At 39.6% G+C, this 72,089-nt stretch overlaps 1 protein-coding gene across 1 annotated transcript; it reads left to right on the forward strand.

Annotated features, from left to right (window-relative positions):
• The first annotated feature begins 14,766 nt into the window (after nucleotides 1-14,766).
• LOC126077535 (splicing factor U2AF 65 kDa subunit-like) lies at nucleotides 14,767-16,247 on the forward strand. The gene has a single exon (XM_049887062.1). The coding sequence runs from the start codon at nucleotides 14,817-14,819 to the stop codon at nucleotides 16,230-16,232; it is 1,416 nt and encodes a 471-aa protein (XP_049743019.1). The 5' UTR covers nucleotides 14,767-14,816; the 3' UTR covers nucleotides 16,233-16,247.
• The last annotated feature ends 55,842 nt before the right edge of the window (nucleotides 16,248-72,089 follow it).

A 72,089-nucleotide genomic window follows, 5' to 3' on the forward strand; every position in this document is an offset into this window, starting at 1 on the left:
ATAAGTACTTACGCTCATCAAAAGACTTTACCAAGACAGGAAAAAGAAAATCTACAGACCGGTAAAAAAGAAATCATGGGCAACAACATATCCAATAAGCAGTGAATCTCTGAAATATAAAGAAAACTTGGACAACGCAACAACAAAGACACAAACGATCCAGTCAAAAAGTGGGCAAAGGACAAGGAGACTTAACCAAAGAGAATATTCAGGTGGCCAACAAATACATGAAAAGATGCTCATGATCATGAGCCATTAGAGAGATGCAAATCAAAAACTACAGTGAGATACCATCTTACCCCTGTAAAAATGGCAAGGATTTAAAAAAACAAACGCAAACAGAAAATAACAAAAGTTGGTATGGTTGTAGGGAATTGGAACCCTTATACATTGCTGGCAGGATTGGAAAATGGTACAACCACTATGGAAAACAGTATGGCACTTCCTCAAAAAGCTAGAAATAGAAATACGTTATGATCCAGCAATCCTGCTCCTAGGTATATACCCTAGAGATATACGAGCAGTGACACAAATAGACATATGCACACCTATGTTAATTACAGCATTATTCACAATAGTAAAAGATGAAAAAACCTAAGCGCCCATCAATGGATGATTGGATAAACAAATCATAGTACATACACACAATGGAATACTATACAACTATAAAGAATAATGAGAAGTCCACGAAACATCTCTGAACATGAATGAATCTGGAGGATACTATGCTGAGTCAGATAACTCAATAATAAGAGACAAATATTGTATGGTCTTACTATTAAAAAAAATCAACAACAGATAGATGTACACACAGAAAGCAAAGTTCTTTGATGGTTATCAGGGATGGGAAAGGGAGAGGGAATCACTTTCTAGACAGTAGACAGTTGTTAGTTTTGGTGGTAGGAAAGACAAGACCAAATATGGGTGAAGTCAGCACAACTCGACCCAGGCAAATAAAGACATTAAAAAGTACACTAGCTGCTAACCAAAAGGTCAGCTGTACAAATTCACTAGCCACTGCTTGGAAACCCTAGAACGCCCCATAGGGTTTACAAGGAGCAGCTGGTGAATTTGAGCTGCTGATGTTTTGGTTAGCAGCTGAATGCTTACCCATTGTGCACCAGGGCTCCACAAACATTGACATACCTCCTCCACCCCCTCCAAGGAAAAAAAAAAAAATTGCCATAGAAAACCAAAAAAATCAAACCTGTTGCCCTCGAGTCGATTCCAACTCATAGCAACCCTATAGGACAGAGTAGAACTTCCCCATAGAGTTTCCAAGGAGCACCTGGTAGATTTGTACTGCTGACCTTTAGGTTAGCAGCCGTAGCATTTAACCACTATGCCACCAGGTTTTCCCCATGTACCTTAAAAATCATAAAGGTGCTTGGTCAGAAGTAGTGAGGCTGAAGCAGAGTCCAGGGGCTAGAATCCATTTTTATATAAAACTTTGTTAAAGGGTTATAGTTAATGCTGGAATCCACTGTATGTGAGTGTTTGCTAAAAGTTATGCTGTTGTTGTTAGGTGCCATTGAGTTGGCTCCAACTCATAGCAACCCTATGTATAACAGAACAAAACACTCCTCACAATCGTTGCTATGCTTAAGCCCACTGCTGCAGCTACCATGTCAATTCATCTTGCTGAGGGTCTTCCTCTTTTTTGCTGACTCTCTACTTTACCAAGCATGGTGTCCTTCTCCAAGGACTGATTCCTCTTGATAACATGTCTGTCTTGGTCATCTAGTGCTGCTATAACAGAAATACTACAAGTGGATGGCTTTAGCAAAGAGAAATTTATTTCCTCACAGTAACATAGGCCAAAAGTTCAAATTTAGGGTGTAGGCTCTGGAGAAAGGCTTTCTTTCTCTGTTGGCTCTGAAGGAAGGTCTTTGTCCTCAATCTTCCCCCAGTCGAGGAGTTTCTCAGGTGCAGGGGCCTCAGGTCCAAAGGACACGCTCTTCTCCCAGTGCTGCTTTCTTGGTGGTTTGAGGTCCCCCCATCTCTCCATTTCCTTCTTTCTTTTGTATCTCAAGAGATTGCCTCAAGACACAATCCAATCTTGTAGACTGAGTCCTGTCTCACTAACACAACTGCAGACCATCCTCCCTCATTAACATCATAAGGGCAGGATTTACAACATATAGGAAAATCACACAATACTGGGAATCAGGGCGCAGCCAAACTGATACACACATTTTGGCTGGGGGGGGGGGTGGGGCATAATTCAATCCATGACTATATCCAAAGTATGTGAGACATAGTCTTGCTGTTCTTGCTTCTAGGACATTCTGGTCATATTTCTCCCAGGGCAGATTTGTTTGTTCTTTTGCAGTTCATGGTATATTCAATATTCTCCAACAACACAATTCAAAGGGATCAGTTCTTCTTCAATCTTCCTTATTCATCACCCAGCTCTCACATACATATGAGGCAATTGAAAACACTATGGCTTGGGTCAGGCACACCTTAGTCTTCAAGGTGACATCTTTACTTTTTAACACTGTATAGAGGTCTTCTGCAGCAGATTTGCCCAGCGCAATGTGTCTTTTGATTTCTTGACTGTTGCTTCCATGGGTGTTGATTGTGGATCCAAGTAAAACTAAATCCTTGACAATTTTAATCTTTTCTCCATTTATCATGATGTTGCTTATTGGCCCAGTGGTGAGGATTTTTGTTTTCTTTATGTTGAGGTGTAATCCATACTGAAGGCTGTGGTCTTTGGTCTTCATCAGTTAGTGCTTCAGGTCCTCTTCACCTTGAGCCAGCAAGGTTGTGTCATCTGCATACCGCAGGTTGTTAATGAGCCCTCCTCCAGTCCTGATGCCCCATTCTTCTTCATACAGTCCAGCTTCTCAGATTATTTTCTCAGGATACAGATTGAATAGGTGTGGTGAAAGGATACAACTGTTATACACACCTTTCTTGATTTTAAACCATGCGGTATCCTCTTGTTCTGTTCAGACAACTGCCTCTTGATCTATGTACAGGTTTCCCATGAGCACAACTAAGTGTTCTGGAATTCTCATTCCTCTCAATGTTATACATAAAAGTTAAAGTTAATCATTATGAAAAGTTCCAGAAAAAAAATGAGAGTACAAGCTGAAACTCATTGTTTCCCCTACCCAAGGGAGAAATGTTCCATGAAGGGTACTTTATCTTAACCAATAAAGAGGCCAGGCTACAGGGAAGTTATGCTTTCAGAAAGGAGTGTATTACAATTTCGTCGTGACTGAACTGGAAATCCACTGCAAGTTACTAAACCAAGAACATAGGTTGCCAGGTCATTTCTAAGGAAACCTCCCCATAGTAACTAAGTGTTATCTAGACTCTTTAAACCAATCATGTATTCCTATATGTTATGTTTCCCACCTTTCACAATGATGTAATTTTTCTTAATTTACTTCCTTTTTTTTTATAATAGTATATTAGAGGCTCCCTGATTGTGGCTCAGTGGATTCTGTTAGTCTCCATGCTAACATATGCATGCTGACATATCCCTCATTGCAATGATTGTCTTTGTCTTAGCTTAATAAAAAATCTCTTTTGATTAAATTTGAGTCTGGGGTCTCTACCCCTTACAACAACACATTTGTGTGTGCTGCATATATACCCACATAAATAACAAACCACATAGGGTGAACAGTTATGGAGGCTTTCTAGACATATCCAAACAGCTAGCAGGATTGGTTTACTGGGTTAGAAGGCTTCGGACTATAGTCTCAGGGGACCACTTAGTCAACTATCATAACATAGTTCACAAAGATAATGTTCTACATCCTAGATTGGTGAGTAACATCTGGGGTCTTAAAAGTTTTCAAGTGGCCATCTAAGTTGTTATTGATCTCTACTTATATGCAGCAAAAGAGAATGAAGGAAATCAAAGGCTCAAAGAGAAAACTAGTCCACAGGACTAACAGCCCACATGAACAACAGCCTCCTCTAACCTGGGACCAGGAGAACTAGATGGTGCCCAGCTACCAACACTGACCATTCTGACCAGGGACACAATAGAAGATCCCAGATAGAGTGGGAGAAAAATGTAGAACAAAACTAAAATTCCTAAAAGAAAAAAGCCAGACCAACTGGACCAATAGAGACTAGTGGAACTCCTGAGACAATTGCTTTAAGATAACTTTTGAATTTGGATTTGAAACTATTTTTGCAGGTCACCTTTCAGCTGAATAATACATTGGCTTATAAAATAAACAATATCTACGTCAAAGACACAAGGAAAATATTAGCCCAAGAGACAAAAGGGCTATATAAACCAGAGATTCCATCAGCCTGAGACCAGAAAAACTAGATGCTGCCTGGCTACCACCAATAACTGCTTTGACAGAGAACACAATAGAGAGTCTCTGACAGAGCAGGAGAAAAGCATGGCACGGAACTCAAATTTGTGTAAAAAGACCAGACTTAACGGTCTGACTGAGATCGGAGGACCCTCAGAGACATGGCCCCCAGACTCTCTGTTAACCTAGAACTAAAACCATTCCTGAAGCCAACTCTTCAAACAAAGATTAGACTGGACTATAAAACATAAAATAATACTCATGAAGAGTGTGCAACTTAGTTCAAGTAGACACATGAGACTAAATGGGTAGCTCCTGTCTGAAGGCAGGATGAGAAGGCATAAAGGGATAGAAGCTGGTTGAATGGACATGGGAAACCCAGGGTGGAAAGGGGGAGTGTGCTGTCACATTATGAGGATAACAGCTAGGGTCACCTAACAATATGTGTATACATTTTTGAATGAGAAATTAACTTGAGCTGTAAGCTTTCACCTAAAACACAATTAAAAAAAAATAAATAAATAAAAATAAACAATATCATCCATGAGTAATGTGCTCCCTTAAAATATTAACTACATGAGACCAAATGGTCAATATTTACCCAAAAGCAAAGATGAGAAAGCAAGGAGGGGTAGGGAAGCTTGAAGAATGCAAATAGGACAAACAGAATGGAAATAATGGGAATGCTGGCATATTGTAAAAAGAGTAACCAATGGCATGAAACAATTTGTATAAAAATTGTTAAATGGAAACCTAATTTGCTGTGTAAACTTTCACCTAAAACACAATAAAATCTTTAAAAAAAATACATTCTTTCCCATGTATTTTTTTTAGGTGAAAGAATTAACAGCAGATTAGAACTGGCAGGAGAAAGAATCAGTGAACTAGAGAGTAAAGTAATAGAAATTATGGACTCTTTGTATTGTGGAAAAGGACTGAATGGAATGATAATCTATTAGACTCTCCTCTTGTATCATTTAACAATGTATCAGTAGATGATTTATGGGAGCTCACAAGCATTTGTTTAGGGCTGGCTTGAATCTCTTTAGGTGATTTTTAATTATTTTAAAATATATCAAACATACAAAAATATATAAAGTGTATTTCAAACACCATATGTCCACCATGGATTAAGAAATAAAACATCTTCAAATATTTGAGAACTTATTTGTACCCTTCCCCAGTTGTTCCCCAGCAGTTAAAGGTAATCCTAAAATTTGGTGGTTTTTATCCTTAGAAACAGAATACATGAGAAAACCTTACTTATTAAATTTATATATACTGCAACTGATGAAAAATTTGATTCAACATAATGACCAGAAATTCATCAGCACAAAGTGTTCATCACAGCATATTCACAATAACAAAAATTGTAAATAATCTAAAAGGGCACCTAGGGAGTGATTAAATCATAATAAATTCATATGATAGACTATAATAGGGCCTAAAAAACCTTACTTATATAAAACTTTTTAAACGATAAAAAGGCAGGGGTAAAAAGAAATACAAACTTGTACTTACAATATTCTTAGCTAATTTTAAAAGGAGAATAAAAAAAATAAAATTAGGGCTGAGCCAAGATGGCGGAATAGACAGATGCTTCCGGCGAGCCCTCTTTAGAAAAAAGACCCCCCCCAAAAAAGTGAAACAAGTATATTTATGACAAGCTAGGAGCCCTGAGCATCAAAAGCAAGCTTAGAAAACGAACAGGAGGGGCAGGAGGAGGAATAGACGGTTCAGAAGTGGAGACAAGTTACCGGACGTGAATCGCGGGGAGCCCTCAGTCACCATTCCCGGAGCAGCGGTGGTGGGCTGGTACGAGCATTGGGCACAGTTTCCTCAGGGAGAAGCAGCCAGCCACACAGCCTACTCACACTCTGGAACCAGAGAAGAACAGCGCTCTCGGCAAAAGCTAAGTACTTGTGTATATTTTAGCGAGCACCTCCCCCACCCCCAAGCTGGCTTCAGCAGCTGAATTCCCTGGGCCTGAGATAGGCACTATTGAGCTCCTAGAGCCATCCTCCCCGCCTTGGAGAAGGAAAATATTTGCATTTGGGGAAAAGATAATTTGCCAGCTCCACTAAACGGGGGAGCTCAGGACAAAAGGCATAAACGGTCCGTGGACTTTGAGTACCTTTTCCCTCTGCATGGACCTGTTTGGGCCTATTTCAGGAGAATAGGCCCCTGTTGGCAGGCTCCAACTGTTTCAGCTGTGCGGTGGAGGGGTGGGTGTTTGATGTTTGACATTGCTTTGCCTATTAAACAAGGTCCTCACCTACCCACATCAGGGGCCTAAGGACTAGTAGCTCCACTCAGGTCATCCAGCCACCTGCAACAGGGGTCCAAAGATAACTGGTACCTCCCAGTCCTTACAACCAAAAACATTGGGCGCCCATGGTCCGTCTGCACAACCCACCCACCTACACGCTCTAGGGAACAGGGACGCGCTTTCCTCAGAGACACTTGGGGGTCGGTTCTCAGCCCCCTGCCTTGTTCAGAGCGTGACCTGCTACAATCAGATACTGGCACATACACCAATCACCCCCGCCCCTCTAAGACTGTAGGACAGAGCCTATACCACACACTTGATGATCAACTACCTGGACACCTGAGCTGAATTCATGCAAGAAAAGTGAATGGACTCCTAGACTAATATACCTGATAATAGCTCTAGCCATCTGGGGACAGGATGTCAGAGCTCCAAAGGCAAAAATAATCAAGCTAGCTCACTCAAGCAACCCACTTGGGCATATCAAAACAAAACAAAGCAAGAAGCTATGACATAGTAAGCAAGCACAAACTAAAACAATAACTTATAGATGGCTCGGAGATAACAGTCAATATAAAGAAACAGACCATGATCACCTCAACAAGCTCTTAAAACAAAGAATCCAGGGATCTTCTAGATGAAAGTGCATTCCTGGAATTATCAGAGGCAGAATACAAAAGACTAATATACAGAGCCCTTCAAGACATCAGGAAGGGAATGAAGCAACACGAAGAACAACCCAAGGAACACACAGATAAAGCAATCAAAGAAATTAGAAAGATTATTCAGGAACATAATGAAAAATTTAATAAGCTGGAAAAATCCATAGACAGACAACAATAAGAAATTCAGAAGATTAACAATAAAATTACAGAAGTAGGCAACTCAATACAAAGTCAGAGGAGCAGAACTGACCAAGTAGAAGCCATAATTTCTGAACTTGAAGATAAATCACTTGGCACTAGTATATTTGAAGAAAAATCAGATAAAAGAAACCTTAAGAATCATGTGGGACTCTATCAAGAGAAATAACCTACAAGTGATTGGAGTACCAGAATAGGGAGGGATAACAGAAAATACAGAGAGAATTGTTGAAGATTTGTTGGCAGAAAACTTCCGTGATATCATGAAAGATAAGAAATCTATCCAAGATGCTCATCGAACTCCACATAAGGGAGATGTTAAAAGAAAGTCACCAAGACATATTATAATCGAACTTGCCAAAAACCAAAGATAAAGAGAGAATTTTAAGGGCAGCTAGGGATAAACGAAAAGTCACCTGCAAAGGAGAGCCAATAAGAATAAGCTTGGACTACTCCACAAAAATCATGCAGGCAAGAAGGTAATGGGATGACATATTTAAAAAATTGAAGGAAAAAAATTGCCTGCCAAGAATCATATATCCGTCAAAATTGTCTCTTAAATATAAAGGTGAAATTAGGACATTTCCAGATAAACAGAAGTTTAGGGACTTCGTAAAAACCAAACCAAAACTACAAGAAATACTAAAGGGAGTTCTTTGGTTAGAAAATCACTAATATCAAGTATCAACCCAAGACTAGAACACTGGACAGAGCAATCAGAAGTCAACCCAGACAGGGAAATCAAACAGCAAAGCAAGAATAAAAAAAAAAAAAAGAAAGCTCAAAACAGGGTAATAGTGATGTTATTATATAAAAGAAGACAACATTAAAACAATAAAAAAGGGACTAAGAAATGTAATCAGAGATCTTCCATATGGAGAGGAAGATACAGTGATACAAAGAAATAAAATTTAGGTTTAAATTTAGAAAAACAGGTGTAAATAAGGTAAACACAAAGGAGACAAACTATCCTACTCATCAAAATAAAATACAAGGAAAAAACAGGGACTCAGCAGACACAAAATCAATATGAGGAAAGGACAATATATAAAGATAACCTACTCGGCAAATAAAATTAAGTGAGAAAAAGAAACTGTCAACAACACAAAAAAAAGGTATCAAAATGCTAGCACCAAATTTATACCTATCCATAATTACGCTGAATGTAAATGGACTAAATGCACCAATAAAGAGACAGAGAGTGGCAGAATGGATTAAAAAACACCATCCGTCTATATGCTGCCTACAAGAGACACGCTTTAGACTTAGAGACACAAACAAACTAAAACTCAAAGGATGGAAAAAAAATATGTCAAGCAAACAACCATCAAAAAAGAGCAGGAGTAGCAATATTAATTTCTGAAAAAATAGACTTTAAAGTTAAACTCACAACAAAGGATAAGGGGGACACTATATACTGATTAAAGGGACAATATACCAAAAAGATTTAACCATATTAAATATTTATGCATCCAATGACAGGGCTGCAAGATACATAAAACAAACTCTATCAGCATTGAAAAGTGAGATAGCTCCACAATAATAGTAGGAGACTTCAACACACCACTTTCGGTGAAGGACAGGACATCCAGAAAGAAGCTCAATAAAGACACGGAAGATCTAAATGTCACAATCAACCAACTTGAACCCATAAACATATACAGAACACTCCACCCAACAGCAGCCAAGTATATTTTCTTTTCTACTACAGATGGAACATTCTCTAGAATAGACCATATATTAGGTCATAAAGCAAGCCTTAGCAGATTCCAAAACCTTAAAATATTACAAAGCATCTTCTCTGACCATAAGACCAAAAAAGTGGAAATCAGTAACAGAAAAAGCAGGAAAAAGAAATCAAACACTTGGAAACTGAACAATACCCTGCTCAAAAAAGACTGGATTATAGAAGACATTAAGGATGGAATAAAGAAATTCAGAGAATCCAGTGAGAATGAAAACACTTCCTATCAGAACCTTTGGGACACAGCGATAGCTGTGCTCAGAGGTCAATGTATATCAATAAATACAAACATACAAAAAGAAGAAAGGGCCAAAATTAAAGAACTACCCCTACAACTTGAACAAATAGAAAGAGAGCAACAAAAGAATGCCTCAGGCACCAGGAGAAAACAAATAATAAAAATTAGAGTAGAACTAATGAAACAGAAAACAGAAAAACTATTGAACAATTTAACAAGACCAAAAGCTGGTTCTTCGAAAAAAATCAACAAAATTGATAAACCATTGGCCAAACTGACAAAAGAAAAACAGGAGAGGAAGCAAATAACTCGAATAAGAAATGAAATGGGCGATATTACGACAGACCCAAGTGAAATTAAAAGAATCATATCAGATTGTTATGAAAAATTGTACTCTAACAAATTTGAAAACCTAGAAGAAATGGATGAATTCCTAGAAACACACTACCTACCTAAACTAACATAAACAGAGGTAGAACAACTTAAGAGACCCACAACAAAAGAAGAGATTGAGAAGGTAATCAAAAAACTCCCAACAAAAACAGCCCTGGCCTCTCCTTCACTGGAGAGTTCTACCAAACTTTCAGAGAAGAGTTAACACCACTACTAATAAAGGTATTTCAGAGCATAGAAAAGGACGGAATACTACCTAACTCATTCTATGAAGCCACCATATCCCTGATATTAAAACAAGGTAAAGACACCACAAAAAATGGAAAATTACAGACCTATATCCCTCATGAACTTAGATGCAAAAATCCTCAACAAATCTAGCCAATAGAATTCAACAACATATCAAAAAATAATTCACCATGACCAAGTCGGATTCATACCAGGTATGCAGGGATGGTTCAACATTAGAAAAACAATTAATGTAATCCATCACATAAATAAAACAAAAGACAAAAATCACATGATTTTATCAATTGAGGTAGAAAAGGCATTTGACAAAGTTCAACACCCATTCATGCTAAAAACTCTCAGCAAAATAAAAAAGGGTATTTATACAAAGCCAACAGCCAACATCGTCCTAAATGGAGAGAGCGTGAAAGCATTCCCCTTGAGACTGGGAACCAGACAAGGATGCCTTTTATCACCGCTCTTATTCAACATTGTGCTGGAGGTCCTGGCCAGAGCAATTAGGCTAGATAAAGAAATAAAGGGCATCCAGATTGGCAAGAAAGAAGTAAAATTATCTCTATTTGCAGATGACATGATCTTATACACAGAAAACCCTAAGGAATCCTCCAGAAAACTACTGAAACTAATAGAACAGTTCAGCAGAGTATCGGGATACAAGATAAACATACAAAAATCAGTGGGATTCCTCTACACCAACAAAAAGAACATCAAAGAGGAAATCGCCAAATCAATGCCATTTACAGTAGCCCCCAAGAAGATAAAATACTTAGGAATAAATCTTACCAGAGATGTAAAAGGCTTATACAAAGAAAACTACAATACACTTCTACAAGAAACCAAAAGAGACCTACGTAGGTGGAAAAACATATCTTGCTCGTGGATAGGAAGACTTTACATTATAAAAATGTCTATTCTACCAAAAGCGAGCTATACATTTAATGCAATCCCGATCCAAATCCCAACATTTTTTAATGAGATGGAGAAACAAATAACCAACTTCAAATGGAAGGGAAAGAGGCCCTGGATAAGTAAAGCACTACTGAAAAAGAAGAACAAAGTGGGAGGCCTCACTCTACCTGAATTTAGAACCTATTATACTGCCACAGTAGTCAAAACAGCCTGGTACTGGTACAACAACAGATACATAGACCAATGGAACAGAATTAAGAATCCGGACATAAATCCATCCACATATGAGCAGCTGATATTTGACAAAGGCCCCAAAACAGTTAAATGGGGAAAAGACAGTCTTTTTAACAAATGGTGCTGGCATAACTGGATAGCCATCTGCAAAAAAATGAAAGAAGAGCCATACCTCACTCCATGCACAAAAATGAGCTCAAAACGGATCAAAGACCTAAATATAAAATCTAAAATGATAAAGATCATGAAGAAAAAATAGCGGCAAAGGTAGGAGCCCTAATACATGGCATAAACAGTATACAAAACATTTCTAACAACGTAAAGAAAAACTAGATAACGGGGATCTCCTAAATATCAAACACGTATGTGCATCCAAAGACTTTACCAAAAGAGTAAAAAGATTACCTACAGATTGGGAAAAAGTTTTTAGCTATGATATTTCTGATCAGCGCCTGATCTGAAAAATCTACGTGATATTGCAAATACTCACCTGCAAAAAGACAAATAACCAAATTTAAAAACGGGCAAAAAGATAAGAACAGATACTTCACTAAAGAAGGCATTCAGGTATCTACTTTAGGTGAAGGGAAAGAACACACAATACAGGCAAGGTCAGCACAACCAGACTAAACCAAAAGCAAAGAAGTTTCCGGAACAAATTGAATGCTTCGAAGGCCAGCGTAGCAGGGGTGGGGGTTTGGGAACCGTGGTTTCAGGGGACACCTAAGTCAACTGGCATAATAAAATCTATTAAGAAAACATTCTGCATCCCACCTTGGAGAGGCGTCTGGGGTCTTAAATGCTAGCAAGTGGCCATCTAAGATGCATCAATTGGTCTCAACCAACCCACCTGGATCAAAAGAGAATGAAGAACACCAAGGACATAAGGTAATTATGAGTCCTAGAGATAGAAAGAGCCACATAAACCAGAGACTACATTGGCCTGAGACCACAAGTACTAGACGGTGCCCGGCTACAACCAATAACTGCCCTGACAGGGAATACAACAGAGAAACCCTGAGGGAGCAGCAGAGCAGTGGGATGCAGACCCCAAATTCTCATAAGACCAGACTTAATGGCCTGACTGAGACTAGAAGGACCCCGGTGGTCATGGCCCTCACACCTTCTGTTGGCCCAGGACAGGAACCATTCCCCAAGCCAGCTCTTCAGACGTGGATTGGACTGGACAACGCATTGGAGAGGGATGCTAATGAGGAGTGAGCTTCTTGGATCAGGTGGACACTTGAGACTATGTTGGCATCTCCTGCCTGGAGGGGAGATGAGAGGGTGGAGGGGGTTAGAAGCTGGCGAAATGGACACGAAAAGAGAGAGCGGAGGGAGGGAGCGGGCTGTCTTATTAGGGGGAGAGCAATTGGGAGTATGTAGCAAAGTGTATATACGTTTTTGTGTGAGAGACTTGATTTGTAAACTTTCACTTAAACCACAATAAAAATTGAAATTATCTTTCCTGTCCTATGTATATGTGCATGTGTGCTGTATAAGTGTATGTATACACACAAAATTGGGTTTTTTTGGATTTGTATAGAAATTGTATTACACTGCATACTTTCTTTGGTACTTACATTTTTCACTTAACTGTGTGTTTGCAAGATTGATCCACGTTGCAAATTGTAGCTCTAAGTTATGTAGGAAACCCCTGAGTGGTGCAAATGGTTAATACCTGTTAATAGAAAGGTTGGAGGTTCAGAGTCTATCCAGAGGCTCATCAGAATAAAGGTTTGGTGATTGTTATGGATTGAATTGTGTCCCCCAAAATATGTACTTCCTAACCTATGCCTGGAATTATAATCTCATTTCAGAATGGCTTGTCTTTGTTATGTTAATGTGGCAGTATTTGTGTAGGGTATGTCTTGAGTCAATTTCTTTGGAGATATAAAAGAGAATGAACAAGGAAGCTAGCTGACACAGATGGGGGAAGAGAGATGCCAAACCACATGAAGACCACCCAGGAGTAGAAGCTCAAAAAGACAAGAACCTTCCATCAGAGCCCACAGAGAGAAAAAAAACCTCCCCTAGACCTAGAGCTCTAAACTCAGACTTCTAGCCTCCTAAACTGTGAGAAAATAAATTTCTGTTTGTTAAAGCCACCCATTTATGGTACTTCTGTTATACCAGCACTACATGACTAAGACAGTGATCTACTCCTGGGAAAATCAGCCATGCCATGAACCAGAGTTGTTTGTTGTAAGTTATTTAAAATATTCCAGTATAAGAATTTACCACATAAAGAACACACCCAGGAAGTCCAAGATCTAAATTATAAGTGTGTCAAAAAGAAGAAATAGAAATAAACAGATGTAAGAAAATAAACAGTTAAATAATTTGAGAAAATCCCCAAGATTAGAAGAATATGAATCTCTACATTGAAGGTAACCTAGCACCCAGTATAATGAATGAAAATAAAACACACCTGGGTACATCATTGTGAAACTTTAGAACACTGTAGTCCAAAAGAATCTAAACTTCCAGAAAGCAGACAGCACATGCAGTCAGATCAGTAGTTAAAACAGATTGACAATTCTCAAGATCAACACTAGAATCTAGGAAGTAATGACACAATGTTTTCAAAATTTAAAGTAAATTACTTCCAAACTTGTATTCCCTTACAATTTTGAAATCTCTTCTGAATTTCTAGTTATATCCCATCTTTAACTTCCAAATACTGTTTATTTTCTTTAAGTTATGACTGTTGTGCTTGGATTTATTTCTAGTATTTTATTGTGTGCTTTCTTTTTCATGCCTTTTTTTTTTTCCTACTACAATATCTTCTGGATGGATTCTTATATATTTTATTTCTACTCTCCATTCTATTTTTCTGTTTCTCTTGTTTTAGAAATTGTCCTAAAATTCTTACTTAAAGTCTGAAGTTAATCAACCTCTCAACCCTATTCTTGAACATTGAAAGTGTCTTGGAGTGCTTTAACTTGTATTGATTCAATTCCATGCTATGTGATTTATTGTCCTTTATTTTAGTTGTTTTATTTCCTATTCCCAAGACTGGGATATTATTATTGTTTTATGTATTCAATGTTTCTTTATATTTGCCATGTGTTTTCTAATTTCTTTGCACCATTCCTTTTAGAAAATCAGACCTTCACTCTAGAATCATTTTTTTTCATTATGTTATACGATCTCTAAGTTTCTTATTGAGAATCTGTTTGTAGTAAGCCTTTTTTTTTGCCTGAAAAAAATATTTTGCCCTCAAATGGTCGTTTAGCAGGATATAAAATTCCAGGCTGACAGGAATTTTTTCTCCGCAATTGAAAATATCATTTCATTGCTTTCTGACTGGTTATTATTGCTGTCGAAAGTGGAGGTAAGGTAGAATTCTAAGATGGCTTTCAAGATTCTCGACCCCATGCACAGGCTAAATGATCCGTAGGCTCTCCAGAACTGAATTTGATAAATTTAACTGCTGTGATTCGGTTACACTGTATGAAACAGTGGATTTTAAGAACAGATTATCTGGTGGTCCTGACCTAATCACATGAGACTTTTTATAGCACAGCGTGGAAGCGAGAGGCGGAAGTAGCCGAAGCCGACAGAGACCGGCGGCGGCTAAGCGAGCGGAGAGCTGCACGGGGCCCTGCGCAGCCGCCTCAGCATGTCGGCCTTCGACGACTTTCAGCGGCAGCTCAAGGAGAGTAAACACGGGCGGGAAGAGGAGAACCGGCACCGGAAGCGCAGCCATAGCCACTCGCGAAACCGGGACCGTAAGCGCCGGAGCCAGAGCCGTGACAGGCGGAACCGCGACCAGAGGAACGACCCGCGGGACCAGCGGCGGCGAAGCAAACCTTGGAGCAGAGACGCTGAGGAGGAGCGCGGTGGATTGATCCCTCCCGCCCGCCATGACAGGAAGAGGAAGGTCCACAAGTACTGGGATGTGCCACCCCCGGGCTTTGAGCATATCACCCCCATGCAGTACAAGGCCATGCAAGCTACAGGTCAGATTCCTGCCACTGCCTTTCTCCCCACCATGACCCCTGACGGCCTGGCCATGATCCCAACACCAGTGCCCATGGGCGGCAGCCAGATGACCCGAAAGGCTCGGCGCCTCTACGTGGGCAACATCCCCTTCGGCATCACTGAGGAGGCCATGATGGACTTCTTCAATATCCAGATGCGCCTGGGGGTGCTGACGCAGGCCCCTGGCAACCCAATCTTGGCCGTGCAGATCAACCAGGACAAGAATTTTGCCTTTTTGGAGTTCCGCTCAGTGGACGAGACTACCCAGGCCATGGCCTTGGACGGCATCATCTTCCAGGGCCAGTCCCTGAAGATCCGCAGGCCTCACGACTACCAGCCGCTGCCCAGCATGTCGGAGAACCTGTCTGCCTACATGGCTGGAGTTGCGTCCACTGTGGTCCCCGACTCTGACCACAAGCTCTTCATCGAAGGTTTACCCACCTACCTGAATGACGACCAGGTAAAGGAGCTGCTGACCTCATTCGGGCCTCTCAAGGCCTTCAGCCTGGTCAAGGACAGCGCCACGGGGCTCTCTAAGGGCTACGCCGTCTGTGAATACGTGGATATCAACAACACGGACCAGGCCACTGCGGGGCTGAACGGCATGCAGCTGGGGGACAAGAAACTGCTTGTCCAGCGGGGCAGTGTCGGTGCCAAGAACGGCACACTGAGCACGATCAACCAGGTGCCGGTGACCCCGCAAGTGCCAGGGCTTAGGAGTTCCCAGGTGCAGATGGGCGGCCACCCGACCGAGGTGCTGTGCCTAATGAACATGGTGCTGCCTGAGGAGCTGCTGGATGACGAGGAGTACGAGGAGATCATGGAGGACGTGCGCGAGGAGTGCAGCAAGTACGGGCTCGTCAAGTCCATGGAGATCCCCCGGCCCGTGGATGGCGTGGAGGTGCCCGGCTGCGGAAAGATCTTTGTGGAGTTCACCACGGTGTTTGACTGCCAGAAAGCCATGCAGGGCCTGACTGGCCGGAAGTTCGCCAGCAGAGTGGTTGTCACAAAATACTGTGACCTTGACTCTTACCACCACCGGGACTTCTGGTAGAGGCAGCCGGGGAAGGTAGGGACAGGGCTGCCGGGGGCTTCCTCCCCACCAGCCCCCCTTCTTTTCCGCCTCTAAAGACAATGGGCAAAGAGTGACAGCCAGGAGCAACTGGAATGGCAGCAGTTGGGGTGGGAGGACGGAGAAGGGTACACGTTCCAGCAGACACTCGCCCACAGACAGAGGGCAGGGTCAGGGTGGGGTCTGGCGTACACGGGGTGGGTTAGGACCCCCACGCCCCTCCCCAAACAGCATTTCCCCCTCCGGTGTACCTTCCCCTCTTCTCCCCCTTGGTAGGAACATAGCATGTTTATATTTTATGGCCAAACTGTTGCTAACTTTGTTGTCTGGCCCCCAGTGCCCAGCCCTCTCCCTTTCCAGGACCACAGCTCCTGCCCTCTGGGCCTCTGGCCCTCTCTAGTCCCTCCTTGGTTTCTTATGTAGTTGATTTTCGCCTCTTTTAATCTCCCTCGAACTTACTTCCAACCCATGGCCCCTGTCCCCCCCTACTCTGTGGCAGTTTCATATTTGCTAAGATGCATTTGCTTGTTAAACGTTTTGTTGTATTTTACTTAAAAAAAAAAAAAAGAAAGCATAGAGTGTAGCATGATGCCTAAGAGTATATAGTATCTTGACCCAGACTGCTGGAATTTTAATCCTTTTCTCGTCATCAACAAACTGTAAAGTTGAGCATTTTTCTTATCCTCAGTTTTGACATCTAAAAAATAAAATAATCATATCTCATTGTGTTGTTTAAAGGATTAAATACGTACACCTATTCCTTGCTTATGAAGTATCTCATCTGATGTTTCACGTTTACAACAATAGTAAAAAATCTACTATTCCCACTATTTTGTGTGATAACGACGACTGTCTGACAGTAACTAATGCCAAGGTGCAAGGTGAGAGTAACGCTGGCTGTGATGGTTAAGGTTATGTGTCAGCTTGGCTGGGCCATGATTCTCAGTAGTTTAGCAGTTACAGAATGATGCAATTTGGCAGTTATGTAATTATGTCATCCTTCATTTTGTGATCTGATGTGGTCATCCTTCCTTCATTTTTGCATAACACCCTGGTCTTTGGAACCTAACCATGTTGATAAGTGAGAAGTGGGTATAATACTTGTAAATCAGTTAGAACTATGCGTAATACAGCAAGCAATCAATAAAAGTTAGATATTATTTAAAATACTTCTTTGCAGAAAATTCTGTGACTACCTTTTGATCTCTTTGTCTTAGTGTTCAACAATTTTACTGATTTGTCTAGGTGAGGACTTATTTTTATTTATTTTGTTTGAGCATTGTTCTTCCAATCTGATGGATTCATATCTTTACATCTTTTTTCTGGGAGGGGGATATTTCTCAGTTCTCTCTTTTAATATTGTCTCTTTCTCATTCTCTATTCTGTCCTATTGATACTACAATTAAATGACACTCCAAAATTATATGAAATTCCAATTATAAATATGTTAAAACTTCTCATTATAATTTAAATGCCTCGGACTTTAATATTTTTGAATCCATTTCTTGAGTGGCCTAAGAATTTTTCCTGGTTTCTTATTTGTTCAGGTATGCCTAATCTAGTTCAGTCAGCTACTGAGGTTATAATTTCAATTTTCTTTTTTTTTTACCTCTAACAGTTTTCACTCCTAAGCAAAGGTATCACTTCAACGACTAAAGTGAGCCTGATCCAAGCCATAGTGTTTTCAGTCACCTCATATGCATACGAAAGCTGGATAATGAATAAGGAAGACTGAAGAAGGATTGATGCCTTTGAGTTATGGTGTGTTGGCGAAGAATGTTGTATATACTATGGACTGCTAAAAGAATGAACAAATCTGTATTGGGAAGAAGTACAGCTAGAATGCTCCTTAGAAGTGAGGATGGCGAAACTTCATCTCACATACTTTGGACATGTTAACAGGCAGAACCAGTCCCTGAAGAAGGACGTCATGCTTGGTAGAGGTTCAGTGAAAAAAAAGGCGGCCCTCAATGAGATGGATTGACACAGTGGCTGTAACAATGGGCTCAAGCACAACAAGGAGTGTGAGGATGGCGCAGGACCGATCAGTGTTTCTTTTGTACAAAGGGTCGCTATGAGTCGGAACCGACTTGATGGCACCTAACAACAACAAGGGTTCTACTGGGATCGTTTTCAAAGCTCTCTGGCATTTTTTGTACTGATGTATTCCTTGACCATCTTTTTCAGTTTCTCTTTTACTTCTTTAAACACTTAAACATAATTTTTAGTCTGTGGTTGATAATTCCGATATCTATAGTCCTGGGAGTGGAGCAGGAATCTAATTCTGTTGGTTGTTGTTTCTACCATTTTTTGATCATGGTTCTTGTTCCTGTGTTTTTGCAACTTCAGGCTACGAAATCATATTTTGCTGATCCTTATTTGTTTGAGAATCCTGCAGGGTGTTATTGTCTTAGTCATCTAGTTCTGCTATAACAAATATACCACAAGTGAATGGCTTTAACAAAGAGAAGTTTATTTCCTTACAATAAAATAGGCTAAAAGTCCAAAGTCAGGGCGTCAGTTCCAGAGGAAGGCTTTTTTTCTCTGTCAGGTTTCTCATCAGTCTTCCCCCAGACTGGGAGCTTATCTGTATAGGGACCCCAGGTACAAAGGACATGCTCTGCTCCCGGCACTGCTTTCTTGGTGGTATGAGGTCCACCTGTCTCTCTGCTCGCTTCTCTCTTTTGTATCTCAGGAGATTGCCTCAACACCCAATCCAACCTTGTAGACTGAGTTCTGCCTCACTAACACAACTGCTGCCCATCCTCCCTCATTAACATCATAAAACCCATTGCCAAGTGGATTCTGACTTATAGGACCCTATAAGAGAGAGTAGAACTGCCCCATAGAGTTTCCAAGGAGCGCCTGGTGTATTCAAACTGCCCACCTTTTGGTTAGCACCATAGCTGTTAATCGTTAGGGCACCATCATAAATGCAGGATTTACAACATATAGGAAAATGACACAATACTGGGAATCGTGTCCCAGCAAAATGGATAGACACATTTTTAGGGGAACATAATTCAATCCATGACAGTTATGTATGCTTTTTATAATGTTTTCAAATCACATATGATTTTGTAATACTCTTAAATCATATGTGACATTGTTATCTTCTGTAATGATTTTAAGCCACAGATGCATAACTTATGTGCCTTAGAAGTAGAAAATTTCTAAACTTAGAGATAGAAGCATGTGAAATATGTGAAGAATGTAAACAACCTTTGAGTTGACTGACTCAGCATGTTGTGACAGAGTTAATCTTTGTAAACTATCCTTGAGACATAAGTCTAAATAACCTCCGTTAATTTCTAACCTTGAAGAGAAGATGTGACATTTAGCTAAACTGTAATCCTGGAGAGAAGACATAACATACTAGTCTTTGACATCACCCTGGCCCTTATCGTGTGAAGCCAAGATGAGAGTTTCATATACAAACTGTTGTTTTTCTGCTCACTCAGTGAGAGAAGGCAGAGATAGAACCTCCCTCTAGAATCAGGTCTTTCCAAAGACTGAGACTCTGGACTGAGCTTCTGTCTGCTAATGCTGACATCAGACCCTAACTACGAGAGTCCTCCCCATAGTTCAATGCATGGTCAAACCTTCCTCCCAAGACTACTTGTTAAAGCCTGAAGTCTAAAGATTTGGACTCTAACCATTGAACTAACTTTGTGATTGTAATTGTTAATTCTGATTCTCCATATTCTAAATGACTAATGTGAGGTCATACTTATGTGCCTTGCCATGACTACCTTGTAATTAACTAAATGAGTTTATGCATGTCAGACCTGAGTATTTCTCAACTTATGCTTAAGATAAAATCCTACGTGGTACAAGGGTTGGAGTATGTCCCTTCAAAATGAGTGTCCTTTTGCATCTGGCAGGCACCAGCAGGCACCACCAAACCAGATTCACTTAAAAGTAATTTCTCATGTTGAGAGTTTTTGAACCATGAATCAGAAATTTAAAACCCAATGTTACGTGAGTCAGAGCTCTGCATATGATTTGTCAGGGGAGATTGTATTTTTATTTTTCACCCTAATTTTAGGCCAAAACACAGTTTTCCTGAAAAATTTCCCTTTGCCACAAGAGCCAGCTTGAAGTGACCCCCACTAACCAAATCTAGGATGATTTGGATATCAAAATATGCAATGATAATAAAGTATTACAGCCCATTGAATATAAGAATTCATGAATTCATACAGATATTGATTAATAAATATATGGGGGAAGTGAGAAGTCCTTCCTTGTAGTAGACACCCAGCTTATAAATGTAGAAAGAATGGTAAAATTAGAAAAATTACCTTTTGGCAACTATAATAACAATTCAAACAGTTAATTATTGTTGTGTGCAGTTAAGTCAGTTCCGACTCATAGGGACCCTATAGGATGGAGTAGAACTGCCCCATAGGGTTTCCACAGTGCGGCTGATGGATTTGAACTGTTGATCTTTTGGTTAGCAGCCAAGCTGTTAACCACTACATCTGTACGCCATCTGTAATTAATGGATGCTAAAAATATTGGGCAAAAGTTTAATGAGTAAAACTACATAGTCTCAGAGTATCTCCACTTAAAATGCTTATTTTCAAATGGAAAAATAGTAACTATACAATGGAGAGATTTGATAGACAACAAAGGATGAAAGTTAAATTGCCACTAATAATGGGGCAGATCAACATCATATAACATCCTTTCTGTACTATTTCTGTCAAAACATATATATATTTAAAACCTGAGTCAAATTGTGAGGAGCCATCAGACAAATCCAAACTGAGGAACATTTTACAAACTAAAGGCCTCTACTTTTCAAAAATGTCAATAGCATGAATGACAAAGACAAAAAAAAAGTTCCAAACTTTCAGAGATTAAAGAGACATGACAATAGTGTGCAACACAAGATCCAGAATTTCTATAAAGGACCTTATTGGGACAATTCATGAAATCTTAGTGAGGTCTGTGGGTTAGAGTATTGCATCAATATTAATTTCCTGATTTTATAATTGTACCTTGGTTAATAAGAAAATGACCTTGTTTTACACATGCAATTTTAGTACAAAAGGAGCATCATGTCTAACTCGCTTTCATGCTATATATCAGGAAAAAAAAATACTTGTACACATTGAAAATGCAAATATAGTAAAATGTTAATGTTTGGGAATCTGGGTGAAGGGAATATGAGAATGTTTTATACTCCTTTGCAAATTTTCCATAAATCTTAAGTCAAAATATAAAAAGTTAATAGAAAAAAAGTCCATATGCCGGGGGCAAACACTTTTCTAGTCCACAGTTTTACTCCGAAAGTCTTGTACTTAAAGGTCCTGGCTTTACGCAAGCACTGAGTTTCAACTGCGTACCTTGTGTGGGCCGAAGGTCTTATTTCTCCCTCACAGCCATTACAACTCATGTTTAATTATAAAGCATGCTGGGTAGGATAATGGCTCCCTAGAGGTGTTCACATCCTAATCCTCAGAACCTGTGAATATATTACTTTATACATAGTGGAGAATTAAGTTTGTAGATGGAATTAAGGTTGCTAATCATCTCACCTTAAAACAAGGAGACTATCATGAATTTAGGCCAAAAATTAGACCTAAAAGTGGGGAAGGGAGGCAGAAGAGTGGAAAGCCACAGAAATATGATGACGGAAAAAGTGTCAAAGGGTTGCTGACTTTGAAGGTGGAGAAGGGGGCCCAGGAGCCAAGGATTGTGGGCAGATTCTAGAAGCTGGAAAAGGCAAGGAAACAGATCCCTCCTAGAGCATCCAGAAAGGACCGTAGTCCTGACAACGCTTTGATTTTAGCCCAGTGAAATCGGTATTAGACTTCTGACTTACAGAACTGTAAGATAATACGTTTGTGTTGTTTTAAACAACCAAGTTTGTGGTAATTTGTTACAGCAGCAACAGAAAACTAACACGTAAGGGTTAGCAAATGCCACAAAAAGTGGCTTACCACTTTCCATTTTTTCTGCCTCTGGAGATTTTCATTTTTCACTCTTGATTTTTGCTTTATGCAATTCAGAATTTCTTAGTGTTTAGGTTCATAAGTTTTTTTTTTATGACATCAAGTTCATATTATCAGACATAGAAGTTTCACTAAATGAACTCTTATTTTTTCATTTTGAGATAATATTTGATTTATACAGGAGTTTCAATAATAGTAGAGAAATTTTCAGGTCATTCTTAGGTTTTCCCCCCAGTTGCTGTAGAGTTGATTCTGACTCATGGCAATGCCGTGTTGTCAGAGTAGAACTGTGCTCCATGAGATCTCCAGTGGCTGATTTTTCAGAGGCAGATCATCAGACCTCTCTTCAGAGGCACCTCTGGATGGACTCGAACCTCCAACGTTTTGGTTAGCAGTAGAACTTGGTAACTGTTTGCAACATGCTGGGACTCCTTATTCTCCACCTAGTTTCCTCAAATGTTAACATCTTAAATAGTTATAATACAGTTATCAACACTAAGAAGTGAACATTTGTATATTTAAGAGTCTGACTCCAATTCTGATGTGTGAATCTGGTAACTTTCAAACCCACCCCTCCCGCTTTCCCTCTTGCCCCACATCTGGGCAAGCTGATAAGAATGTCTGGGTGCATCCTCCTTTGGTGACATGGGAAGTTTAAATCACACACGAGCTCTTGCCCACACGCAAAGGAATCTTCACCAAGCCCCATTCCCTAAAAAAAAAAAAATTTTTTTTTTTTTTCCTAGCCACTGTAAAAACCACCAAAGCCACTTGCCTCTCCTTTTACTCATTTCCCACTGGCTTGAGTGCTTGTCCTGCCTTCCCCCAAAAGCCTCATTATGAGAGGAATAAACCCTTTTATACCCTTTTGGTGTGTGTGGCATCATTAGCCTCAACATGCAAACCAATGTTGGGTGGGGGTTCAGTTGTGTCCTCTGAGGGGCAACCACAAAACAATTGGTATGATTTAATTAAACTATAGAATTTATTTAGATTTTACAATTTTTCCAATAATGTCCTTTTTCTAGTCCAGGATTCAATCCAGAATCTCCCATTGCATTTAGCTGTCATGTCTCCTTAGTCTTCTTCAATCGGTGACACTCCCTAAATCTTTTCTTGTCTTTTATGACCTAGACAGTTTTATAATGTAGAATGTTCCTCCATTCGGGTTCATCTGATGTTTCTCCAGGTTTGATTGAGGTTATGCATTATTGGGAAGAATGCCAAAGAGGTGGCATTTTTCACTTATCAGGAGCTCCGTGATGTTGACATGTCTTATGACTGATGACGTTAATCTTGATCACTTGGTTATGGTGGTTTCTGACAGTTTTGTCTAGTATAAAGTTACCACTTTCCCCTTTGTAACACACACATATTTTTGAAGGAGATACTTTGAGATTATACAAATATCTTAGTTACCTAGTGCTGCCATAACACAAATACTACAAGTGGGTGGTTCCGAAGAGCAGAAATTTATTTTCTCAAAGTTCTGGAGGCTAAAACTCTACGTCAGGGCAGGTTGATTCCTTCCTTGCATGTAGTCCTGGGGATTCCTTTGTTCCTTGACTCATAGAGGCTTCCTCACATGGCATCTGTCTCCTCCTGTGCCCCATGTGTGTATCTCTGTGTCTAATCTGCTCTTCTTAGAATTTAGGAGTGATTAGGTTTAGGTTTGGAAACTATTTCCAAACAAGATTATATCCACAGGTAAAGGGGGTTAGAATTCTAACACATGTTTTGGGGGGGACATAATATAATACATCACAGAAAATATCCTCTATCTCCATAAATTTTCATCTACTAATTTTCACATCCATCGGTGGATCTTGCTTGCAGCAATTTTTACTGTGGTGTTCTCATGGTGATTTTCTGTTTTCTGCATTTCTTGAACATTTATTAATTGGAATTATCCTGTAAGGAAGATTTGTTCCTTCTCCCTCATTTATTTATTCAGTTATTTGTTTATATAAGTGTGACTCATGAATATTTATTTTATCATGTTAAAATCCAAGTCTATCATTATTTATTTACCATTCAAATTCTATTCTTTAAATTGCCCTTGTTTCCCACAAGCTGTACTTCGTTTATTATAGAATCTGCTTGTTATGATTTTTCTTTGTCTGTTTGGCCCCCTTGTATGAGTTTTATTTTTCATTTTAGACTCACTGGGACTTCAGTCTACTCATTGGAAAAAACAAATTATTACGTTGTTGTTAGATACCATCGAGTCAGTTCCTATTCATGGCAACCATGTGTACAACAGAACAAAACACTGCTCAGTCCTACACCATCCTCACAGTCATTGCCAAGTTTGAGCCCATTGTTGCAGCCACTGTGTCAATCCATCTCATCAATGGTCTTCTTCTTTTTCCCTGACGCTCTACTTTACCAAGTGTGATGTCCTTCTCTAGGGACTGCTCCTCCTGATAACTTGTCCCAAGTATGTGAGACAAAGTCTCACCAACCTCACTTCTAAAGAGGGTTCTGGCTGTACTTCCTCCAAGACAGATTTGTTTGTTCTTCTGGCAGTCCATGGTATATGTCCATATTCTTTGCCAAAACCATAATTCAAAGGCATCAATTCTTCGTCTTCCTTATTCCTTGTTCAGCTTTGTCATGCATACGAGGCAATTAAAAATATCATGGCTTGGGTCAGGTGCACTTTAGTTTTCAAGTGACTGCTTTTTAACACTTTAAAGAGGTTTTTTGTAGGTTTACCCAATGCAATACATTGTTTGAAACCTGTCCACCATGGATGACCCTGCTGGTATTTGAAATACCAGTGGCATAGCTTCCCAAATAAAATCAAGGCAACATGCAAGCCACCACACTATGACAAACTGACAATTGGTGCCAATTACTACTAGAGAGTGGTGATTTTGCTATTGTTTTTGCTGTTGTTGTTTTTGTGACTGATGGAGACCCCATGTGTTACAGACTAGAATCGTTCCATAGGGCTTTCCAGGCTGTAATCTTTATGAAAGCGGATTACCAGGCCTGTTTCTTCTGTGGTGCCACTGAGTGGGTTTGAACGACCAATCCTTTGGTTACCAGCTAAGCGCAAGTCATTTGTGCCACCCAGGACCTTAGTAGTACTTATTTTGGATTAATAATTCTGAGCTGTTAAACTTTACTTAACGTAAGTGATTTTAATGTCTTAATACTCATTTTTATATTGGTATAATCTTAAAACCAAAAAACCAAACCCATTGCTGTCAAGTTGATTCGAATTATAGCAACCTTATAGGACAGAGTAGGACTGCCCCATAGGATTTCCAAGGAGTGGCTGGTGGATTTGAACTGCCAACCTTTTGGTTAGCAGTGGAGATCTTAACCACTCTGCCCCCTTTAGCTCATTATTAATATTTAAAATGAAGAAATATTGGGCTACGGACTCTGTATAGAAAGATAATACGTATTAAAATAAAGCAGTTACATAAATAGACTTAATGTCAGATTCAAATCAAGGTGCTGAATTAGCAGGGCTGCTGTCTTCCTCTCACTGTCAACACCAGAGGAACCATTGTAGAAAAACACTAGGAAACAGAAAACTGGGATGACTAGAGTGGGGAATGGCCTTGGTCTGAGTGGGAGGCAGCCAGGCTGGGCAGGAGAAGCCTACACTGTTAGTGTTCTGTTCTTGCTTCTTCCCTCCCTTTACTACAGGACCAATATTATCTTCCCCAATACCCGCAGCAAGTCACTCTCTGGTTCTAGTTTTCTTAGGAGTAAAATCAGGGCACCACAAAAATTCTCTGCTTGAAAGGAGCTGAGAAATACAACTGCAGGCTAACTAACTCCATGCAGTTACCAAGGTCCTCACCAAACCTCCAGAGCTGACAAAATACAATCTAATGAGTCTCTTCTTGCAAAAGACAGAGTCCCAACAACCTGAAGAATTGTTTTGTGAGATGAGAAGTTATTGACTGTAGCTTTCTGGTAGTTTAGGATCTCCACTTTAGAGCTCAGCCATACCATCCCACCCCGAAACATGCACATTCTGAGCTCATTGGGTTAGACAAGGGCTAAGGTCTGCCATCTCCAAACACATTGTCTGGCAGAGTAGTCCGTACCTCTGGGGGAAAATAAATTTACAAGCTAAAATAACAAGACTTTTGAGAAGCATAGCTATTTCAAAAGAAAAATGACACAATAAAGTTCAATTTCTTTCAGAAGCAGAAATATTAAAACAGAGGGACCAAGAATTGAAAATTAGACTAAAACACATGTTAGAAGAGATAAGAGGACATATAACTAATATGAAACAAGAACAAAGAAACATAGAGGAGAATCATATACAATTATCAGGCATAAAAGCATGCTGTTGTTGTGTGCATTAAGTTGATTCCAACTCATAGTGACCCTAAAAGACAGAGTAGAACTAGGGCATGGGGTTTCCTAGGCTGAAATCTTTATGGGAGCAGATTGCCAAGTCTGTTCTGTGCAGTGGCTGGTGGGTTCGAACCACCAACCTTTTGGTTAGCAGTCAAGCACTTAACCATTGCACCACCAGGACTCCTTAAAGATAGTTGAAGTAAAGGACACAATAGATGGGCTAGATAGCAGAGTGGATACAGCCAAGGAACAAATCAGAAAATTGGAAGATTAGGTAGAGGAGCTCCCCCAGAAAGAAAAGATAATTATTATTACTTTTTAAATGTAGAAGCACTAATATCTGGATAATGGAAATCACAGATAAAGGGAGAAATAAAAATGGAGAGGTGATCACATTTGAAGAAATAATAAAAATTTCCTGGAATTAAAAAAAAAAAAGATGAAGGACTTCAGAACGAAGAGATCATAGAATGACAAAGATGATGATAGGGAAAACCCACAAATAGACAAAATTGTAGTAAAACTTAAGAACTCAAAGATGAAATTCTAAGAGCTGATAGAGAAGGAGCAGATTACATACAAAGAAATGAATATCAAATATCTGTCAAACTTCCAACAGTGTAAGCAAGAAGACAATGGTGTCTTCTCAAAGAATTAAAAAAAATGTAATTTGAACTTAGAATTGTATATCCAGTCAAACTTTCATTCAACTGTAAGAGTATAATAAAAATATTTTTAGGCATATAAAGCATTAGAAGTTTTACCACAAGACCCTTACTGAAAATTGTTTTCAAAGTACTTCAAGAAGAGATGATTCAAATACAAATGAAGTGATGAGAAAATATTATACTTAACATATTGTATTTAGCAATGGTTTTATCTTTAGAATAAGTAACTAAGACCAAGAAAAAAAAGAGCAAATGTATCTGTCATAACCCGGAATTAAAAGTCTAAAAAATATCAACATCATGAGAGTTGGGGGGTGGGAGAGACAAAGGGATAGGAGATTAAACTATGGTTATTTTATTAGGGCACCATTTAGACATGAAAATTTCTTTTTAAGTGTAACAAAGCATTCAAAAGAAACAGAAAAGGGGGGACTAAAAAAAGTACTCCATCCAAATCTGATTTTTCTTTTCTTACAAGGCCATAATAAGAGTTCACTTCTGCTCATTTTTTGAAGTTAGTCCTATAGCCTGCTAGGGCAGTGAAATGATGTAGAAGCCAAAGGCATCTCTACTAGACAAAAAAAAAAAAAAAAAATTCATTTTCAGTATTAGACTCTGAAATTTCCTTTTCCCTGCCACAGCAATGGATGAAACATGTTGAGATTTCATCTCAGTTGTCCTGGGAACCTGAGTGACTATGATGACCAGATTCCTCTGCCGCTGTTGGCAGCAAACAAATCCTGAATGCAGCAAATTAGGTCTTGCAGTTATTTGTTACTGCATTGTAAATAAGCCTATACCAATACAAGAATGTCCAGACCTGCTTCTAGGACATTTTTGGCCTATTTATTTCTATTAAGAGATGGGAAGTCTTACAAGATCCTCTGCTTAGTTACCAGAATCCAGAGACTGCCTAATGGAGTATTGGACTCTACACAGCAACTCTTTAGATGCCTTTGCTAGGAGTTCATGATGTCTCCCTAAGCCAAAGGGTGCCAATGAGCTTATGTCCTTACAGACTAAAGAGCAAAAGAAGTTGAGGAGACAACTAACAAACTGACATTGTTTTGTTAATGACATGCAACAGGTCCTTAAACAAGTTCCTTCAAAGAGCTGTGTGGCACTGCCCTCTAGAGGGGTTGCTGTCAGAGAAAGATGGAACTGCGCTACTGAGGAGGCGCAAATGGTGGGATAGGAAATATTACTGGGAGCTGCTGGCCAGCAAAAAGCAGAAAGAAATTATCACCAGAAGATTTCTGAAGCCGGTAAGATTACTTGCTGCTGGGAGGTGGAGCCAAGATGGCGGAATAGACAGACGCTTCCAGCGAGCCCTCTTTACTACAAAGACCCGAAAAAACAAGTGAAACGAGTATATTTGTGACAAGCTAGGAGCCCTGAGCATCAAAGGCAAGCTTAGACAACGAACTAAGGGGCAGGGGAAGGAAGAGACTGTTCAGAAGTGGAGAGGAGTTACCGGACCTGAATCACGGGGAGCCCTCAGGCACCATTCCCGGAGTGGTGGTGGCGGCGATTGTGGGCTAGTCCTAGTGTTCAGCCACAGTTTCCTCAGGGAGAAGAAGCCAGCCACACAGCCCACTCACACCTCCAGAAACTGAGGAGAAGGGCGCTCTCAGCAAAAGCTAAGTACTTGTGTATATTTTATCGCGCCCCACCCCCCACCCCCAAGCTGGCCTCAGCGGCTGAATCCCTGGGCCTGAGATAGACCCTGGTGGGCACCTAGAGCCATCCTCCCAGCCTTGGGGAAGGAAAAAATTTGCAACTGGGGGTGAAAGATAATTTGCTACCTCCATTAACCAGGGGAGCTCAGGACAGAAGCGGATCCTGTCCAGGTATAAACCATCCATGGGCCTTGAGCAACTTTCCCTTCTCCATGCACCTGTGTGGGCCTGTTTCAGGAGAATAGGCCCTTGTTGGCAGACCCCAACCATTTCACCTGTGCGGTGGAGAGGTGGGTGTTTGAGGTTTGATATTGCTTCACCTATTAAACAAAGTCCTCACCTACCCACATCAGAGACCAAAAGACTGGAAGCTCCACTCAGGTCACCCAGCCACCTGCGACAGGGGTCCAAAGACAACTGGTTCCTCCTAGTCCTTACAACCAAAAACTTTGGGTGCCCGTGGTCCCCCTGCAGAACCCACCCACCAGCACGCTCTGGGAAACAGAGACACGTTTTCTTCAGAGACACTCGGGGGTCGGTTCTCAGCCCCCTACCTGTTCAGAGCATGACCCCCTGCTGCAATCAGATACTAGTATATACGCCAATCACCCCTGCCCCTCTAAGACTGTAGGACAGATCCTGTACCACACACTTGATGATCAGCTACCTAGACACCTGAGCTGAATTCATATAAGAAAAGTGAATGGACTCCTAGACGGATATACCTGATAACAGCTCTAACCAGCTGGGGACAGGACACCAGAGCTCCAAAGGCGAAAATAATCAAGCGAGCTCACTCAAGCAACCCATAGGGCTATACCAAAACAAAGCGAGCAGCTCCAACAGAGTAAGCAAGTATAAACGAATATAATAGCTTATAGATGGCTCAGAGACAACAGTCAATATCAAATCACATAAAGAAACAGACCATGATCACCTCAACAGGCTCTCAAAATGAAGAACCCAGGGATCTTCTAGATGAAAATGCATTCCTGGAATTACCAGATGCAGAATACAAAAGTTTAATATACAGAACCCTTCAAGACATCAGGAAGGAAATGAGGTGATATGCAGAACAAGCCAAGGAACACACAGATAAAGCAACTGGAGAAATAAGAAAGATTATTCAGGAACGTAATGAAAAGTTTAATAAGCTGGAAAAATCCATAGACAGACAGCAATCAGAAATTCAGAATATTAACAATAAAATTACAGAATTAGACAACTCAATAGAAAGTCAGAGGAGCAAAACTGAGGAAGTAGAAGTCAGAATTTCTGAACTTGAAGATAAATCATTTGGCACTAATATATTTCAAGAAAACTCAAATAAGAGAATTTAAAAAAATGAAGAAACCTTAAGAATCATGTGGGACTCTATCAAGAGAAATAATCTACGAGTTATTGGGGTACCAGAACAGGGAGAGATAACAGAAAACACAGAGAAAATTGTTGAAGATTTGTTGGCAGAAAACTTCCCTGATATTGTGAAAGATGAGAAGATATCTATCCAAGATGCTCATCGAACTCCACATAAGGTAGATGTTAAAAGAAATCACCAAGACATATTATAATCAAACTTGCCAAAACCAAAGATAATTATAAGAGCAGTGAGGGATAAATGAAAAGTCACCTACAAAAGACAGCCAATAAGAATAAGCCGAGACTACTCAGCAGAAACCATGCAGACAAGGAGGCAATGGGATGACATATTTAAAAAATTGAAGGAAAAAAATTGCCTGCCAAGAATCATATATCCAGCAAAACTGTCTCTTAAATATCAAGGTGAAATTAAGACATTTCCAGATAAACACAAATTGAGGGAATTTGTAAAAACTAAACCAAAACTACAAGAAATACTAAAGGGAGTTCTTTGGTTAGAAAATCAATAATATCAGGTATCAACCCAAGACTAGAACAATGGACAGAGCAACCAGAAGTCAACCCAGACAGGGAAATCAAAAAAAACAAAGCCCAAAACAGGGTAACGGCCATGTTACTATATAAAAGAAGACAACATTAAAATAATAAAGAGGGACTAGGAAATGTAATCATACACCTTCCATACGGAGAGGAAGATACGGTGATACAAAGAAAGAAAAGTTAATTTTAAATTTAGAAAAATAGGAGTACATAATAAGGTAACCACAAAGGAGACAAACTATCCTACTCATCAAAAGAAAATACAAGGGAAAAATACAGACTCAGCAGAAACAAAATTAACAACAACAAATATGAGGAAAGGACAATATATAAAGAAAATCTACTCAGCACATAAAATCAAGTGGGAAAAAGAAACTGTCAACACACAAAAAAAGATGTCAAAATGATAGCACTAAATTCATACCTATCCATAATTACCCTGAATGTAAATGGACTAAATGCACCAATAAAGAAACAGAGAGTGGCAGAATGGATTAAAAAACAAGATCTATCTATATACTGCCTACAAGAGACATACCTTAGACTTAGAGACACAAACAAACTAAAACTCAAAGGATGGAAAAAATATATATCAAGCAAACAACAATCAAAAAAGAGCAGGAGTGGCAATATTAATTTCTGATAAAATAGACTTTAAAGTTAAATCCATCAGAAAGGATAAGGAAGGACACTATATAATGATTAAAGGGACAATACACCAAGAAGATATAACCATATTAAATATTTATGCACCCAATGACAGGGCTGCAAGATACATAAAACAAACTCTATCAAACTTCAACACACCAGGTTCGGTGAAGGCAGGACATCCAGAAAGAAGCTCAATAAAGACACGGAAGATCTAAATGCCACAATCAACCAACTTGACCTTGTAGACATACAGAACACTCCACCCAACAGCAACCAAGTATACTTTCTTTTCTAGTGCACATGGAACATTCTCTAGAATAGACCACATATGACATAGGTCATAAAGCAAGCCTTAGCAGAATCCAAAACATTGAAATATTACAAAGCATCGTCTCTGACCATAAGGCCATAAAAGTGGAAATCAATAACGGGAAAAGAAATCAAACACTTGGAAACTGAACAATACCCTGCTCAAAAAAGACTGGATTATAGAAGACATTAAGGATGGAATAAAGAAATTCAGAGAATCCAATGAGAATGAAAACACTTCCTATCAGAACTTTTGGAACACAGCAAAAGCAGTGCTCAGAGGCCAATTTATATCAATAAATGCAGACAGCCAAAAAGGAGAAAGGGCCAAAATCAAAGAATTATCCCTACACCTTGAACAAATAGGAAGAGAGCAACAAAAGAGACCCACGGACACCGAAAGAAAACAAATAATAAAAATTAGAGCTGAAATAAAAAAAATGAAATAGAAAACAGGAAAAACAATTGAAAGAATTAACAAGACCAAAAGCTGGTTTTTTGAAAAAATCAACAAAATTGATAAACAACTGGCCAAACTCACAAAAGAAAAACAGGAGAGGAAGCAAATAACCCGTATAAGAAATGAGAGGGGCGATATTACTACAGACCCAACTGAACTTAAAAGAATCATATCAGATTACGATGAAAAACTATACTCAAATTTGAAAACCTAGAAGAAATGGATGAATTCCTAGAAACACACTACCTACCTAAACTAACACAAACAGAGGTAGAACAACTAAATAGACCCATAACAAAAGAAGAGATTGAAAAGGTAATCAAAAAACTCCCAACAAAAACAGCCCTGGTCCGGACAGCTTCACTGCAGAGTTCTACCAAACTTTCAGAGAAGAGTTAACAGGACTACTACTAAAGGTATTTCAGAGCATGGACAAGGACGGAATATTCCCAAACTCATTCTATGAACCCAGCATATCCCTGATACCAAAACCAGGTAAAGACACCCAAGAAAAGAAAATTCTAGACCTATATCCCTTATGAATGTAGATTCAAAAATCCTCAACAGAATTCTAGCCAATAGAATTCAACAACATATCAAAAAAATAATTCACCATGACTAAGTGGGATTCATACCAGGTATGCAGGGATGGTTCGACATTAGAAAAACAATTAATGTAATCCACCACATAAATAAAACAAAAGACAAGAATCACATGATTTTATCAATTGAGGCAGAAAAGACATTTGACAAAGTTCAACACTCATTCATGATAAAAACTCTCAGCAAAATAGGAATAGAAGGGAAATTCCTCAACATAATAAAGGGCATTTATACAAAGCCAACAGCCAACATCACCCTAAATGGAGAGAGCATGAAAACATTCCCACTGAGATCAGGAACTAGACAAGGATGCCCTTTATCACCACTCTTATTCAACATTGTGCTGGAAGTCCTAGCCAGAGCAATTAGGCTAGATAAAGAAATAAAGGGCATTCGGATTGGCAAGGAAGAAGTAAAATTATCTCTATTTGCAGATGACATGATCTTATACACAGAAAACCCTAAGGAATCCTCCAGAAAACTACTGAAACTAATAGAAGAGTTCAGCAGAGTATTGGGATACAAGATAAACATACAAAAATCAGTGGGATTCCTCTACACCAACAAAAAGAACATCGAAGAGGAAATCACCAAATCAATGCCATTTACAGTAGCCCCCAAGAAGATAAAATACTTAGGAATAAATCTTACCAGAGATGTAAAAGACTTATACAAAGAAAACTACAGTACACTTCTGCAAGAAACCAAAAGAGACTTACATAAGTGGAAGAACATACCTTGCTCATGGATAAGAAGACTTAACATAAAAATGTCTATTCTACCAAAAGTGATCTATACATTTAATGCGATTGCGATCCAAATCCCAACGACATTCTTTAATGAGATGGAGAAACAAATCACCAACTTCGTACGGAAGGGAAAGAGGCCCTGGATAAATAAGGCATTACTGAAAAAGAAGAACAAAGTGGGATGCCTTACTTTACCTGATTCTAGAACCTATTATACCGCCACAGTAGTCAAAACAGCCTGGTACTGGTACAACAACAGATACATAAACCAATGGAACAGAATTGAGAATCCAGACATAAATCCATCCATATATGAGCAGCTGATATTTGACAAAGGCCCCAAAACAGTTAAATGGGGGAAAGACAGTCTTTTTAACAAACGGTGCTGGCATAACTGGATATCCATCTCAAAAAAAATGAAACAAAACCCATACCTCACTCCATGCACAAAAACTAACTCAAAATGGATCAAAAACCTAAATATAAAATCTAAAATGATAAAGATCATGGAAGAAAAAATAGGGACAAATTAGGAGCCCCAATACATGGCATAAACAGTATACAAGACAGTATAAAGCATGTAGAAGAAAAACTAGGTAACTGGGAGCTCCTAAAAATCAAGCACCTATGCGCATCCAAAGACTTTACCAAAAGCGTAAAAAGACTACCTACAGACTGGGAAAAAGTTTTTAGCTATGACATTTCTGATCAGCACCTGATCTCTAAAGTCTACATGATACTGCAAAAAGACAAATAACCCAATTAAAAAATGGGCAAAAGATATGAATAGACACTTCACTAAAGAAGACATTCAGGTAGCTAACAGATATATGAGGAAATGTTCACGATCATTAGCCATTAGAGAAATGCAGATCAAAACTACAATGAGATTCCATCTCACTCCAACAAGGCTGGCATTAATCCAAAAAAACTAAAAGAATAAATGTTGGAGAGGCTGTGGAGAGACTAGAACACTTACACACTGCTGGTGGGAATGTCAGACGGTACAACCACTTTGGAAATCGATTTGGCACTTCCTTAAAAAGCTAGAAATGGAACTACCATACAATCCAGCAATCCCACTCCTTGGAATATATACTAGAGAAATAGGAGCCTTTACATGAACAGATATATGCATACCCATGTTTATTGTAGCACTGTTTACAATAGCAAAAAGATGGAAGGAACCAAGGTGCCCATCAACAGATGAATGGATAAGTAAATTATGGTATATTCACACAATGGAATACTACGCATCAATAAAGAACAGTGATGAATCTGTGAAACATTTCACAACATGGAGGAACCTGGAAGGCATTATGCTGAGTGAAATTAGTCAGATGCAAAAGGACAAATATTGCAGAAGACCACTTGAGAAATAGTTTAAGAAGAAAACATTCTTTTGTGGTTATGCGAGGGGGGAGGGTAGGGTGGGGGGAGTGAGGGAGGGGGAGGGTGGGGGAGGGACATTCACTAGTTAGATAGTAGATAAGAACTACTTTAGGTGAAGGGAAAGACAGCACACAATACAGGGGAGGTCAGCACAAGTGGACTAAACCAAAAGCAAAGAAGTTTCCTGAATAAACTGAATGCTTTGAAGGCCAGCATAGCAGGGGCAGGGGTATGGGGGCCATGGTTTCAGGGGACATCTAAGTCAATTGGCATAATAAAATCTATTAAGAAAACATTCTGCATCCCACTTTGAAGAGTGGCGTCTGGGGTCTTAAATGCTAACGAGCAGCCATCTAAGATGCATCAATTGGTCTCAACCCACCTGGATCAAAGGAGAATAAAGAACACCAAGGACACAGGGTAATTACGAGTCCAAGAGACAGAAAGGGCCACATGAACCAGAGACTACATCATCCTGAGACCAGAATAACTAGATGGTGCCCAGCTACAACCGATGACTCTCTGACAGGGAACACAACAGAGAACCCCTGAGGGAGCAGGAGAGCAGTGGGATGCAAACCCCAAATTCTCATAAGAGCAGACTTAATGGTCTGACTGAGACTAGAAGAACCCCAGTGATCATGGTCCCTAGACCTTCTGTTGGCCCAGGACAGGAACCATTCCTGAAGCCAACTCTTCAGACATGGATTGGACTGGACAATGGGTTGGAGAGGGATGCTAGTGAGGAGTGAGCTTCTTGGATCAGGTGGACACTTGAGACTATGTTGGCATCTCCTGCCTGGAGGGGAGAAGAGAGGGTGGAGGTGGTTAGAAGCTGGTGAAATGGACATGAAAAGAGAGAGTGGAGTGAGAGAGCGGGCTGTCTCATCATTAGAGGGAGAGTAATTGGGAGTGTGTAGCAAGTTGTATGTGGGTTTTTGTGTGAAAGAGAGACTTGATTTGTAAACTTTCACCTAAAGCACAATTATAAAAAAAATATTTTGTCATGGACTGAATTATGTCCCCCAAAAAGATGTGTATCATTTTGCCTGGGCCATGATTCTGTGGTTATCCTCCATTTTGTGATTGTAATTTTATGTTAAAGAGGATTAGGGTGGGATTGTAACACCCTGAACAGGTGATACCCAGATCCAATGTAAAGGGAGTTTCCCTGGAGTGTGGCCTGCACAGCTCCAGAGACAAAAGGAAAGGGAACCTAGCAGAGAGGAGGGACGTCATACCACCAAGAACAGAGCACCAGTAGCAGAACGCGTCCTTTGGACCTGGGCTCCCTGCACCTGAGAAGCTCCTCGACCAGGGGAAGACTGATGAGAAGGACCTTCCTCCAGAGATGACAGAGAAAGCCTTCCCCTGGAGCTGATGCCCTGAATTTGAAGTTGTAGCCTACTAGACTTTGAGAAAATAAATTTCTCTTTGCTAAAAAAAAAAAAAGATTACTTGCTGCTGTGGGCAAGCGCTTAGAAGTATTGCTACAAACCTCCAGCTAGAGCCACACATCTCAAACTTTAATGCCTGAATGAACCACCTGGGGATCTTATAAAACTGCAGGCCGATTCAGTACATCTGGAGCTGGGGTCATGCAACAGCCAGTATTTCTAACAAGCTCCCAAGTGATGCCGAGGTTGCTGGTCCTGAGTCTACACCTGGAATAGCTAGGAGCTAGTGTTATTGTTCTCAATCACGGCTGCGGATTAGAATAACCTGGAAAGCTTTAAAAATGGTGGAGGCCTGGATGCCACCCCTACATCTTCTGATTTAATTAGTCCAGGAGCAGGATTAGGGTCTTTAGGTGCTCCGCAGGCGATTCTAATGTGCAGCCAAGGTTAAGAACCACTGAGCTAAAGCCTGGAGCTCTTTCCCATGAACACAGCATCAATTAAATGGTCAGACATCGCTGGCCGTGTTATCCTTTCTCACATGGGTCCTCATTCTTCTCCATAGGGGAGGGTAGAGATTCCTAGTGTTTTAGAAATAATTACAATTAAAGATAACATTTCCCGAGCACTTATGATATAGCAACAACTCTGCAAATCATATTAATTCTCCAATTGAATCTTCACAAAATATTATACATTAGGTACTATTACTATCCCTGTTTATAGATGAGAAAATTGGGGTCTAGAGAAATTAAATAACTTGCCCTAGGCCACACAGCAGTTAAACTGATAACCCAGAGGTGAGGCCAGGCAATGTAAGGTCAGGGGCCAAATGCTTAATTACTATACTGCTCAACGGTGTGCCGTGAGTAAAATAGATAATTTTTTTTTTTTTTTGGAAACTCCATAGGGATAAGCCCATAAACTGTGGGTAGGAACTCATACACATTATAAGACAAGTCAAAATACCAAGCAGGCCATCATGGAGGGAAAAAGGATAAATATCTTTTACTGAGCACCTATTTGGCACCCTGGCAGCATAGTGGTTACGAGATATGGCTGCTAACCCAAAGACTGGCAGTTTGACTCCACCAGCCGCTCCTTAGAAACCCTATGGGGCAGTTCTACTCTGTCCTATAGGGTCACTATGAGTTGAAATCAACTCAACAGCGACAGATTTTTGCAAGAGAGCACCTATTATGCCCCAAATGCTTCCCTCCAGACACTTCCACCCTTGCCTCTCTTCCTTTTTCCAGGTGACTTTGGTTGTTGTGTTACCAGAATCATTTGTCTCTAGTTACTTGGAGAAAAAAAAGACTTGCTTCCAGCTTGCACCAGAGTTTGAACACACTGCAGGCTTCTACTCTATAGTCACCGTGCTCCTACCACTGCGAGGCTGCCAGTGTGAGGCATCTGTTTACTTTATAGTTTCCCTCTGCCTAGAACTTCTCTATGTGCTGCTGCCACTGCTGCTGCTGGTGCCAGGTGGGCCCTGCTGTTAGACAGTATGAGGACATGGGGACAGGTGCACCACCCTTACTCACTTATGACAAGCAGACACGGTGCCCACTGCCCATCCATTAATTTCCAAAGCAACACTACCTAACACAGGACTGGAGAAGAAAACTGACTTTACCAAATGTGATGGTTAAGGTTGTGTGTCAACTTGGCTGGGCCGTGGTTCTCAGTGGTTTAGGTTTATGATGTAGCTTGGCAGCCATGTAATGATGTAATCACTTCTGTAATGAGATTTAATATAATTTAATCATCTTCCTGATGAGATCTGCTATGAGCAGCCAATCAGTTGAAAGGGTGTTTCCTTGGGGGGCATGGGTGTGGCCTGCCTCCAGTATATAAGTGGATTTCCAGCTAAGGCTCTCCCTCTGGATCGCTGGTTCTCATCCCATCTCCGTTCTTGAGATGAGCCAGAGGCCTGCCAGTATTGTCTGCCAATCTTGGGATTCATCAGCCTCCCATTTTACCTGCTAATCTTGGATTCTTTGGCCGGTCTGTGAGCCAGCAGCCTACCCTCTGACAGAGAGTTAAAGGAAAATGGTAGTGATGGCTGATGGCTTGCATCTCCACGCCCCTGCGGCCTGACCTTGTCTTTTAGGACGAGGACCTCCCCTAGGAAGAGATCTTGCAGAACCCATTCTTAGTCACATTCTGGCTCCACTACATCGAGTTCAAAGAATGTGCCGAAATTCAGGCTCAATCAACTGTAGGAGCGGGCGCTCAAGCTGCTGTCCTGCAGCTACAAACTCTGGTACCGCTATCTGCAAGCGCAGCAGGCCCAGGGTAAGCATCGCTATGTAGCTGACCCCGCCTACGAAGATGTCAACAACTGCCATGAGAGGGCCTTTGTGTTCATGGACAAGATGCCACGGCTGTGGCTAGATTACTGCCAGTGTCTGGTGGACCAGGGACGCATCACACACACCCACCATGCTCACTGGCAGACTATGACATCTGCAGCAGCCACTTTGAGAAGGCTCAGGACATGTACAAGGAGGCCATCTGGAGCGTGATGACCGTGCAGGAGTTCACCCAGGTGTTCGACAGCTACGCCCAGTTCGAGGAGAGCATGATCAAGGCTAAGATGGAGACCACCTTGGAGCGAGGGCGACGTGGACCTGGAGCTGCGCCAGGCCAGCTTCCAGCAGCTTATCAGCCTGAGGCCCCTGCTGCTCAACAGCGTCCTGCTGTGCCAGAAGCCCCGCCACGTGCATGAGTGACACAAGTGCGTGGCCCCTGCACCAGGTACACGTACACGGAGGCCATGAAGACGGTGGACCCCTTCAAGGCCACAGGAAGCCCTACACGCTGTAGGTCGAATACGCAAAGTTTTGACGACAGTGGGCAGCTGGATGATGCCCGCGTCATCCTGGAGAAGGCCACCAAGGTGAACTTCAAGCAGGTGGAAGTCCTGGTGAGCATGTGGTGTGAGTGCAGCGAGCTGGAGCTTCGGCACAACAGCTACCACTAGAAGTGTGGCTGCTGCCGAAGGAGACAGCAGCTGTGTTAGGAACCTGAAGTAGGACTGGCCACACCCCCCACTCCTCCCTCTTATCTCTCCTCCCCTCCATAAAGCTTGTTTGTATGTCAAGTAAGTAAGTAACCACAGGAAAACTTGATTGTCCTATCCTAGAATCCTTTTTCTGGAATCCCTTCCCTCTTTTCTTACTCCCAGCCAGGACACTGGGACTCAACCTATGACAGTATTTTCCAAAGGATACATTTCTATTCTGAAAACACATGAGGCAGTATGGGGATGAGGCCTTCAATGCTCAGGTGCCATCTCCCCCTGGGCTCCCATCCCCTCTGCTGGAGGGAGGTTTTTGAACCCATTTCTTCTGGTTTGAACGCTTGCTGAGAATTTGCATTTCTAACAAATTTCCAGGCATGCTAATGCTGCTGGATAGGGACCAATTCTGAGAACCACTAGCAAAGCACTGGTTCTCAAAATTTATTATACATAAGAATGACCTGGGGATCTTGTTAAAATGTAGATTCTGACTCAATGTATCTGGGTGGAAATGCAAATTCTCAGCAAGGATTTGAACTAGAACCAACCAGTTTGAAGCCCTGGCTGGAGAAATTTGATGGTGTCTCCACATGCTTTTGTGGCCTTCCAAATCTATCCCTGGTCCATTTTGTTCGTTCTTGGCCTATGTTGGTCTCTCCTCTCCCCTTTGCCTTCTCCCTCTCATATGCACAGACACACAGCCTGACCTCTCAAGGACAAACAATACATCACAGAGAAAGTGCAAACCATAGTAAGAAAAGGAAGCTGCCTTCCTACAGGGTGATCTATAGGAAATAACCTTCTACCTGCTAACTATGAGTAAAAAAAAAAAAAAAAAAAAAACGCAAACTCATTGCTGTAATCTGACTCATAGTGACCCTATGGGACAGAGTAGAACTACCTCATGGAGTTTCCAAGGAGCTTCTCCTGGGTTTGAACTGCCTGCCTCTTGGTTAGCAGCCGAACTCTTAACAACTTCACCACCAGGGTTTCCAATTATGGTAGTAAGTAATACACGAAGATTCCCTGCCTAGATGAGGAGAGCCTTGTCCACAAAATGATACAGAGTGGTTTCATTCCTCTTTTCTCTCTTCCTCTCCCAGAATTCTCTTCAGGGCATGATGAGCAGAGCGTGGGTGGTACAAACAATTAAGTGCTTGACTACTGACTGAAAGGTTGGTGGTTTGAATCCACCCAGAGGCATCTTGGAAGAAAGGCCTTGGCAATCTACTTCTGAAATCACAGCCATTGAAAACTGTATGGATCTTAGTTTTACTCTCACACAGATGGGGTTGCCATGAGTTGGAATTGGTTCAGCAGCAACTTTTTTGTTTTTGTGAGTTTTTTTTTTTTTGAGGGGGTGTTTACAAAATATTTTGGATTGAATTATGTCCCCCCAAAATATGTGTTGTAAACCCTGAACTCTGTGCGTGTGGTTATACTTTCATTTGGGGATGAGTTGCCTTTGTTATGTTAATGAGGCAGGATCGGTGTAGGGTGTATTTTGAGTCCATGTCTTAGGAGATATAAGGAATTAAGTGAGCAAAGTAGACAAGCAAAGCAGAGATGGGGGAAGATTGATGCCAAGCTGCATAGAGATCTCCAAGGAACCAGAAAGCAGAAACTGAAGAGACAAGGACCTTCCTTCAGAGTTGACAGAGAGAGCCTTCACCTCGAACCAGCACTCTGAATTCAGACCTCAACCTCCTAAATTGTGAGAAAATAAATTTGTTAAGGCCATCCACTTGTGGCATTCCATGAGGCTTCCAAGGAGCAGCTGGTGGATTCGAACGGACAACCTTTTGGTTAACAGCGGAGCCCTTAGCCACTGCACCACCAAGGCTCCAATAGATAAACTAAGACACAAAATTTAACAGAGCCTCCTCTTCTGAGAAGATGCTGCCCTTCCTGGGGCAGCCAAGCAATGCCGTTTTACTTGTCAACATTGCTTTTCTTGTGCCTACACTGACTTTGAAGCCACTGCTTGAGGAAAGAAGGCACATTTAACAGTCTTTGCATTATCCTCAGTGAAAAAGTGTATACTTTAGTTTTACTATGAAGCTGGAAGGAAGCATGATAAAAATAGAAGGCTTTTGCATAAGAGATACAAGTCGTGACGTTTTCACCCCACTATTTAGTAGCTTACTTGACGGCACTGGGTAACTGGGTTTGGGCCTTGTTGTACAAGTTACTGAACCTGTCCACTCCTTATATCTAAGGGTGTTAATAATTTTACCACATCAGATGTGAGGACTAAATGTGATATGTATATCACTTGCCTGGCATAAAATTGATAAACAGAAATTTTAGAGCCCTTCCTTGACCTTTCTAGCCCTTCTAATTTAAGGGATATTTCTAAATATTTATTTTCTGGGATGCATATGTAAAATGTTATATTTGTTTGTTTTCTTATAGCAACATCTTGATAGGAAACCAAGTTATCCTAAACAGTATGTTTTGTAATTGTTCTTTGTCCTCATACAACACTTAAGTCCTGGGCTGCTAACCTAAAGATTGGCGGTTCAAACCCACCCAGCCACTCTGTGGGAGAAAGACCTGGCAATCTGCTTCCATAAAGATTACAATGTAGAAAACGCTATGGGACAGTTCTACTCTGTCACGTGAAGTCATTATGAGTGGAAATCAACTCCATAGCACCTAACGACAACAAATGTTCACAACAATCCTGTGGAATTGTTGTCGTTGTTAGGTGCTGTCAAGTTGATTCCAACTCATACAAACCCTCTGTACAACAGAACAAAATACTGCCCGGCTCTGCTCCTTCCTCATAAGCGTTGCTATGTTTATGTTTGAGCCCATTGTTGCAGCCACTGTGTCAATCCATCTCACTGAAGGGTCTTCCTCGTTTTCAGTGACCCTCTACCTTAGCAAGCATGATGTCCTTCTCTAGGGACTGATTTCTTCTGGTAACATATGCAAGTACCTGAGGTGAAGTATCGCCATCTTCGCTTTCAAGGAGCGCTGGCTGTAAGTCTTTCAAGACAGACTTGTTCTTTTGGCATCCCATGATATATTCAATATTCTTTGCCAAAATGACAATTCAAAAGCATCAATTCTTCAGTCTTCCTTATTCATCATCCAACTTTCACATGCATATGAGGCAATTGAAAATACCATGGCTTGAGTCTTGCACACTTTAGTTCTCAAAGCAACATCTTTGCTTTTTAACACTTTAAAGAAGTCTTTTGCAGCAGAGCTGCCTGATGCAATATGTAGTTTGATTTCTTCACCGCTGCTTCCATCAGCATTGATTGTGGATATAAAGTAAAATAGATTTCATTCATGTAAGATAAAATCCTTGACAGTTTCAATCTTTTCTCCATTTATTTTGATGTTGCTTATTAGTCCAGCTGTGAAGATTTTTGTTTTCATATGTTGCGGAGCAATCCATACAGGAGGCTGTAGTCTTTGATCTTCGTCAGTAAGTGCTTCAAGTCCTCTTTGCTTTCAGCAAGCAAGGTTGTGTTATCTGCATAATGCAGGTTGTTAATAAGTCTTCCTCCAATCCTGATGCCATCTTCTTCTTCATATTGTCCAGATTCTCAGATTATTTGCTCAGCATACAGATTGAATAAGCATGGTGAAGAGATATAACCCTGACACATGCCTTTCCTGATTTTAAACCAGGAAGTATCCCTTTGTTCTGTTCAAATGACTGTAGAATTAGTACTATTATAATCCCATTACACAGATAAGAAAACTGAAGTTAAAGTGATTTGCCCAAAGTTATTCAGATAGCATGAGATTTTGTGCCTAGGACTTGGTAGAGAAGTGTGAGGCACAAGATAAGTAGCAGCAAAATGGAAAGTTACAAGAGATTGTAGAAGTCAAATGAGAGCTCTTTTAGTCAGGCAATAGGCCCTTTGAGAATAAAAGTTATATAATTATGATAAAGATTCCTTAATTAGGCCAAAGAAATGTGTGTGTGCCCATTATTTTAACACCTGAGGTTTAGTCATATCCTCATTTGAGAAGAGAATAAGAAAATGTGACCTTGGAGGAAAACTTGAATGTAACTAATGTCAGGAGAACATAACAAGGTTTTCTGTAGTATAAGTGATATTTTGTATAATTACTGTGCTAAATAATTCCTCTTAATAAACTATATTTAGCTTTATTAATATATAAGGCTTTAATTTCAGGTTTTTATTTCTAAAGTAACAGAATCTAGCTCTTGTTTTAAATTCTCTTCAGAAAATCTATTTCACACCAATTACCCAAGTTCTGGGCAGCTCCATCCCAGACTTCTGGCCAGACACTTACCTGATAATGGTTTTCCCATGGAGGACTCTAGTCATCTGGTTAAGAATTGTCAGAAAAACTTCCTGAAATCATGTCAGGATGAAATAATTATTACAAGTGCTGCCTCTTCTGGGTTATCCAGACAGGCATTTCAGAGCTGACTCCTCACAAATGGTATTTAAAGAGCAATAATGTAAACTTTCTGAACACTTATCTTTTCTCTCCAGCCCTCTTTTCTTTATGTGCCTATAGAGATAAATGTCTGTTTTATAAAGATTTTGCTCACAGCTTGTTTTAATAATAGTCCTTGTTTTCAGTGGGACTCCTGTTAATTTATCTCTCTAATGTTAATTTAGAAAGGTATTTCTCAGCAGAGCACACATTAAATAACATTATTTATGGTAAGATCATCAGCCTTTTACGGGTCCATCCAGCACCTCTACATAGTTGATCTGATCTGTGAGGCTGGCTTTTACTTGTTCATAAGATTGAGCTTTGGAAAAATTCATTAATTAAAATGTGTAGAAGACGGATACACATCAATGATCCTCCTAGTTTTCCATCTGTGAAATAGGCAGAGTAGAGGTATTTGTCTGATTTCTATAGGTATTATCAGGGAGTATATTAGCTTCCTTTGCTGCTGTAGCGAATTACCACAAACTTAGTGGCTGCCTTAGTTTCCTAGGGCTGCCATAACAAAACACCACAAATTGGGTGGATTTAAAGAACAGAAATTTATTTTCTTACATTTCTGGAGATTAGAAGTTCAAGTCAGGGTCTTGGCCATGTCAGTTCCTTCTGGGACTTTGAGAAAGGAATTGTTCCATGACTGTCTCCTAGTTTCTGGTGGTTGCTTGCAATCCTTCACATTCCCTGGCTTGTAGAGGGATTCTCACAACTGTCTCCCCCTTGTGTGTGTGACCCCTTTTTGTAAGACACCACTCAAAAGGGTTCAGGATTCACTGTATTCCAAGATAACATTGTTAATTTAACTGATAACATCTGCAAAGGAAAAAAAAAAAAACTATTTCCCCAAACAAGGTCACGTTCACAGATGCAGAAGTTTGGATTCAACATCTGTTTTTGTGGGGGTGGGGGTGTCATAATTCAATCCATAACGGTAACTTAAAACAACACAAATTTATTACCTTACAGTTCTGGAGGTCAGCGGTCCGAAATAGGTCTTAGGGGTTAAAATCAAGGTGTTAGCAGAGCTATGTTCCTTCTGGAAGCTCTAGAGCAGAATCCCTTTCCTCACCTTTTCCAGCTTCTAGAGGCTGCCTGTATTCCTTGGTTCATGGCACCTGCCTCTACCTTCAAGGCCAGCAGCAAAGCATCTGCAAATCTCTATCTCTGACCTCTTCTTCCATCCTCACATCTCCTCTGACTCTAACCCTTCTGCCTGTTTCTTCTAAGGACCCTTGTGATTAGATTGGATGATACAGCATACTCTTCCCTTCTCAAGGTCCATAACTTAATCACATCTGCAAAGTCCCTTTTTCCAAGTAAGGTAACATATTCATAGGTTTCAGGGATTAGGTTGCAGACATCTTTGGGGGGCTGTTTCTCTGCCTACCACAGATGTACTAAACAAATACCTGTGAGATTAGCTTTTACTTACACACACACAGAGGTAATCACATGCTTGTGAAAATTAACACATTTAGTGACTGGCGTGGTGTGGGGAGGGGATGCTTATGGTATAACCTTTTTGGGATTACATGCGTTCAGGAATATAAAGGACAAATTCTAAAGCGGCCAGTTTTATGACTGGATTTTCTTAATGGGTCAACAAAGACAACCTCTAAGAGTCACTCCTTTCCAGGGCTAAGAAAACACCACATGGGATCTGACAAACCACCAAGTGCATCCAAAAAGCAAAGAGCCTAAATTTCATGGTGGTATGTAAAAAAAAAAAAAAAAAATTTTTTTTTTTTATGTGGCTGTGTTTTATTACAGTTCAGAAGTTTCCTTAAGTTTGAAAGTGTTTCTCCCCCTGCTGTTTGACTTGCCAGAAAAGTTGCTGTCTAGATTACACAACCTGTGAACTCAGTGAATGCTTTCAGCTCACTACAGAGTCTGTGCATTTAGACTTTAAGAGATGGAGGACGTCTAGAAAGCTTCTAATCCAACTACGGTATTTTATAGATGAATAAACAGACACATAAAGGCTTATCAACCTGCTCAGAGTCACACAGATAGCATCTGAGTTCTAATTAGAATCTGGCTTCCCTCCCACCCCAGTGCTTAACTTCTATACCAAGGTCCCTCTGGTTTTGTTTGTAGATGACATTGGGACAAGCAAATAAAATGGCAGGTGGTTAAATTTGAATATTGGAACTTCCTTTTGTAGTAAATAGATGGGAATCTGTGCTAGCTCCTGAAGTCCAGAGTACCTCTCTGTTATTTAGGAACGCTGAGGTAATTTTTTTAAACTAAAAGGTACATAATTTCACATTTAAATTTATATGCTGCCTATTTGAGAAATAATAATGAACGTATAAGGAAAATTACTGCATTTAGCATTTGTTGCCGTGTTGCTAGTTGCTCTGGAGTTGACTCCAACTCATAGCAACCTCATGTATCACAGAATGAAATGTTGCCAAGTCCTGTGCCATCTTCACGATTGTTGATATGCCTTGAGTTCATTGTTGCAGCCACTGGGTACTTTGAGTGCCTTCCAACCTAGGGTCTCACCTTCTAGCACTGTATTGGGCAATATTCTGTTATTATCCATAGGGTTTTATTGGCTAATTTTTGGAAGTAGATCACCACACCTTTCTTTCTAGACTGTCTTAGTCGGTAAGCTCTGCTGAAACCTGCCCACTGTGGGTATCCCTGCTTGTATTTCACATACCAGTGGCAGAGCTTCCGACATCATAGCAACACGCAAGCCACCACAGTACAACAAGCTGACAGATGGGTGGTGGCATCTACCATAGTTTGGTAAAATTGTAATTGTTCTCTGTAATGCTTCTTTTAATGCTTCTTTTACCCCGGCTTTTAATTTTTTTTTCTTTTGATAAAGTTCCATATACTTTTGATGTAAAATAAAATCTAAACTTCCCTAACTTGGAAGGAAGACCAGCAGCATTCGATTATTTACTGAGGGAAATAATAAATTCTTCAATATTCCTCTCAGAGAAAAATGTCAACTTCCTGGGTTCTGAGATTATTTTAAGTACTTTATATAACTGGAATGTCCCCAGGCCATTTTAACATTACGAACCTGAATTTCCTAGGCTTATTAGCCCCACTTGCTGCCTGGGGCTCCATCCCAATCTGAGGCTGCCTGTGCGTCCCCTCCTGGCCTTCCTCTTGGGGGGTCTCAGTTGTGCGGGGTGCCAATTCTGAGCCAGCCCCTTCTCCATGGTCCCATCACTGATGTCTTCGAGCCTTGTTCCACTCAAAGCAGAAATGGGGAGAGCCTTTCTCCACATTGCACTCAATTCCTTGTTACAGTTGGTTATTTAGATCCCAAAGCAGCACGTGGTCATCCCCAGTTTAATAAAGTCTCCTATGTCTGTTAGCTTCTGCTCTTTCTAGCAGGTTCTTTCTTCTCCTGTGGGGCTAAGGAATAGAAACTATCAGTTTTCTTCATTTCTCGGTCTTTCCAACCCAGGTGGCAGTGTAGGTCTCCAGCCTACATGCATCTAATCAATGGATGCTGATAGATATGTGGGGGAATGCTGTGGGGGTAGGGAATATCAGTCTGTCAGGCTCAGCTGGGACCACCATTCCAAACTGAAGTAAGTAACTGCCTGCTAATTTATGATCGTGATGAGTGATTCCTAAGTGACATTATGCCTCCTCAAAAGGCACCCACTCTTATTAAATTTCATTTTATCTTACTATTTAACTTAGCCTTGCTTTTACCCATACCCTTGCTTTTAACCACACCTGTCAGAATCAGGCAAAACCTATTAAGAAAAGTAAAATCACTAACCAGTTGGTGTCGATTCTGACTCACGATGACCCTGTGTATGTCAGAGTAGAACTGGGCTCCACAGAGTTTTCAGTGGCTGGTTTTTTCAGGCCTTTCTTCCAGCCGTCTCGGGGTTAACTTGAACCGCCAGCCTTTCAGTTAGCAGCAGAGCACATTTACTGTTTGGACCACCGAAGGACTCCAACTTTGACTAAAAAGTTAAGAAAAGTAGAAATCATTAAATCTAGCTAATGCTCTCTCTTTTTTAAAAATACTTTATTGAAAATACTGTTCTAAAATAAGGGAAATCTGAGATGAAAATTATATTCAATATCTCATTCTAATTAAAAGCAATGTTTTCATTTGCACAGATTACCATCCTGTGTCTCTTTTAATGCCTCCATGTTGTTAAACAGGTAAAGAGGTGTGGAAGGAATACCCTCTGTGAGATCAAGTCATACTTTGATTATAATGTTAACCAATTTTTTTTTCAAATAAGATTAGTCATTTCTTTGACAGTTTTATTTTTCTTTCAAATTCTAGCTCTCAAATATATATATTATCCAGACTCCTTTTGACATTTTCTCTTTCTTTTCTTTCTCCTTCTATTCATTTTTTTTTTCTTTACACCCCCATATGTAGTTTTCTTCATAGATACCGAACAAGGCTTGTGAAGGAGTTGCCAGCAGCCAGCTGTGACATCCACAACTGTTCTCAGTCTTTGAGCGGCTTCTCTGAGCCCTTGGTTCCTCCTGGTTGTATTACAAAGGCTAGTCTTGATGTAAGACTGTAACTTTTAACAGTGACATTTCACCCTGAAGATTCCTGCACTCTGCCTGCCTGTAGCATATGTTATTTTGAGATTCGGATCATGTCTTCTGCAACTGCTACTCTCAGGTGTTTTTTCTTCATGTTCTCACCAAAGATTTTATGTCGGCCTTCATCTCTGTGCACATATGTCTCAGAGGGAGAAGTAAGTGGCTACTTTGGTAAGTGACATATTCGTCTCATATTTTGTTATGATGTTCCATTTCTGCTTTTTTTTTGAAGTTAAATTCAAGTATGTCAAGCACATTCCCCCCGTCCCTTTTTTTTTCTTTAAAGGATATAGGAGTTTTGAGTTGGGTAGAAAAGGAAAGCGGAAGTAGAGCTATTCATTTGTCTATTTTATCCATATAACCAATTGTCATGGGTTGAATTATGTCCCCCCGAAATGTGTGTATCAACTGAGCTGGGCCATGATTCCTGGTATTGCGTGATTTTCCTATGTTGTAAATCCTGCCTCTATGATGTTAAAGAGGGAGGATGCGCGGCAGTTGTGTTAGTGAGGCAGGACTCAACCTACAAGATTGGATTGTGTCTTGAGGCAATCGCTTGAGATATAAAAGAGAGAAGTGAGCAGAGAGACAGGGAATCTCATACCACCAAGAAAGCAGCACCCGGAGCAGAGCATATCCTTTGGACCTGAGGTTCCTGCGTTGAGATGCTCCCAGACCAAGGGAAGATTGAGGACAAGGAACTTCCTCCAGAGCCAACATACAGAGAAAGACTCCCCCTGGACCTGGTGCCTTGAATTCAGACTTCTAGCCTACTGGACTGTGAGAGAATAAGCTTCTATTTGTTAAAGCCATCTACCTGTGGTATTTCTGTTATAGCAGCACTAGATGACTATGACACCAATATTCAAATATTTATAAGCGTCTAGTATATGGCGGGCACTGGTTATAATGATTTATAAGGAAGATATAGTCTTTGATCTCCCAGAACATACATCTTGAGGTGGAGTGAGGGGGCAGATCAATGTTAATAAAGAGGAAGGTAAGGGATGTGCCCATTCCCTGCTTGTCAGTCTATTGTGCTGTGGTGGCTTGTGTGTTGCTATGACATTGGAAGCTATACCACTGGTATTTCAAATACCAGAAGGGTCACCCATAGTGGACAGGTTTCAGCAGAGCTTCCAAACTAAGCAGACTAAGAGGAAAGGCCTGGCAACCTACTTCTGAAAATTAGCCAATGAAAACCCTGTGGATCACAGAATATTGTCTGATATAGTGCTGGAAGATGAGCCACCTAGGTTGGAAGGCACTGAAAATACACAGTGGCCACAACAATGAACTTGAGCATACCAAAAATCATGAAGATGGTATGGGACAGGGCAATATTTTGTTCCATTGTACATGGGGTCACCATGAGTCAGAGCTGACTTGATGGCAACTTAACAACAACAAGAAGAAGGGATGTGTAAGTTGCTTTAAGAACACACATGGACAATATCGCTAGGCTTTGGAAGTCAAGAGGACTGCTTGGTGGCAGTAACATCTAAATGAATACCTGACAGTTGAGTAGGAGTTAGCCTGGCAAAGCCAAGAGGCAGACCTAGGTCAGAGAGTGCATAATAAACTCAAATTTCTGAATGGAGTCTCAATTCAGGACGCCAGCTCCAGGGGAAGGCTTTCTCTATGTTGGCTCTGGGGGAAGATCCCTGTCATCAATCTTCCCCTGGACTAGGAGCTTCTCAGAGCAGGGACCCTGAGTCCAAAGGACATGCTCTTCTTCTGGCTTTTCTTTCTTGGCAGTAGGAGATCCCTGTCCTCTCTGCTTTAAGATCTCTTATATTTCTCAAAAGAAATTGACTCAAGATACAACCTAATCTTGTAGATTGAGCCCTGCCTCATTAACATAACTACCTCTAATCCTGCCTCATTAACATCATAGAGGTTAAGATTTACAGCACATAGGATGATCACATCAGATCACAAAATGGTGGACAACCACACAATACTGGCAATCATGGCTTAGCCAAGCTGATGCACATTTTAGGGGGACATAATTCAATCTATGACAGGCAGAAACCTGTGAGAGAAGGAAAATTCAAATATTTCCCACTGAAATAAGTAATAGAAAAGTGGTAAGACTGTATCCTGTCACAGGCTGAAAACTTGCCAGACAAGGCAGTCCTGTCAAGTTCTGGCTCTCACAAGTTTCACTGTAATATACAGCATATGCAGTGTTTTAGATTCCTAAAATCCAAGAGAAAATCTAAATTCTGAAACATCTACCTCGAGGGTTTGTTACCCTTTATTTCAAATCCCGTTAGTAGTTAGGATCAATGAAAGGGTGTATGAAATGATAAGAGTGATGGATATGGTCAACTGTCACTCAATATCCACTTCATTCCTTTCTGTTCTGCAGAAATTGGAAAGTTAGAAACTAGATTTTCCCCTTGGAAGCTGCACTGGGGCATATGCAATTTCACAAAGCAGATGCATTTCTGCAAGATTCAGAAGATGACGGAGAAGTAGAGGCCACACTCCTGCCGTTCGTTGCTGCTGGTGAGAATAATCTTGGGGGATGGGGAAGTGTAGTTTTTATGGTAGTGTCCTGACCATGGCAGCCTTTTGATCATAGTAGTGGAGAAAGTTATAGAGACTGGAAAGCCAAAGCCACAGTTCCCGTACAACCTTGCAACTAGGATTCTGGATATGACTTAGGCTCTACCAGTGGTATATCCTTATATGAGACCTGGATGGTAGGAATAAAGGGAGAATTAATCTTCTGCCTATGTTGTTTCTGTTTTAAGCATCACTTGGAAGTGGTATCTTCCTGATCACGTGTCATTCTTGTTGTTAGCTTCCCAACGATGGCAGCACTGGCTTGGTTCTGGGGTCAGCAGATGGAACGGCACCTTCGCAGTTTGACAAGTAGCCTCCTGATTGTAAGGGTCAGTCTCTCCTAATGTGTTTTTCACAATATTCGAGAAAGTGCATTCTGAATTTGTTTTTTGAGCCTTCACAATGAGTCTGTCTGGTCCTGCTTATGTTAAATAAGAAAAAAAGTCTATTTTCTGCAATGAGCCCTTACTGACAAAAATGCCTAGGGCAGATCTTGAGGAAAAATAATTTATGAAGTATTATAAGAGCAGAGAACTGCTCCAGAATGAAATGGGGTAACAGAAAAGAGTAAAATAGCAGAGTCACTACATGGGTCAATGTTTTTAGGCTATGCACATCTGTGGACCCTAAAATAATCTCATTTACCCAAAATGTAGAAAATCTTCTGCTTTGAAAACACCACTCTATTATATTTACTTGAACATACCTTCTGCTGGGTCCTTCCAGTGAGTGTGAGTCACAAGCTCTAAATCTAATATTGCCTCTTCTCTACCCTTCCTGAGTCTTCTCACATGTTTCTATCCAGCTTTAGAAATGGCTTTCATATCAGAAATTTTGACATAATAGTGTCTTCGTAGGCATTAAACAAGTGCTCTTCATGAACATTTTCTAATTATTTGGCATGTTTTTTGTACTGCTAGAGGAAACCAAGCAACAGAACAACATAAAAAAAAAATGCTTTGCAGAAGGATTACTCTTGTGTTTTAGAACAGCAATTTTAGAAAATAGATTTTGTAGCAATTACCATGCATCTATCGTAAAGAAAACTTTTTAAGACATTGGAATGAGCAAGAGATTACTGGATACCCTTTCAGGGGAGTGGTGGAGCCCCGGGGGATTGTCTGATTCTACGGCAGTTCTACATCTTTCATCGCCTTGGAGATACTTTACAACTCTGTAAACTGTGGATAGCAGATAGCAGTGCAAATAATTTTCATCTATAGACTTGCAGACAAATTCTATCTGGTGAAGAAAATCACTTTGAGTCCATTTGTAAATCATTTCAACGTTCCCCTACTCCGTATAAATTAATTATTCTTTGACGTGTCCTTTGAATAGGCTGGATATTTGTTTGGTTTCCTCATAAATTAATGAGTTAAATAAAATTGTGGATATGTGTTCATTTTACATTTGTACGAGAGTCATGATTTTATTGTTTTCTTTTAAAATCTTTTAACACTATCATATGTAAATTTGTTGTTATTAGGTACCATCGAGTCGGTTCCAACTTATAGCAACCCGATGCACAACAGAATGAAACACTGCCCGGTCCTGCGCCATCCTTACAATCATTGTTATGCTTGAGCTCATTGTTGCAGCCACTGTGTCAATCCACCTTGTTGAGGGTCTTCCTCTTTTCCGCTGACCCTGTACTCTGCCAAGCATGATGTCCTTCTCCAGGGACTGATCCCTCCTGACAACATGTCCAAAGTACGTAAGACGCAGTCTTGCCATCCTTGCTTCCAAGGAGCATTCTGGTTGCACTTCTTCTAAGACAGATTTGTTCATTCTTTTGGCAGTCCGTGGTATATTCAATATTCTTTGCCAACACCACAATTCAAAGGCGTCAACTCTTCTTCAGTTTTCCTTATTCGTTGTCCAGCTTTCACATGCATATGATGCGATTGAAAACACCATGGCTTGGGTCAGGCGCGCCTTAGTCTTCAGGGTGACCTCTTTGCTCTTCAACGCTTTGAAGAGGTCCTTTGCAGCAGATTTGCTCAATGCAATGCGTCTTTTGATTTCTTGACTGCTGCTTCCATGGCCGTTGATTGTGGATCCAAGTAAAATGAAATCCTTGACAACCTCAATCTTTTCTCCATTTATCATGATGTTGCTCATTGGTCCAGGTGTGAGGATTTTTGTTTTCTTTATGTTGAGGTGTAGTCCATACTGAAGGCTGTGGTCTTTGATCTTCATTAGTAAGTGCTTCAAGACCTCTTCACTTTCGGCAAGCAAGGTAACATAAATTTAAAACAAGTTTATTTTTTTAGAAGTTTTTATTGGTGTATTTTTTTTATCTTAAACTACAATAATTTGAAAATACGACTGCTAAAAGCTATTAAAAGCTATCTAATACCACCATGATTATTACTGTGATGAAAAAAAACACAAAAAACCCCCACAAAACTCTGATTTGATCTGCTGAGAAACGAAGAAAAAGAAAACAAATTTACGTGACTATTTTAATAGTTTTTCTAATTGTGTTTTTGAGGTGCCTAATGGCTGAGATAATTTCCTATATATTTTTTGGCTGTTCATATTTTATGTATAGAAAATCTACCCAGAGCGAGGAAACCCTGGTGGCGTAGTGGTTAAGTGCTATGGCTGCTAACCAAAGGGTTTGCAGTTCCAATCCGCCAGGTGCACCTTGGATTACGTGGGATGATTTTTAGTTGTGGAGACTCCCTAAGGCAGATCCTAAGCAAAATTGTGAGGTGGCAGAAGTTTACCCATCACACATTCTGTTTTTATGCGGCACCTACTGGCTACTCCTCTATGTCCCCAAGAAGATTCTTTCTCCTTCCTCTTATTGAAGCTGTCTCTCCCAGGTGGATCTCCATCTGCCTAGGAAAGTCGAAATCAGGAAGAGATATATGAACTTGGTTCAAATTTCTGCAATGTTAGCAGTAATGTGACCTGGGCAAGTTAATACACTTCCTGACTTTCAGTTTCTTCATCTTTGAAAAGGAGATAACCTATAAAAGATTGTGGTATTAGGTGATGCCTACATGGGCCTAGCTCAAGTTGTGTTTATTCCCTTCTTTTTCTCTCTCTGGTGGCATAATGGTTAAGTGCTACGGCTGCTAACCAAAGGGTCGCAGTTCGAATCTGCCAGGAGCTCCTTGGAAACTCTATGGGGCAGTTCTACTCTGTCCTGTAGGGTTGCTATGAATCTGTATCGACGTGAGGGCACTGGGTTTTTTGCTTTTTTCTCTCTCATCCATGATGGTCACAGTTGTATCTTGGCTGGGGAAGAGTGTATAGTCCCAAGTACAGTAAAAATGGTTTTGTAAATGCAAACTCTTATGGTTTCAATTGTGTCCCTTAAAAAAGAAATGTGAAAATCCTAGCCCTTGTACCTGTACGTATGACTCTGGTAATAGGGGTTTTCTTTTAAGTTAATGATGTAATACCAGAGTAGGGTGAACCCTAAACCTAATCACTTAGGAGTAGTTGTTATAGATTGAATTATGTTCCCCCAAAATATGTGTTATAAATCCTAACCTGTATGTCCATGATTATAATCTCATTTTGGAATAGTTTGGTGGGTGGTGTCTCTTACAGATACCTAAAATGTGGAAGTGTTTTGGGAATTGCTTAATGGGTAGAGGCTGGAAGAGTTTTAAGGTGCCTAATAGTAAAGGCCTAGATTGCCTTGAAGAGGCTGTTGGTAGAATTATGGATGTCAAAGGCAATTCTAGTGAGGGCTCAGAAGGAAATGAGGAGAGCTATAAAGTCTCTATTGTCTTAGAGAATGCATATGGTACCAGCAACAGAATGTTGTTAGAAATGTGAACATTAAGTGCACTTTAGATGAGGCTTTAAAAGAAAATAATGAACTTGTGATTGGACAATGGAGGAAGGGCGATGCTTTTTTATGCAGTGGCAAAGAATTTGTCTGAATTATGTTTAAATGTTTAAGTGATGAACTTGCATATTTGACTGAGATTTCTAAGCAAGATCTTAAAGGGGTTGCTGACTTGGATTAGAGCAAGGAGCAAAAGGAAGGTCTATGTGCAGGTTTGTGATGTGTTGAGTCAAACAGGATTGCCTGGTTAATGACCACAGAGACAATGAGTTAGAGGCGAGGTAGGTGGTACCTGCCTCCTAGGTGAGGACTTTGCTACTGCAGCATCAGTGGAAGGGGCTGTGCATGATTTCAAGTCTCTCAAGTCTCCAGAGTCTGTGCTGTTGACCTTTTGGGCACCATCACTGAAAAACTGGCACCAAAGATTGGGCTGCTTAGCACTCGCACTTCAATTGTTTATCCACTACCCACAAGACCGTTCGCATGCTTGTCTTATACAAGGGGAAAATAACAGGGCAGAGTTCCTTACCTGAGGTCCAATCCCAGGATGTGTCCAGCTGCTCCCAGTTCAAGGAGCCTTCTCTTTATAATGGAAAAAGGATGAGGAATTCATGTACCCTGCAATTTTCTAAGTCTATGCCCATTGATGGTGCTGGTAGTCTACAAGTCCTTTGCTGAACATCTGGGAATTCTTACCTTTCTGACTTAATTATCAAATTCCTAGCTTGCTTACAGGTTTACCCAATTACACTTTACCATTAAGCTCCTATTTCCTTAATACTGACAATTTTGAATTTTACCTGAATCCTGTGACCCTGGAAAAGAGAAATGGTTAAAGAAGTCTCCTCATCATTTTGTGATCTGGAAAATGACTGACCAAAATGGCTTTAACATTCTCAGCTTGCCTAAACTTTAGGCAGATTTTCCTGACTCTAGGCCCTTGACCTTCCTCTCTCCCAAGCCTTTACAGCATCCATATGGAAAATATTCCATCTGGTCTTAACAGTAAACTCAAGAAATAATTCCACGTGACCAGCACGCCCCCATTCCTTAACCCTAACATCCTTCAGTACTTCAGTATTTTTCCACTAGTTCATTTCAGTCTCTTCTGCTCTCTGCTTCAGCAGAATTAGAGCTTAGACTTATTTCTGGTCTTCTACCTGTTGTAATAGTCTCCTTTCCCTGTATTATACTGGTCTTTGCTCCTGTAGTCCTTCCCTTCCCTCCCCTCTTTTGCAATAATCCTTTTTGAATAAAGTCATCCTTTCCTGTCTTAACATTGTCTGATACAATTTTTTCTTTGACAACATGCTTCTTAATGTAAGGATTAAATGAAATAACATGTTTGAGAGGACAAGCCCAGGGTCTGACACATGGAAAGTGCTCAATAAATATTTGTTGGAATTAAAACTAAGTGTTGTTTTATTTATTAGATCTACAAACTATTCTTTGAAATGTTGTGGAGTGAATAGTTTCATGAAAAGCTGTCAGTCACATGTGCTTGGACTTCAATCTCTGGACCCTGGTCTGCTCGTAGCTGGCTGATGACCGAGCCCTGCTATGATGTTAGTTAACCTCTCGTTTTGTTAGTTGCCATCGGGTTGATTCCAGCTCAAGGCGGCCTTATGTACAACAGAACAAAACATTGCCTGGTTCTTCATCATCCTCACAATTACCAGCATGTTTGAGTCCATTGTTGCAGCTATTGTGCCTATCCATCTCACTGACAGTCTCCACACCTTGCTGGCTCTCTACTTCACCAAATATGATGTTCTCCTCCAGCGATCAATCCCTCCTGAAGATCATCTAAAGCAGGCAAGTTGGGCAATGTTGTATTGTGATTCATAGGGTTTTCATTGGCTAATTTTCAGAGTTAGATCCCCAGGCCTTTCTTTCTAGCCTGCCTTAGCCTGGAAGCTCTGCTGAAACCTGACTACCAAGGGTGACTCTGATGGTATTTGAAATACCAGAGGCAAAGCTTCCATCGTCATAGCATCACACAAGCCACTAGAGTGGAGTTAACCACTAAGGCATTAAAATTAACTGCTAATGTGTGCTCCCCACAGGGATCTCTACATTTTGAATGGTGTTAGGGAAGACCTCACAATGCTCTGTTCTTGAGAGCCTGCAGTGTTGACTGGCAAAAATTTTGCTCCCACCTCACTCCTTTTAAGCCTGGCGTTTTTTGTTTTTTTGTTTTGGGGGGTTTTTAGGCTAGTAAGTAGTGACGTGAACAAAACACAACAAATGAAAAGAGGTATAGATCTTCATGTAGCTAGATAGATGGAAGCTGATTTTTTTTTTTTTTTGAGAGGTAAAAATGCTGAAAACATTCTAAGTTTAAATTATTAACCTTAACACTTCTTACTGTTATGAAACATACCCTAAATGTCTTCTCAGATCAGATGGAGAGAGGAATATACAATTGTTGCTATTTTTAGTATAAGAAAATAGACTAAACTGAGAAGTGAAAGTTTACTTTTAAAATGTTTTGACCTCTTTTTTTTTTTCACCTCTTCAAGCAATGTATACCAATGAATCAGAAAATAAAAATAATGAGTTTTTCACCAAAGCGTACAAAATGATGAGCAAGCAAAACCAATTTGGTCTTTTGTCTCAATAGAAATTGTTTCTGTAATAATTCAGGGAAACAGGCTTTTGATAGACTTAATTTCAGTATTATGCCTTTGGATTCACAAGCATTCTAATCAGAATTTATCAAACCTGATTTCCCTACATGAGAAAATCAGAGATTATGTAATCACAGCTGTTAAATTCTTTCCACAGAGCAAAGCATTGAATTTAATTTCTGATTGCTCTTTTAATATTCCCCACAGTTCCAAGTATACTGGGAATACAGTGGAACTCTGATTAGTAAATCTTTTAGAAATGAAACTCATTTGTAAAAAATGAGTTCAAGTTTAAAAAAATAGTTCAAGTCAAAATTTATATATTTTTTTACATCAAAGTTGCACAATGTAGAGATCTGAATGGCAAAATCCTTACGTAGGTTCTAGCAGCTACTTCTAGCTGAAGATCCATAAGTTTGAACTAGATAAACTTTTCAAACTTTATCTTCTACTTGTACATTTTCCTCTTTGTGTCATATGGAAAAAATTTTGTTACCTTTTGTTTTACTAATTTTCTGTAGTAAAATAGGGAAGGTGTTGATATCACTCATTTAAATACTGTCTATTTAGATCTGAGTGTGTTTTGGGGACCCCGAACTTGTAGTTGGCACCAGAGTAAGGGTAATCTTGGAGACTGTGCCAAGTTTGCTGACCTTCATTTACTTTTAAAGCCCTTAATTTTCAGTTCTGTACAACCTATTTCGGACATCTGTAAGTAAGCAGGCAGGAAGATATTTAGTGGGGCAGATGAGATTCATGAAACTGCCTTTGTCCTGTTGGAAATCTATTTCCAGAAGCTACAGGAAGTAAACATGTCTGTTTCCTTTGAGTTCTGAAACGTGGAGCCGCCCTTCCCCATGCACAGCCCTGTCTCCTAGCAGGCTCCCTCCTGCTAGATCTTCTCTCAGCTGCTTTCTTACATCATTATCGAAGCACTGAAAGCAGGAAGGTGGGGTGGAAAAGGGCTTTGGGACCACACAGGCCTGAGTTTGAATCTATTCTCTTACTTTATAGCTGGATTATGAGATACAGTGTTCTCATCTGAAAAGATGACAATACTTTCTGACCTGAGGTAATAATTCCAGGCAATGAGGTAGAGGGAATGTATATGAGGTTTCAGACACATGGACACATGTAGACAATAAAAGACAGCTGCTATTATTGCTCACACTTTACTTAGTGTATAACCCATCTCTCTGTCCCACGATTGCCAGTTCAAACGTTCTGTTTCCTAGAACATCAGACATTACTTTCGTTAGTGTTTAATGCTATTTTTCTGAACCCAAGGATTGTGTGCTTTTATGTTGTATAACTGTGTAGTAAAGAATTTAACCTTGTCCTAGGCATCTGGGCACCTTGGGCAAGCCATATAGGAACAATGTAGTTGGAGTGGGGGCTTTGAGTCGTATGGTATCAGTGGGCCTGGAGACCAGATCAACAACATGGGCAACCAATCAATCAGTCATGCCTATGTAAAAAAAAAAATGTAGTGGAGTTCCAATAAAAACTCTGCACACCAAGACTGGGGTGAGTTTCCTGTATGCATTGTTACACATCAATACCAGGAGAGTAACATGTCTCAATTCCACTTGGAGAGGACAATGAAGCTCCACATTTGGTACTTCTCATGGACTTTACCCTATCCTTTCATGGACTCTATCTTCTTTTGCCTGATTTTCATGTGTATCCTTTCCTTACCCTGTAATAAACCAGAACAGTGAGAATAATAACTTCTGTGAGTTCTCTGAGTCCTTCTAGTGAATTATTGAACCTGATGGTGCTTTGGAAACACCCTGAACTTGCAGTTGGTATCAGATGTGAGGGTGGTATTGGGGGCCATGCCTTCTAACTTCACTGTTAGGCAAAGTTATTGTAATAATCTAGTATTAGTTTATCTTTAGTAATTAAAACTTTAACTTAATAGATATATCCTTGAAATTCTATTTTTCATAAACAAAAGCATGAGTATACTGACTACACATAAAAATCAATTGATTATCTGAGTTCAGTAAACAATAGATTTATTGTCCTGAGCTAGAAGAAGATGAAAATGTATCTTTTGGCAAGAGAGATTAGAAGAGGTTCTTTTTATTATTTTCTAGATTGTAGATCTGGAAGATATGTTTTAAAGAACATGTTTTTTCTGATATGAAAATGAAGCCCAGGTAGCTGAACTGCCTTCCTTGGTTTATACAACTGCTAGTGGCAGATCCCTGCTGGAGCCAGGTAGCCTGACTCTTACCTCAGTCCCAGGACTACTCTTTCTCTTTGCTTTTGACCACAGGCATTGTTGCCCTGTCCACTACAAATGGTTCTTTCCACCCGCTGGGTTGCTGGAAGAAAGTTCCAAAGTGTGACCTAGAGAACAAGATGTGGGCAAGCTCTAGTCCATCCTTGACCCCCATCTTTTGTTACATGCTTTAGAATTCTGCATAGACATTCTTCTACTCTTTGAGAATTAGAGACAAATTGCTCTAATTTGTGAACCCCCCAAAAGCTTGTTTGTTTCTTTAGAGCTATTTGTTTTACCTCTTTCATATCTGGCTGCCTTGATTGCTCTTTTAGCTAAAAGTCATGGCATGTGTGGGTTCTTAGAGTAACTGAGTATGAAAATGTCCTTTTTTTACTCATGGCCATGGCTTGCCATACTTACTTTATTTTGATCTTTATTAATGGGCTACTAGGTCTAAATTGTGCTTAGTTTTTCACCTGCAAATTCACCGGAGACAACACCACTGTTCCTTTAGGGAGAATGAAGTTGCATGTATGTTTCACCTTTTTCAGTGCTCAAAAGGCTTTAGCACTTAAATGTTTTGAAAAATATTCCATATAGTTCAGGGAACATAAGTCTTTCTGTATGTATCTCAAACTATAAACTTGACATTTAGCATAAGAAGTAAACTCTCTGTAGTTCACACACACAAAATATGTATATATATGTATGAAAAAAAAACCCAGTGCCATTGAGTCAATTCCGACTCACAGCGACCCTATAGGACATATATATATATATACGTATATACATATATATGTGTATGAATATATATACACACACACACAAAACAAACAACTTGTTGCCGTTGAGTTGATTCCGACTCATTGTGACCCCATAGGACAAAGTAGAATTGCCCCATAGGGTTTCCAAGAAGTGGCTGGTGGACTCAAACTGTTGACCTTTTGGTTAGCAGTTGAGCATTTAACCACTGTGTCATCAGGGCTTCATATATATATATATATATATGTTTTATATATATACACACATATATATGTATATATACACACACATATATATATGCTGAAAGGTTGACAGTTCGAACCCACCCAGAAGAGCCTCAGAAGACAGGCCAGGCCATCTGCTTCCTAAAGGTCACAGTCTTGAAAACCCTATGGAGCAGCTGTAATCTGCACATGTAGGGTGGCCATGCGTTGGAACTGACTCAACAGCAACTAACAACAACATGTACATACAAAACACAATAAAAGAAACAGAGTACTATGAGGTAGAAGACTTAGTCTTATCTTTCTTCTGTAACCATTTTTCTGTGTAACATCTGGGTTTTAATGATAAAATAAGGTGATTGGACTTGCTAAGTAGTTCTCAAACTTGTTTAGAAGTGGAGTTTCTGGAAGTCATCATAATCTGTGGGGTACTGTTATAGACTGAATTGTGTCCCCGCAAAAGATATTTGTTGGAATCCTAACCCCTCTACTTGTGGACGTAATCTCATTTGGGAATAGGGTTTTCTTTATTATGTTAATGAGGCCATTTCAATGTAAGGCGTGTCCTAAACCTAATAACTTTTGAGTTATAAGAAGAGCAGCATAAACACCAAAAAAAAATCCAGAAGAACCCACAGCCATCAAGTTGATTCCAACTCGTGGCAACCCCATAGGGATTCCAAGGTTGTAAATCCCTATGGAAGCAGATGACCACATCCTTCTCCTGTGGAACTGCTGGTGGTTTTGAACTGCCCACATTTTGATTAGCAGTCAATCACTTTAACCACTGCGCCACCAGGTCTCCTAAACACAGAGACTAGCAAGTACGAACGGGGAAGACAGATGTCACATGAAGATCACTAAGGAATCAAGGAATGCCAGGGCTATAGACACAAAGGAGACAAGGACCCAGAGCCTACACAGAGAGAAAGCCTTCCCTTATAGCTGATGCCCTGGATTCAGACTTCCAGTTCTCCTAAACTGTGAGAAAATTAACTTACCTTCTTTAAAACCACCCACTTGTAATATTTCTTTTAGAGCAGCACTGGGAAACTAAGACAAATACTGTTGTATTTAGTTTCATTAAATTAACAGGTAACATATTTACAAGCAAAAAAGACTAGGTTACATGTAATAATAAATTACAACCACAATAATTCATTTAATAGAATTCAATTTTTTTATTCAATTTGTCATAGGATAACTCTTAATAGTACGTAAATTATAGCGTGACCAAAAGTTTTAAGCAAAAATTAGTGAAGAAATGCTTGAAATTCCAAATATTTTGTTTTCTGGCTTTTTTTTTTTCTTCTTCTTTTTACATAGAAAGAAATGTCAGTGTCCAAAATTAGATTTAAACTCCTTTGTCCAATGTGTTAAAGACTAGGATTTTTAAAAAGCGCCGTTTAAGAACCTCTAAGCTGTATCTCCCAGCTCTAAAATGTCTATATATGTTCATTGCTTTTCTTTTTTTAATTTTTATTGTGCTTTAAGTGAAAGTTTACAATTCAAGTCAGTCTCTCATACAAAAATTTATATATACCTTGCTGTATACTCCTAATTGCTCTTCCCCTAATGAGACAGCCTGCTCCTTCCCCCCACTCTCTCCTTTTGTGTCCATTCCACCAGCTTCTGACCCCCTCTATCCTCTCAGCCCCCCTCCAAATAGGAGATGCCAACATAGTCTCAAGTGTCTACTTGATCCAAGAAGCTCGTTCTTCACCAGCATCTTTTTCTATCCCATTGTCCAGTCCAATCCCTGTCTGAAGAGTTGGCTTTGGGAATGGTCCCTGTCTTGGGCCAACAGAAGGTCTGGGGGCCATGACCACCAGGGTCCTTCTAGTCTCAGTCAGACCATTAAGTCTGGTCCTTTACAAAAATTTGGGGTCTGCATCCCACTTCTCTTCCACTCCCTCAGGGGTTCTCTGTTATATTCCCTGTCGGGGCAGTCATTGGTTGTAGCCAGGCACCATCTAGTTCTTCTGGTCTCAGGATGATGCAGTCTCTGGTTTATGTGGGTCTTTCTGTCTCTTGGGCTCATAATTACCTTGTGTCCTTGGTGTTCTTCATTCTCCTTTGCTCCAGGTGGGTTGAGACCAATTGATGTATCTTAGATGGCTGCTTGCTAGCATTTAAGACCCCAGACACTACTTTCCAAAGTGGGATGCAGAATGTTTTCTTAATAGATTTTATTATGCCAATTGACTTAGATGTCCCCTGAAACCATGGTCCCCAAACTCCTGGCCCTGCTACACTGGGCTTCAAAGCATTCAGTTTCTTCAGGAAACTTCTTTGCTTTTAATTTAGTACACTTGTGCTGACCTCTCCTATAATGTGTGTTCTCTTTCCCTTCATCTAAAATAATTCTTATCTGCTATCTAATTAGTGAAAACCCATCTTCCACCCTCCCCCCTCTAATAACCATCAAAGAATATTTTCTCCTCTGTTTAAACTACTTCTCCAGTTATTATAATATTATATTATATATTAATATTATAATTATATTAAATTATAACAGTGGTCTTATACAATATTTGTCCTTTTGCAACTGACTGATTTCACTCAGAATAATGCCTTCCAGATTCCTCCATGTTATGAAATGACTCACAGATTCATCAAGGTTCTTTATCGATGAGTAGTATTCCATTGTGTGAATATACCATAATTTATTTATCCAGTCATCCATTGATGGACACATTGGTTGCTTCCATCTTTTTGCTATTGCGAACAGTGCTGCAACGAACATGGGTATGCATATATCTGTTCGTGTAAAGGCTCTTATTTCTCTAGGATATATTCCAAGAACTGGGATTGCTGGATTGTATGATAGTTCTATTTCTAGCTTTTTAAGGAAGCACCAAATTTATTCCCAAAGTGGTTGTACCATTTTACATTCCCACCAGCAGTGTGTAAGTGTTCCAGTTTCTCCACAACCTCTCCAACATTTATTATTTTGTGTTTTTTGGATTAATGCCAGCCATTTTGGAGTGAGATGGGATCTCATAGTAGTTTTGATTTGCATTTCTGTAATGGCTAATGATCCTGAGCATTTCCTCATGTATCTGTTAGCTGTCTGAATGTCTTCATTACTGAAGTGTCTGTTCATATCCTTTGCCCATTTTTTAATTGGGGTTATTTGTCTTTTCGTAGTTGAGTTTTTGCAGTATCATGTAGATTTTAGAGATCAGGCGCTGACTGGAAATGTCATAGCTAAAAACTTTTTCCCAGTCTGTAGGTAGTCTTTTTACTCTTTTGGTGAGGTCTTTGGATGAGCATAGGTGTTTGATTGTTAGAAGCTCCCGGTTACCTACTTTTTATTCTGCGTTGTTGCTAATGTTTTGCATACTGTTTATGCCATGCATTAGGGCTCCTAACATTGTTGCTATTTTTTCTTCCATGATCTTTATCATTTTAGATTTTATATTTAGGTCTTTTATCCATTTTCAGTTAGTTTTTGTGCATAGTGTGAGGTATGGGTCTTGTTTCATTTTTTTGCAGATGGGTTATCCACTTATGCCAGCACCATTTGTTAAGAGACTGTCTTTTCCCCATTTAACTGATTTGGGGCCTTTGTCAAGTATCAACTGCTCATATGTAGATGGATTTATGTCTGGATTTTCAATTCTGTTCCATTGGTCTATGTAATTGTTGTTGTACAAGTACCAGGCTGTTTTGACTACTGTGGCAGCATAGTAGGCTCTAAAATCAGGTAGAGTGAGGCCTCCTACTCTGTTCTTCTTTTTCAGTAATGCTTTAGTTATCCAGGGCCTCTTTCCCTTTCACATGAAGTTGGTGGTTTGTTTATCCATCTCATTAAAGGATGTCATTGGAATTTAGATTGGAATTGCATTGAATCTATAGATCACTTTTGGTAGAATAGACATTTTTACAATTTTAAGTCTTCCTATCCATGAGCAAGGTATGTTTTTCCACTTACCTACGTCTCTTTTGGTTTCTTGCAGAAGTGTTTTGTAGTTTTCTTTGTATAAGTCTTTTACATCTCTAGTAAGATTTATTCCTAAGTATTTTATCTTCTTGGGGGGCAACTATAGTGATATTGATTTGGTGATTTCCTTTTTGAAGTTCTTTTTGTTAGTGTAGAGGAATCCAACTAATTTTTGTATGTTTGTGTTGTATCCTGATGCTCTGCTGAACTCTTCGAATAGTTTCAGTAGTTTTCTGGAGGATTCCTTAGGGTTTTCTGTGTATAAGATCATGTCATCTGCAAATATAGTTTTACTTCTTCCTTGCCAATCTGGATGCCCTTTATTTCTTTATCTAGCCAAATTGCTCTGGCTAGGACTTCCAGCACAATGTTGAATAACAGTGGTGATAAAGTGCATTCTTGCCTGGTTCCCGATCTCAAGGGGAATGCTTTCAGAATCTCTCCATTTAGGATTATGTTGGCTATTGGCTTTGCATAAATGCCCTTTATTATGTTGAGGAATTTTCCTTCTATTCCTATTTTGCTGAGAGTTTTTATCATGAGTGAGTATTAAACTTTGTCAAATGCCTTTTCTGCATCAATTGATAAAATCATGTCATTCTTGATTTTGTTTTGTTTATGTGAGGGATTACATTAATTGTTTTTCTAATGTTGAGCCTGTTATAAATCCCACTTGGTCATGGTGAATTATTTTTTTGATATGTTGTTGGATTCTATTGGCTAGACTTTTGTTGATAATTTTTGCATCTAAGTTTATGAGGGATATAGGTGTATAATTTTCTTTTTTTTGTGGTGTCTTTAACCGGTTTTGGTATCAGGGATATGCTGGCTTCATAGAATGAATTTGGTAGTATTCCATCCTTTTCTATGTTTTGAAATTCCTTTAATAGTAGTGGTGTTAACTCTTCTCTGAAAGTTTGGTAGAACTCTGGAGTGAAGTCATCCAGGCCAGGGCTGTTTTTGTTGGGAATTTTTTGATTATCTTTTCAATCTCTTCTTTTGTTATGGGTCTATTTATTTGTTCTACCTCTGTTTGTGTTAGTTTAGCTAGGTAGTGTGTTTCTAGGAATTCATCCATTTCTTCCAGGTTTTCAAATTTGTTAGAGTACATTTTTTCATAGTAATCTGATATGATTCTTTTAATTTCTGTTGGGTCTGTTGTAATATCGCCCATCCTATTTCTTATTTGGGTTATTTGCTTCCTTTCCTGTTTTTGTTTTGTCAGTTTGGCCAATGGTTTATCAATTTTGTTGATTTTTTTCAAAGAACCAGCTTTTGGTCTTGTTAATTCTTTCTATTGTTTTTCTGTTTTCTATTTCATTTAATTCTTCTTTATTTTTTTTTATTTGCTTTCTTCTGGTGGCTGAGGGTTTGTTTTGTTGCCCTCTTTCTATTTGTTCACGTTGTAGGGATAATTCTTTGATTCTGGCCCTTTCTTCTTTTCATATGTGTGCATTTATTGATATAAGTTGACCTCTGAGCACAGCTATCGCTGTGTCCCAAAGGTTCTGATAGGAAGTGTTTTCATTCTCATTGGATTTTATGAATATCTTTATTCCATCCTTAATGTCTTCTATAATCCAGTCTTTTTTGAGTATGATATTGTTCAGTTTCCAAGTGTTTGATTTCTTTTCCCTGATTTTTCTGTTATTGACTTCTACTTTTATGGCCTTATGGTCAGAGAAGATGCTTTGTAATATTTCAATGTTTTGGATTCTGCTAAGGCTTGCTTTATGACCTAATATGTGGTCTATTCTAGAGAATGTTCCATATGCACTAGGAAAGAAAGTATACTTGGCTGCTGCTGGGTGGAGTGTTCTGTATATATCTATGAGGTCAAGTTGGTTGATTGTGGCCTTTAAATCTTCCGTGTCTTTATTGAGCTTCTTTCTGAATGTCCTGTCCTTCACTGAAAGTGGTGTGTTGAAGTCTCCTACTATTATTGTGGAGCTGTCTATCTCACTTTTCAATGCTGATAGAGTTTGTTTTATGTATCTTGCAGCACTGTCATTGGGTGCATAAATATTTAATGTGGTTATATCTTCTTGGTATATTGTCGCTTTAATCATTATATAGTATCCTTATCCTTTCTGATGGATTTAACTTTAAAGTCTATTTTGTCAGAAATTAATATTGCCACTTCTGTTCTTTTTTGCTTGTTTTTTGCTTGATATATTTTTTTCCATCCTTTGAGTTTTAGTTTGTTTTTGTCTCTAAGTCTAAGGTATATGTTTTTTATCCATTCTGCCACTCTCTTTCTCTTTATTGGTGCATGTAGTCCATTTACATTCAGTGTAATTATGGATAGGTATGAATTTTGTGCTATTATTTTAATGTCTTTTTTTTGTATGTTTTTGACAGTTTCTTTTTCCCACTTAATTTTTTGTGCTCAGTAGTTTATATATTATCTTTTCCTCATATTCGTTGTGGATTTTGTTTCTGCTGAGTCCCTATTTTTCTCTTGTATTTTATTTTGATGAGTAGGATTGTTTGTCTCCTTTGTGGTTACCTTAGTATTTACACCTGTTTTTCTAAATTTAAACCTAACGTTTATTTCTTTGTATAGCCTTGTCTTCCTCTCCATATGAAAGATCTATGACTTCATTTCTTTGTCCCTCTATATTGTTTTATTGTTGTCTTCTTTTACAGAATAACATCGCTTTTGCCCTGTTTTGAGCATTTTTTTATCTTAATTTATTTTTGTGATTTCCCTGTCTGGGTTGACATCTGATTGTTCTGTCTAGTGTTCTAGTCTTGGGTTGATACCTGATATTATTGATTTTCTAACTAAAGAACTCTCTTTAGTATTTCTTATGGTTTTGGTTTGGTTTTTACGAATTCCCTAAATTTCTGTTTATCTGGAAATGTCCTAATTTCATCTTCATATTTGAGAGACAGTTTTGCTGGATATGTGATTCTTGGCTGGCAGTTTTTTTCCATCAATGCTTTGTATGAGTCGTCCCATTGCCATCTTCTCTGCATGGTTTCTGCTGAGTAGTCTGAGCTTATTCTTAGTGACTCTCCTTTGTAAGTTACTTTTCGTTTATCCCCAACCCACTGCTGTCGAGTTGCTTCCGACTCATAGCGACCCGATAGGACAGAGCTGCTCTTAAAATTCTCTCTCTATCTTTGGTTTTGGCAAGTGATTGTAAAGTGTCTTGGTGAGTTTCTTTTAAAATCTACCTTATGTGGGGGCAGCGTGGGACGCAGCCGGTAGGAAAAGTCCCCGGGAGGCAGTGACTGGTCTTGGAGCAGGAAGAGCAGCGTCCCAGCCGGGGAACCGTCTCGCCGGGATTTGGACTGGACGCAGGCGGCTTCATTAACATCCGAATAGCCTGAGCCAGAGCGAGAACTCTGATAGGGGTCTGACTGCATTTTTTTTTTAGCGGATTTTCTGGAAAAACTAGTTTCCCAGTGATGGCTCGGAGACAACAATCCATATCAAACCACTTAAAGAAGCAGACCATGACAGCTTCTCCAACCCCCTAAACAAAAGAATCAAAATCTTTCCCAAATGAAGATACAATCCTGGAATTATCAGATACAGAATATAAAAAACTAAGTTACAGAATGCTTAAAGATATCACAAATGAAATTAGGATAACTGCACAAAAAGCCAAGGAACACACCGATAAAACTGTTGAAGAACTCAAAAAGATTATTCAAGAACATAGTGGAAAAATTAATAAGTTGCAAGAATCCATAGAGAGACAACATGTAGAAATCCAAGAGATTAACAATAAAATTACAGAATTTGACAACGCAATAGGAAGTCAGAGGAGCAGACTCGAGCAATTAGAATGCAGACTGGGACATCTGGAGGACCAGGGAATCAACACCAACATAGCTGAAAAAAAATCAGATAAAAGAATTAAAAAAAATGAAGAAACCCTAAGAATTATGTGGGACTCTATCAAGAAGGATAACCTGTGGATGATTGGAGTCCCAGAACAGGGAGGGGGGACAGAAAACACAGAGAAAATAGTTGAAGAACTCCTGACAGAAAACTTCCCTGACATCATGAAAGATGAAAGGATATCTATCCAAGATGCTCATCGAACCCCATTTAAGATTGATCCAAAAAGAAAAACACCAAGACATATTATCATCAAACTCGCCAAAACCAAAGATAAACAGAAAATTTTAAAAGCAGCCAGGGAGAAAAGAAAGGTTTCCTTCAAGGGAGAATCAATAAGAATAAGTTCAGACTACTCAGCAGAAACCATGCAGGCAAGAAGGGAATGGGATGACATATACAGAACACTCAAGAAGAAAAACTGCCAACCAAGGATCATATATCCAGCAAAACTCTCTCTGAAATATGAAGGCGAAATTAAGATATTTACAGACAAACACAAGTTTAGAGAATTTGCAAAAACCAAACCAAAGCTACAAGAAATACTAAAGGATATTGTTTGGTCAGAGAACCAATAATATCAGATATCAGCACAACACAAGGTCACAAAACAGAACGTCCTGATATCAACTCAAATAGGGAAATCACAAAAACAAACAACTTAAGATTAATTAAAAAAAAAAATACACATAACAGGGAATCATGGAAGTCAATAGCTAAAAGATCACAATAATCAAAAAGAGGGACTAAATACAGGAGGCATTGAACTGCCATATGGAGAGTGATACAAGGCGATATAGAACAATACAAGTTAGGTTTTTACTTAGAAAAATAGGGGTAAATAATAAGGTAACCACAAAAAGGTATAACAACTCTATAACTCAAGATAAAAACCAAGAAAAACGTAACGACTCAACTAACATAAAGTCAAGCACTATGAAAATGAGGATCTCACAATTTACTAAGAAAAACGCCTCAGCACAAAAAAGTATGTGGAAAAATGAAATTGTCAACAACACACATAAAAAGGCATCAAAATGACAGCACTAAAAACTTATTTATCTATAATTACCCTGAATGTAAATGGACTAAATGCACCAATAAAGAGACAGAGAGTCACAGACTGGATAAAGAAACACGATCCATCTATATGCTGCCTACAAGAGACACACCTTAGACTTAGAGACACAAACAAACTAAAACTCAAAGGATGGAAAAAAGTATATCAAGCAAACAATAAGCAAAAAAGAAGAGGAGTAGCAATATTAATTTCTGACAAAATAGACTTTAGACTTAAATCCACCACAAAGGATAAAGAAGGACACTACATAATGATAAAAGGGACAATTGATCAGGAAGACATAACCATATTAAATATTTATGCACCCAATGACAGGGCGGCAAGATACATAAATCAAATTTTAACAGAATTCAAAAGTGAGATAGATACCTCCACAATTATAGTAGGAGACTTCAACACACCACTTTCGGAGAAGGACAGGACATCCAGTAAGAAGCTCAATAGAGACACGGAAGATCTAATTATAACAATCAACCAACTTGACCTCATTGACTTATACAGAACTCTCCACCCAACTGCTGCAAAGTATACTTTTTTTTCTAGCGCACATGGAACATTCTCTAGAATAGACCACATATTAGGTCATAAAACAAACCTTTGCAGAGTCCAAAACATCGAAATATTACAAAGCATCTTCTAAGACCACAAGGCAATAAAGCTAGAGATCAATAACAGAAAAACTAGGGAAAAGAAATCAAATACTTGGAAAATGAAAAATACCCTCCTGAAAAAAGACTGGGTTATAGAAGACATCAAGGAGGGAATAAGGAAATTCATAGAAAGCAACGAGAATGAAAATACTTCCTATCAAAACCTCTGGGACACAGCAAAAGCAGTGCTCAGAGGCCAATTTATATCGATAAATGCACACATACAAAAAGAAGAAAGAGCCAAAATCAGAGAACTGTCCCTACAACTTGAACAAATAGAAAGTGAGCAACAAAAGAATCCATCAGGCTCCAGAAGAAAACAAATAATAAAAATTAGAGCTGAACTAAATGAATTAGAGAACAGGAAAACAATTGAAAGAAGCAACAAAGCCAAAAGCTGGTTCTTTGAAAAAATTAACAAAATTGATAAACCATTGGCTAGACTGACTAAAGAAATACAGGAAAGGAAACAAATAACCTGAATAAGAAACGAGAAGGACCACATCACAACAGAACCAAATGAAATTAAAAGAATCATTTCAGATTATTATGAAAAATTGTAGTCTAACAAATTCGCAAACCTAGAAGAAATGGATGAATTCCTGGAAAAACACTACCTAAACTAACACATTCAGAAGTAGAACAACTAAATAGACCCATAACAAAAAAAGAGATTGAAACGGTAATCAAAAAACTCCCAACAAAAAAAAGCCCTGGCCCGGACGGCTTCACTGCAGAGTTCTACCAAACTTTAAGAGAAGAGTTAACACCACTACTTCTGAAGGTATTCCAAAGCATAGAAAATGACGGAATACTACCCAACTCATTCTATGAAGCCACCATCTCCCTGATACCAAAACCAGGTAAAGACATTACAAAAAAAGAGAATTGTAGACCTATATCCCTCATGAACATTGATGCAAAAATCCTCAACAAAATTCTAGCCAATAGAATCCAACAACACATCAAAAAAATAATTCACCCTGATCAAGTGGGATTTATACCAGGTGTGCAAGGCTGGTTTAATATCAGAAAAACCATTAATGTAATCCATCACATAAATAAAACAAAAGATAAAAACCACATGATCTTATCAATTGATGCAGAAAAGGCATTCGACAAAGTCCAACACCCATTTATGATAAAAACTCTTACCAAAATAGGAATTGAAGGAAAATTCCTCAACATAATAAAGGGCATCTATGCAAAGCCAACAGCCAATATCACTCTAAATGGAGAGAACCTGAAAGCATTTCCCTTGAGAACGGGAACCAGACAAGGATGCCCTTTATCACCGCTCTTATTCAACATCGTGCTAGAAGTCCTAGCCAGGGCAATTAGGCTAGACAAAGGAATAAAAGGTATCCAGATTGGCAAGGAAGAAGTAAAGTTATCACTATTTGCAGATGACATGATTATATACACAGAAAACCCTAAGGAATCCTCCAGAAAACTACTGAAACTAATAGAAGAGTTTGGCAGAGTCTCAGGTTATAAAATAAACATACAAAAATCACTTGGATTCCTCTACATCAACAAAAAGAACACCGAAGAGGAAATAACCAAATCAATACCATTCACAGTAGCCCCCAAGAAGATAAGATACTTAGGAAGAAATCTTACCAAGGATGTAAAAGACCTATACAAAGAAAACTACAAAGCTCTACTACAAGAAATTCAAAAGGACATACTTAAGTGGAAAAACATACCTTGCTCATGGATAGGAAGACATAACATAGTAAAAATATCTATTCTACCAAAAGCCATCTATACATATAACGCACTTCCGATCCAAATTCCAATGTCATATTTTAAGGGGATAGAGAAACAAATCACCAATTTCATACGGAAGGGAAAGAAGCCCCGGATAAGCAAAGCACTACTGAAAAAGAAGAAGAAAGTGGGAGGCCTCACT

This window comes from Elephas maximus, chromosome 5, assembly GCF_024166365.1.
Source record: "Elephas maximus indicus isolate mEleMax1 chromosome 5, mEleMax1 primary haplotype, whole genome shotgun sequence".
In the NCBI taxonomy this organism is placed as follows: domain Eukaryota; kingdom Metazoa; phylum Chordata; class Mammalia; order Proboscidea; family Elephantidae; genus Elephas; species Elephas maximus.

Excerpts from the sequence above, each read along its gene's own strand:
- LOC126077535 (XM_049887062.1), top strand. The coding sequence starts at position 14,817 with ATGTCGGCCTTCGACGACTTTCAGCGGCAGCTCAAGGAGAGTAAACAC.